Source organism: Aricia agestis, chromosome 15 (assembly GCF_905147365.1).
Source record: "Aricia agestis chromosome 15, ilAriAges1.1, whole genome shotgun sequence".
NCBI lineage: Eukaryota > Metazoa > Arthropoda > Insecta > Lepidoptera > Lycaenidae > Aricia > Aricia agestis.
The window spans coordinates 7843624-7915712 of NC_056420.1; the positions used below are offsets into that span (position 1 = coordinate 7843624).

Genomic DNA, 72089 nt, shown 5'->3' on the forward strand with positions numbered 1-72089 from the left:
GTATGTCTGAACCTCTCCGTGGTCTAGTGGTATAGAGCGCGGCTCTTGACTCGGAGGTCGTGGGTTCGATTCCCGCGTTGGAAACATGTTATTTCCAAGTTTGGTTAGGACAGTGCAGGCTGATCACCTGATTGTCTGACAAGTAAGATGATCCATGCGTCGGATGGGCATGTAAGAAGTCGGTCCTGCGCCTGATCTATCGCCGGTCGTGTCGGTCTTCCGTCCCACTGGGTTATGAGAGTCAGGGAATAGAGAGTGCTCTTGTGTACTGCGCACACACTTGGGCACTATAAAATTACTCCTGCGTAGCTAGCCTGGTTTCAATGAAACCGGCCACCGTCACCGAAACCGGTGTGGGAGCTATCATCATAATATTAATACGCGAGCGAAAAACTTTGTAACCCTTTTTACGAAAAATGGGGAAACGTAGGTGCATGAAATTTTGCACAGTTATAGTTTATATGGTGAAGGAGTGCATCGAACTAATATTATTTTGAAATTATGCTTTTATCATACATTTTTTTAACAAATAAAACATTACACACTCTACAACACACACACATGAGAAATGACAGACTTTTGAGTGACAAGCAAGCCTATACACACGAATTATACTCTTTTTATTTATGGTTGAAGTCTGTTGACAACAAGTTGACAAATTGAAAATGGATTATAGTTTTTTTTATTGAATCTTAGATATTATGAGACAATGCTTACACGGCCAGTCTGAGATCAGGTAAGTCCCAGAGACAAGAGTTAAAAAAAAAGTCAATGTTTTTTACAAAATATAGGTAGGTAGTAGTCCTAATGTCGTTGAAATTAAAGTCGAATTTCGACCATTGGGCGATCTCTAGTTATTATTATGTCTGAGCGCAGTGCATTGACGGATTTGAATTATGAACAATGAAGGTGATTAATTAGCATAACGTGTAGAGATCCAAACACAGTTTGACAACTGCAATCCTCTCATATGCACCAATTAGCATTCCCGTGGCTCAGACTTCTGTAATAGTTTGAATTAGTTACTGAAGTCCGTAGAGTTGCGGAGTCTCAAGTAACTTTTGCGTATCAGTTTCTTATTCAGGAAATAATGACTAACAAGCTGTAAGACAAGTCAATCTTAGCTATTCCTCACGAATGATCGTTTAAACTGGTTTTATGGAAACTGGAAAGTACTTAAACCAGTCCATACCTGATCCACAATACAACAACAATGACATGACATGACATGTATGATGTATGACAATAGACATAACGACCAGTAGTTCGACTGCAAAGAGACGGACAGGTTTCAATATCTGTCAAATTCGTCGGGTTTCACTAGGATTATGAACGGAATGTGCCTCGCGCTGGCTGATATAATTTATTTTTAAATATTTAAAATAAAGATTTAGAAATTAGATTCTGTCAATTTTAATCGCATGTGCCAAAACATAAACAACAATACGACCAAAGAGGAACACGTCCAGCGAATATTTCATAGTTTTAAATTCGTAGGTGACAATTTAACAACCCTAGCGACGATTTTCGTCATAATACATCAAATTTAAAAATTTCAACATCAGTTCTAAGACGGCATACTCTATCATTCTGTCTACTCTGCCTGATCGCAAGTAAAAAAAATAAAATAAATAATATAGTTTTATTTCTAAATAGATTTGTAACAAATAGGAACTTTCAGAACGTTGATACTACCGGTACCTACCACCTGCACCGGTTCGGGAACTATCCTGGCGAGAAGAACCGGCGTAAGAAAACTCGCACGGGGTGGGACCCCGTGTGAGTTTCTTACGCCGAGAGTTTTTACCGAAAAAGTGAGAAAAAATTAATCTTTTTAAAATAAAATTTACAATTGTAACTTAAAATTATACAATGTCAACACGTGCGGGACTAGACGTATACGAATATAATTTGTTAATATAAATTGCGTTTATAAAAATACTATAGTTTTAGCCCTTACCGCGACTTTTAATTTTTGATACTTATCAGAATATGTTAACACGACTAGCGTAAATAGCACCTCCATCGTGGGTATCGCAGACACAATAGACTTTCAATTGTTATGCGGCAGCCGGCTGCCGCTTGGCGATTGATGGGTTAAAAACATGAAAGAGTTATAATTCGCAAAAGGATACGGATTCATGCAACGGATCGGTAAATCGAACCCAGTGCTTCAGGGTGGCACATATTCGATTACAGAGGTCAGAGAGGAGTAAAGGGCACGCAATCAAATCAGCAAACATGTGAAGTGTTCCTCGGCAAACATCGAACACGGATTTTAAATTTTCTCTTAAATTAACGGTTCGTTACCTTCGCACGTGGTTGTCGCGGCTTCGGGTTCGAAATTTGAATTTATTGGGTGGCTTTATGGACCATCCACATGTTAGGATACACAAGATATTTTTTAACCCTTCTCCTCCTAGTGGTGACATATTTGCCTTTAACATAATATTGTATTGGCACGTTTGGTATGAAAGGGGTAACTTCATGTTAATTACCAGTAAAACTCAATAATACAATATAGTAACTTCTAGCTACACGATTTTGCAGAAACAATTGTAAATGCAGAAAAATATGAGAATTGAGATTTTCTAGCACCTAAAATTGAACCCTTGTCTATATTTCACTACGGTTGTTCTCGTCAAAAGCGTCACCGTATTGCGTAAAAGGGATAAATAAATTAAATATTCATAAAAAGGTAAATTTTTAATAACTCTACGCCTATAGACACAGCGCTGAAGAATAATGAAAGATTGAATGTTTGGAGTTGAATATGAATATTTATTGCTGAATATTCGGTAGGCTCCCCTACTATAGTCGGGGAGCTACGCGGAATTAAGAATAATTATTAATAAATCTCGAAACTTCGTTAAATGCTTCACGCTTCAAATATTTTATAGCGTAAGCGCTGTCATGGGAGACGTAAAATATTGGCTTTCGAGAAATATAGAAATAAAGCCGCCAACCCACCGCGGCGCACACTGTGCACGGTCACGCACACGCTTGGTCATTCTATGACAATCACATATATTTTCTTACAAAGCGAAGCTTGACGCACGTGCGTAGCCTCTCCGTGCGCCGCGGTGGGTTGGCGCCTTAAGGATCAAAATGCGTATCCGAATTACATATTTATTTATTACTATAAATACAAGTACAAGTAGGTACTTTCAGTGAAGTTAATAGGCAAATAGCGGTTATATCAAGCCTATGAAATTAACGTTAAGTTGACACAACCCGACCAAATAATGTTGGCGCCATTTGCGTAAGAATCATTTTTACTGATCGATTTCTCTGATCCACCGTAGCCAAAATCTATGCTATCGAACGCTGTATTCGGAATGAAGAGTTATAGCTCCAGAGTCCAGACTAGCTATGAGCAATGAGCATGCAAAGTTTTAATAAAATCTGTTGAATATTTGTTTCGTAACTAACATTTTTGACCTTTATTAGTGTGATCAGCATAATCTAAGTGGATTTAGGCTATAAAAGTTAAAAAAAAACTTTCGTCATACTAATAACACACCTGCAAAGTGGAATTCGCTACACAAACATTTTAATTTATTTAAACTAGATTTATACGTAGAAAGGCAATTTAACCAACAAACAATATGGCTGGATGCAGCTGTGTTTGCATCTGTTTTATCCACATACAAGTTATCCCTAGGGACATTTATTTGAGACAATCCAAGATGTCTTGAGACCGATCTCCTTAGTTTTATAACAACAATTTCAAATGCATTCGAATATTACAAACGAATGAACGAATTATCTTGGTTCGATTTTTATTGTTCCGTAGTTAACAAGGAACCCTATTTTTCGGTACCCGAACCCTAAACTATATTTCGGTCTGTCCGTCTGTCTGTACGTCTGTCTGTCTATCCGTCTGTCTGTCCGCGGTTTTGCTCAGAGACTATAGGACCTACAAAGCTGTAATTTGGCATGAATGTACATATCAATGATGCCGACGGCCGACCAAATGGTAGGTAAGTAAGCACATGAAATCTTAAAAAAAATATGGTAAGTACTTTTCCTACAAATAAAGCCCGAACATTTTTCCGATATAAAAAGTATCCTATGTCCTTTCCCGGGACTCAAAGTATCTCCATATCAGCCAAATCGGTTCAGCGGTTTGGGCGTGAAGAGGTAACAGACTGACAGACAGACACACTTTCGCATTTATAATAATATTAGTATGGATTTATTGCCAATCGATTAGTGAATCTACACTTTTCGCACTTTGCAAATTTTTACTCAAATTACCATTACCAAAGTAAGTATCAGCAACATCAGGGGTTTGACTAACCATTTGGTTAGTCAAACCCCTGATGTTACAAGGTCTCGGATTTTAAAAGTGTCCATCGTCGCAAACAGCGATCGTAAACGGTTTACAGCTGCGATAAGGCAACTCCAATGTCGTCAACAATTTAATGATGGCATGCGCTGAATATATTTTTTCTCATTACTAAACTTATTTACGCTAGCTCCCCGCATGACTGGAATATAATAAATGTAACATAATATTACACAGTAGAACGTCTTATTAAGTCTCGGTCGCACGCACACATTAGCATGATTTCTTGATGATTTCAGAACTTCAAGTAGCATTGCAACGATTTGTCCACCGCCGTGCCGCGCGCCGCCGTCACCCCGCATTGGATGTATGCAGCTGTCACTCATATATTTTACGAATAACCACGTACAGAAACCATCCACGTAGTAAATTACTGTAATTAGGTTTAGAACCTAACATAATTGTCATTAGGGTTCATCCATAACCTAACCTAGCCTAACCTAAGGGGAAGGGAGAGGTGAGATGATGTGACAAGGTGGGTCCTTACTTTTTAGACATCTCATTTTAATAAAAAAAATCTAATTAGAAATCATGAAAATCATGTGACGTACTTTTTGGAAAGTCCCTTAGATATAAATGTTTGACCAAAGTTGTTTACGTTTTACCATATTTTCGTTTTGTTGCGCTCCAAAAATACAAGTAACTCAAAACTGTCGAAAAGCTGTTAAAATCGCAAACACAGTTTAAAAGTACAGAGTAAATAAAGCCATAAATATGATATCGGTTATGCACTTATGACTTAACAAGCAAAGTTTAAGCGATTGAACAAATTTCAGCGGCCACAATATTACATCATCCGACCTAAGTCTAGCCACAGAGATATAGTTGCGTAGATCGGGCTAACCAAGGACTCCTGAGTCCTGACACCAATAGAGAAAAGTTTGACGGCTTGTTTGAGTGATGTCGTACACATTAGGATTAAGTTTTTTTACCTAGTTCAGGCCTACAAGTATATTATTGTGACACTTTGATGACTACAAGTATATTGTGAGTGACACTTGCGTGACTACAAGTATATTGTGAGTGACACTTGCATGACTACAAGTATATTGTGACACTTGGTTGACTACAAGTATATTGGGACACTTGGTTGACTACAAGTATATTGGGACACTTGGTTGACTACAAGTATATTGGGACACTTGGTTGACTACAAGTATATTGGGACACTTGGTTGACTACAACACTTGGAGGAAAAACTTTCCCTCCAATTTTTGACTTCGGGGTTCAGCACAGAGAGGGCGTGGATGTGTCCAATGTATTCCTGCTTTTCCTTTTTGTCTTCACTTCTGCCAACACTCCCAGAGTGCCATTTTTTCTCGTGATGCGACATCTACAAGATACAAATCCTTGGTCATCAGTTCTGCCCACTCCGGCTAAGTTTCGACCTAATTGCGTTCCACTTTGGACTTGAAAGCATCTTCATCCATATTGGTAATAATGGAACCAAAATTACCCACTCTGTAGTCTGTACCAAACATCTAAGTTACATCTACAAATTGCGTCAATCGGGTTACGCTTTAACGGCCGTTCCCAATATTTGATCTATCTCTGGTTTTGCCCTACTAGAGATAGGAATAACTCACATTGGATATTAAAGACATATACCTATTTTATGTCAATTTTGAGCTATTCCTATCTCTAGTAGGGCAAAACCAGAGATAGATCAAATATTGGGAACGGCCGTAAATGACACAGACAATTATTGTTATAATTATCAAATTACAATTATGCAAATTATTTTCTCCTGATTAGTCTTTAGAAGAAAATGATGCTCGAAAGGGTAAATGATATGTTAAGTACATCAATGCACGATTACTTAATAGTTACTTCGTAAGCACTGGCATTTATTTCGGATAGGTCCGAAATAAATGCCAATGCTGCAATCAACAGTTTTAGACGTCATGACCTGACTGGAGATTATGGTCTGGATTATGTTACACAACATACCCTAAGCCCTAAGGAATCGATACGAAAATGACGTACGATAATGCTGATTGCTTCAGCCTACCAGAATGACCTTAATAAATCTCGTATATAGGTTTTAACCGACAGGGGCGGCGAAGAAATTCCTGATACGACCCACCGAAATGTCAGAATCGAAAAAACTATTAAAATATATTTGCGGCTGTTTCGGGCCCCGCACATATTTTGTTAGGGCGAAATAAATAATGTCAGGGCACCTATGTGTAATAGAAAATATTATTTATAGCGCAACAAAGTTGTCGACGACAAATGTTAGTTTATTACCGCTTTTGAAGGTTCCATATTTTACTGAGTGAACGTGATTTGTTTCATTTATTACGCCTAATTTAAACACTTCATAAAACTGCTCGAGTCTTTCAAATGGAATCGTTCGTCTTTGTGAATTGTTATTTTGCGTGAGAGTGATAATTTTTCAACGAATGTCTAGCAAGTAGCCGTTAATGTTAATGTTACTTATTTTTAAATAGGTACGAATATGCGGGGTGTAACAAAACTAAGTTAATAATATTCTCTATGGTGTGTATGTGTTTCTTGTGGAGACTTCACTGTGAAGTAGCAGCTCTGAAAGACCATTTTTTTTTCACTTTTGTATAGGTAAGCACTAAGCGCCCCAGCGCGGCAGCGTCACGAGTTTCCCCATACAAAAGTGAAAAAAATTTTGGTCTTCAGCGCTGTTACTTTCACAGCGAACTGTCTACGAGGAACACGTGCACACCCAGTATTATCACTTAGTTTTGTTAGGGCGAAATAATACACCCTGTAGAAGAATACTAAAAACTTCTTCCTAATTTAAGCTTGGGCTAGTTTTAAATGGAATAGAGACTTACCAAGTTTTTGTAACAAAATAAGCGGTGTCCAAGCAAGCACGTTTCCCTATTAAATTACGTGGTTGAACTACGAACAGTAGAACCGTCCCAATTTTTGTATTTATCTTTGAATTTTATCTACTTTTTTAACCTACTTCTTGTTAATTAAAATATATTATGTAGTAGTAATATAGAATGTCGTGCCGAAAAACCTTTACTAAGAAAGTGGACCACTTTGATACAGTTTGGGACCATTCGTGCTTTTACGGTCCAGTTGTGTACGGTATTGCATTCTTATCATTACCAGTGCAATACAAAAGTCAGTACATGGCTAGAGATAAGAATAAGAAGTTGCAAATTAAAATTCGAATTAAAAAAACAATAGTTTAATTCAAAATTAGAACTGTAAAGGTGGCCATATATGGGACAATTATCGTAACGATTTATCTCCTCGATGTTAAAATCGAACGACAAATTGTACGTGTGTAGCAATATCGCAAACGATTTTACGTTCAAAAGATCGATTGGACGATTTTCTTGACGATCGATCGAAACGACAAATTGTCCCGTGTATGGGCACCTTAAAACTTTTTGAACGTCGAATCAACAATGATGCCAGAGGCATACCAGTCCTACCACGTCCAGTCTACAATGATTGGTTCGGAAAATAGTCCAACAAGAAACAGAACCACAATATTATTGTCTCGTTTATCTCTAGCAGTTCACTGATTAGTCTGGCCATTAAGTTAATCAGGAGGTAATATCAATGCTAATTTCCTGCTCAGTCCCGGGGGAAATTCAAAATTTAGGTGATCTGTGCCGTTCCCAATCAAGGCTGCTTTGTAGGTAATCAGAATTCGGGTGTGAAAATCATGTAAGGAAATTACGTGTGGCCTAAATACCTGGCAATGCTGATTGGGTCTCTAGGTCTAGGCAATATTAAGATTCCTGTTGCGGGTTTTCGTTCGGGTATATTCGGAAAATTTTTATAGATATATTATAAGAGTTAAGTACAACTTTTTACGTAATATTCACATCATAATATAAAACCTCGAACTCTATTGTCCGTTTAATCACAGTTTAAGTGTCTCTCTCCAATATAGCATTTAAATTGCAGAAATGTATTGATTTAGTGCTGCTTATAATTTTAAGAATAATTAAAATCTTATTTTGAGAAGTAGATACTATACAGTTTTACTTCTTTATTGTAAGTTATTACGTCACAAGTCACAGCTGGGGGCCTACCACCTTCATCAATATGTATTGAACAAAATTAATTATTACCTACTGAGAGTCGAGAGATATAGATTATAAACCTTCGGCTTCGGCTTCGGCCGAAGGTTGTGGCGATTGCCGATTAATCGGCTTCGGTTTCGGCTTCGGCTTCGGCCAGAAAAAAGACCTTCGGTCGGACACTAGTAAATACCCATATGATAGTTCATAGTACTAATTAACCCGTACTGACATTTAATTTACTTTAAAAACAACAACATTGCTAAAGCCAAGTGGTGAAAAAGTACATTCGGTTTAGGAAATTAAATACTTGGCACTTACAAAGCACTAGAATTCCGTTGACGTGGCGAGTAATGGTCCTTGGCGAGTGGCGACGCTTCACAAGTTATTCGACTTTAATTTACCTCTAACCGGGATATAAAGGTCATTTTCATAGGAACTCCGAGGTAAAATAGCCTTAAACGGACTATACACTAAACTACTTTTATGTGTTCTTCAGAGATAAAACGTGGATAAAACCACTGTTTAAGCCGTTTATACTCATTGTGAGGACGTTGCTTGAAATAACAGTTAAAAGTAAAAGTTAATGATGATAATCTTAACTTTTGTTATGCGATTATGATACCTATTTATAAGAACTTTAACACTAGCTTTCACCTAGACCTAGACCTAGTTCTCACCGGAATCAAATAATTTATTCGAGATATGAAGTAGCCCAAGTGCAACAATGTGGATTAAGTATATGTGTAGCCAGATTTATTAGCTGCTGGTGATGAAGTAGGTACGTAAGTTACAAGGTTGGTTTAAATTATAAGAGAAATAATCGGCCAAGTGGGAGTCAGACTCGCGCACGAAGGGTTCCGTACCATTGTAGAGCAAAATTAGGCCAAAATTGTGTTTTGTATGGGAGCCCCCCTTAATTTTTTATTTTATTTTAATATTATTACTAAATATTATATTACTATAGTACACATATAACTAAGTACTTTGAGAAAAATTCAAGTACCTACCAGTTGCCATTATTTATTGATGTAGAGCAAAAAAGGCCAAAAAATCACGTTTGTTGTATGGATGCAATTATTTATTTTTTTATTTATGAAATATGGGGGCAAACGAGTAAACGGGTCACCTGATGGAAAGCAACTTCAGTAGAGCTGCAGGTGCGTTGCCGGCCTTTTAAGAGGGAATAGGGTAATAGGGGAGGGTAGAGGTGGGAAGGGAAGGGAATAGGGATTGGGCCTCCGGTAAACTCACTCACTCGGCGAATCAGAACGCAAGCGCTGTGTTTCGCTGATATATTAATTTTATTTTTAGTATATTTTGTTGATAGCGGCAACATATTATATAATTAATCTGTGACAACTCTCTAGCTATTACTGTTCTTAAGTTACAGGTTGGAGACAGACAGAGAGACAGATGGACGGACAGACGGACAGACAACGAAGTCTTAGTAATTGGGTCCCGTTTTTACCCTTTGGGTACGGAACCCTAAAAATAAGTAGTCCTTATGTTATAAAATGTTACTTATCTGGTTCTTTCCACTCACGTCTTTATACATAATATTATAATATTATTGTGATGATTATGTAATAGTTGGTGTAAATATAATGTAAATATTATAATTGTGACTAAGCTCATATCGCAAGCTCACATCTAAATTCTAAAACAAGCGTTCCCTTGTTTGACTGTATCGCACAATCTGACTCAAATTTTGCCCTAAACGAGAAATGAAATTGTAACTTTTGAAGCGAAACTGAGCTAATGAGTGCATTTTCTCCGTACACTCCACATTCTAATGTCTAATGCAGCTATACTCAACCTACGGCCCGCGGGCCACATGCGACCCGCCGAGGCTTTATAAGTGGCCCGCGTGAAGATAAAACCATTTTGAAAATTCCCACCAGTAAAATTGTGAAAATAGTGAAAATTTTCCCACTTTTAAATTGCTAATTTTGTAGAACTTTTTTTTTCACCCCTAAATAATTTTGTTTGCGGCCCGCGACACCCAGACTACAACATGTTTGTGGCCCGTATATAAAAAGGTTGATTACCACTGGACTCTAATGGATTAATTCCAGCCGGGAAAACTAGTTTATTTGTGCACTAAATTAGAAACTTGGGATACAAATTGAGACGCAGATCTCACATTGCACTAATTAGGTTCGCCTGTTGTGTGAAATGCTTGGATGCAATTAATAGTTTAGAAAATTGTAGGACTAGTAAGACTAATCCATATTCCATACTAATCTACACTAATATTATAAAGATGAAAACATTTATTTTTTGTTTGTTTGTTTGACGTGAATAGGCTCCGAAAGTACTGGACCGATTTGAAAAAATATTTTACCATTGGAGTCCTACATTATTTATGCTGAACAAGGCAAAAATTTTATTTTGGAAAAAAAATAGGATTCCGCACGGATTCCGTAAGATATTTGGGTTTTTCGGAAGCAAGGTGTAAAAACTCAACCAGAAAAGTTACTTATTTTGCGTACGCTGCCTACACTATAAAATTTTGCTCTTATCATATAAAAATCTTAAAAATAAGTATTCTTTTTTATAGTAAGTACTTACCTCCCCTACACATCAAGCGGGGATGAATTTTTTTTCGCGTCCACCCCATCGTGTGGGGTGTCGTTGGACCTAGGTTTTTTTTTAACCCTTAACTATAGTCGTGGGTCCACTGGACCCATGGTGATTCTTTAAACAAGCACTAGTAGCGCTGTGGATGGTGGAGCTCCCCGCGCACCTCAGTACCTTTCGACAGTAAGCCGGTGCATACGCACCAAGACGGACATTTTTCGCGAGCTACTCCAATGGTAAGTAAATGATTATGCATGGGTCTATTGGACCCACGACTATAGATACGTATTTTTATAATTCTTGTTTTGTAGTTGTTTTTATGTTAAATTTCAGTTTTCATCATGGAAAATAATAAAAATATGTCAACCAATCGCGAAGATATAATAGAGCAATGGCTGAATGCTGATTTAAGCAGTGATGAAGAAGAAAATTCGTTTTCTGTGAGAGATGCTCTAAATACTCACTCTGATAATGAGTTTTCTGATAATGACGAAGATTTTGTAATGGAAAGTGATCATGACTCGAACTCTGAAATAAGCAGCTAAGACTGTTCACTTATGTACTAAGTGCCAGCAACCTATTTGCATGACATGTGCAAAAGTTGTTTGCAGTACATGTTTGTAAGTAGGGTAAATGAAATTGGTGTCAAAATTTTTGTTTTAAAATTTATTTAAGTATTTGTTTTTGGCACGGACGTAAAAAAAATACGGACGGATCGCCATTAAGAAATGAGTGAAGCACCCTTAATAAGCCCAGGCGATCATACGTACACATCTTGCACACGCACTCGCACTGTAATAAGCCGATCGTACCGCCATTACGCAATTAGACTGCATCGCGGTGACACGTCTTTGTCATTCATAAATAAAAATAAATATGCCATCTTGTGTTGTAAAATGGTGCAAGAACAATACAACCTTACACAAAAAACATTAAGGAATAATATTTCATAGGTAAGATAACATATTTTTAAAGTATTTTGATAAAATAATGTAAATATTAATTCAACTTCAACAGGTCAGTAATGTCCATAACAAAGTGGGGAAATTTTCCCCAAACCGGGGAAAATTTTAAATTATTTTTAAATAATCAAATAATTAATTTTATTGTCTTTTATTAGTGTCATGTAAGTATTTAGCGTACTATTGACCAGTAATTAGGCAGGAATACAATAATAGGGGTGTAGACAGTAAACGAAATCTAATACAAATTATTGTTTTTTTGAGAGTTTGTATTATAGAATTACCGAAAATGGACATATTTTACTTAATAACTTTATAATATTTTTTATATTTAATAAGTGATTTTTTTAATTGAAATAAGAGTGTATTTATTTTTTATACATATTTTTAGGTGTAACAAAATACTTATGTACTATCAGAGAAGTTGATTCCTATGCAAATCGGGGACATAAGTAGTTTGGTTGCGTTACGTCAAACCCAGCCGACAGATCACAATTAACTTGAATTGACATAAGTATTCGACCAAATAACGTTGGTCTGTCAATTGCATAGCAATCAACTTCCTTGATGGTACATCTGTAAAATAAATATATTTCCTAAAAATAGTCTACACCCCTATTAATTTCTTAATTTACAAAAGTGGATATAATTGTTGTTTGACGACCTCTGTGGCTCAGTGGGTGGGCTGTCGGTAGCTCAAGCCGGGGGTCGCGGGTTCGAATCCTGCCGACGGAACAAAAAGTTTTCAAAGTTCCTGGGTCATGGGTGTGTATTAAATATGTGTATCATATAATAAAAATCTTAAATATATGTATAGTATAACAGTATTAAATATATTTCCGTTGTCTGGTACCCGTAACACAAGTCCTTCAGGTACTTAGCACGGGGTTAGACTGACGTGGCGTAAGCGTCCATAGATAAAATTGTTGTCTTAGATTTCCTTCAGTAGTAGGGGAGGAAAGGTGCTATTGGTGTAGTCACCCGAGCGTCATTGAGACCTAGTAGGAATGAAAATATTGAATGGACCTCTAGACCAGGAATAAATTTAACACCATGTTAGGTGATTTGATTTGACGTTAGCGCATGGTAGAACTCTCGATAGCTCTAACAGGCCGTTAACTGATTTAACAAGCCATTATTTATTTAACATTACTTGATTGTTTGATGAAACGGGTTACGGGACATAAGTATCTTATATCTTTTCGTATACAGGTTTCGTATATAGGTTTCGGGGGCGATAAATCTATCTAGCTAGGAATTATTTTTAGAAAATGTCATTTTATTCGTGTTTTATCGAATACCGAGCAAAGCTCGGTCAAATAGCTAGTAATAATTTTATTATTGTAAATGTTTGTACATAATCATTATTACTAATAATGTTATGTAAATAATATACTTCTCTGTACGTAACATGTGTTTTTTTTCTATCTATAGTGTCATAAAAATAATATTTTCATTATGACATCTTTAACAACCGCTTACATTTCTGAAGCGAAAAAAACATAAAAATATGTTTAAGTATAAAAAATACGTTTAACTTGTCTGAGTTTACAAAATTTAAAAAGTAGGGAAATTTATGATTTATATGGCAACCCTCATATCACGCACACGTCCTACACGGGCGGCCATAACTAGGCTTCACTCGTGATTATAAGAAGGTTACGTCCGTATTTTTTTTATGTCCGTGGTTTTTGGTATGTTTTTAGAAAACATATCTTTTTATTATAGAAAATATTTTTTGTTTTTACTTGGCGACCAGTTTTATATTTTTATAATTTTTTTTCATAAGCTTGTTTTTAGATTAAGGAAACCTGAACTGATTATAATAAGTACAAATTAATGTTAGAAATGTATGTTCCTATTGTTGATTTTTTAAAACACTATGTTTGTTATATAATATAATATAATAAAGCTAATAAACATTTTATTAATTATTCGGGATACTTTCATTTTTATTGCCTTTTAAAAATACATGGGTCCAGTGGACCCCACAACTATAGAAACGTGATTATTGTTCACCACTGTAGTTAAGGGTTAAATATTATAAGAGATTATTTTCCGATTTAGGGAAATATTATAGGTAAATTTAAAGAGGAAAAAATCATTGTCTGTCATTGTGTTGTTATTGTCATGTAGTAAGTAATAAATCGGAATTTGTCAGTAAGAAAATATTTCATTCTAGCAATGAGGTGGTAAAATAAAATAAAAAACTTGCATTTTGGCTTCTTGTAAAATAACTCTAAAGCTTTCCTAAACGAGAAAAAAAAATTATGTCACTGTGACAGACGACAGTCAATGTGTCAAATTCGCAAGAAGAAGAAGAAGTAAGAACGCAAACGCGGCGCAATGAATCGATGGATGGTGAACATTGAAATTATGTTATATTCGTGATTAATCAATTCATACAATGCTATTTAAAAGTTGTGTTATAAAATTTTAAATCAGTTTTCAAAACCTGGTAGTTACTGTTACTCAGGTAGTTAGAAAATTCTTCTCTACTTCCTACTGTCTAAGGAATTTTGGTAAACTACTAAAATGGAGCCAAAAAAGATATCTTTTGGGTTTATGAAAACAAAAAAATCGGATAAACCAGCAGTAGTTGAGAAAAAAGATTACATTGAATGTGTTGAAGAAAAATCTATCAAAGTTATAGGGTAAGTGCTTCACGCTTTGTTGGTATTGTATTGTTGACTAGTTGCAAAAAAAAATTGGTATCAAATAAAAATATTATAACCCATAGTGGCATATACCATAATTACTAACAGTTGCAATAGTCACATAGACACTACAATAATTATTTTGTTTTACCTTTTTAGGGTTCTGTACCCAAAGGGTAAAACAGGACCCTATTACTAAGACTTCGATGTCTTTCTGTCCGTCTGTCTGTCTCCAGGCTGTATCTCAAGAACCGCTTTAGCTAGATTGCTGAAAATTTCACAGATTGTCTATATTTATTGCGGCTATGACAACAAATACTAAAAAAAAAATTAAATGTTTGAGGGGGCTCCCATACAACAGACATATTTTTTTAATATTTTTTGCTTGATATCAATAATGGCAATAGGTAGGCACTTGAAATGTTAACAAAATACTCAGTTGTATTTATACTTTAAAAAATAATAATAAAATTTAACTAAAATAATAATTTACATACAAAAAAACACATTTTTACCCATTTTTGCTCTATAATGGTACAAAACCCTTTGTGCGCGAGTCCAACTCGCACTTGGCTGATTTTTATTTTAACTTGTAAAATATTTGTTTTTATATTAAAAGATTTTGTACTGCAACTTTTTGGTAAATATAAAATCTTGTTTATATCTGATGTAAAATAATTTCAGGGGTGATGATGCTGCAGAGAAAAAGCCACTTGTCATACCAATGAAGCCAAACACCTTGATCACAGCAGAAAAACTCAGAGAAATAGCTGAGAAGGTGGAAAATTTTGACGATGTTAAATTTAAAACTGAAGAACCGGAGAAGAAAGTAAATGTTCCGGAAAACGAAACGCTGGAACAAATGGCTGCTAGGGAGTTGTTGGAAGAAGCCAAGAAAGAAATTGTAGTTGACATACCAAACCTGGTTGTGCCCATTAACACCAAACCAATCTTTGATGGGCAGACTGAGGTTATTATTATTGTCTTGTTGTGTTTTACAATAATCATTATTTTTCTTTATTATAAAAAGTAAAAAAAATTACACTAGTTAATAGATGCCGTTTCTGTTGTCAGTTTTGATTTAAAATGTATATTTTCAAATGTAAGTATATAATGCATACTTACATTTGAAAATAGTATATATTATACGTACACATTGTAAAATTCATGACAAAATTAATAAAAATTGTATTTCTTAATTTCAGTCCACAATAGATGATTATGAATCCGTACCAGTTCAAGAATTTGGACTGGCTATGTTACGTGGCATGGGTTGGACTCAGGGAAAAGAGTAAGTTGTTTATTAAACACTACAAACAATAAAATGAGTGACATATTCCCTAAGAACTTGTTATTTTTAAAAATTAAGAGTAGTTAATGACAATGCTATCCACTATTAAGTATTCCATATCATAAGCATATTATTTGGGTCCTAGAAGTAATATGTATGGTTCCCACATGATAAAAAAAATTAGGCACAAGTTGTGAAAAACTTCTTTCTAGTTTTATAATAAAATAGCAAAAACTTGTTCCTTAAACCTATAAACTATACTATACATATTATAATATTATGATGTATGAATGTAATGTAACTGATTGGTGGAATTTCAGGTTTCACAGTGATAATATACACTTTTCATGCACTTATTCCTCTTTTATTACAATTATGAATCCGGTCGTCTGGTGCATTAAATGTATATTGTTCAAATTCTTTATTAAGCATACAATAATATAAAAGCTAGGTAGCATACATCACGTCGTCTAATTCCATGCTAAGTAAAAACTTGTGTTATGGCAATCAGACAACAGATGCACGCGGAACAATTTTATCCTAATATATTATTATTAACACATTCACACACACAATCACACTACACTTTATCACGTTAAGTCTCTTTTGGCGACGTGATGCGCGCTTCGTTCGGGAGCCTCCCCCGGAACCTCCGGTAAACTATACCGGAGGGCCAGAACTCCTCCTCGAAGATGGATAAAACTTGAGTCGGCACTCTCACCACAAAGGAACTGAAATTCACTTTGTGGCGATTCACATTGTTATTATATACCTTTTTTATTAGATCTACATTCATTTTAATCTACATTTAAAACTTTTTAGATCTACATACAAGCAGCCTCAGTTGAGACCAAAAGGCTTGGGTTTGGGTGCTGATAAGGTTATAACGGACAAAAAGAAAAACAATACAAAAGACAAAGAAGAGGAACTGCAAATAGTCAAGAATTCTTATGTCAAAGTTACCACTGGAAAACATTCGGGATATTACGGCAAGGTATGTTGATGTTTTTATTATGTAATCAAAGATTGTACTATGGAATGCGGTAATGATAAAATTTGAAAAAAAAATAAGCAAAAAATATTTTTTCATTGCTTTCTTTATTATTTAGCTATGTATATGGGTCTTGTTGTATCTTCTAATATTTGTTTGAATAGAAATTTTGATGAAGATTTTATTTTTATCCCATAATAAAAAAAGATAAAAACATGGAAACTGGAAAAAGGAGGCAAATTAAAAAAAGTCGACGTATAGCAACCCTGTCTATAGCCGGAATTATAGTTTTGACTTTTAATCTACTAATTACGACTAATAAAAACTAAGGAACTTTATTATTCATAGATCAAAACTATAATTTCTGCTATACACAGAGTTGCTAAACGTCGATTTTTTTTAATTTGGTGCCTTTTTCCAGTCTCATCTTTCGCTAGTCAGACTCTTCGTACTAGACATAGGCTGTATTCTGTTATCCTAATAATTTCAGGTTGTGAGCCTAGACGAGGACAATGGTCGTATTGTAGTGGAACTGGCTATCAAGAAGGAAACCGTCAGTCTCAGTGAGTTCATGGTGCAAGCTGTACCAAAGTCAGTCTACGACAAGGAGTCCAAAGTTATAAGTAAGTTTCTAATGTTTTATCAGATTTAATAAAAACCTAGTTCAGCAAGATTATAATATTAGGTTAAAATAATAGGATTACTGTTCGTAAGTATTTCAATATTAAAAAAATATTATGATTAGGTATGTCGTGCTTTAAAAAACTTATAAGTAGTTTAATAATAATTGCCACATATACCACAATACCCAAAGGGTGAAAACGGGACCCTATTCATGAGACTTCGATGTCTGTCTGTCTGTCTGTCTCCAGGCTGTATCTCAAGAACACTTCTGAAATTTTCACAGATTACGTAGATCTGTAGCCGCTATAACAAAAAATACTAAAAACAAAATAAAATTAATATTTAAGGGGGCTCCCATACAACAAACGTGTTTTTTTTCGCCTTTTTTACTCGGTCACAATAATGGCAACAGGTAGGCACTTTAAATTTTCACAAACGCCTTATTTATATGTGAATAATAATATTTAAGTAAATAAAATAAAAATTTAAGGGGGGGCTCCCATACAACACAGTTTTGGCCTATTTTTGCTCTATAACGGTACAAAACCCTTCGTGTGCGAGTCTAACTCACACTTGGCCGATTATTATAATCCTGCGAGAATAATAATAATTAATAATACACAGTGTTCTGGCGCTTATAATATAATATTGTCACTGAAAAGGCAGTTTCAAAGCTAATAATATTTTGTGTTTCCAGACACTGAATCCTATGAAGAGTACAAGAGAAAAGAAAATATACAAAAAAGCTCAGAAGTAAAAAAAGAGAAGTCCTCTTCAAGTAAAAATATAAATAGGCAGGAAGAAAGTAGCAGAAAAGAACCTGAACGTCATTCCAATGGTAATAAACGGAGTAGAAGTAGAGGGAACAGGAGGAGAGATTCGTACTCTAGCGAAGAAGATAGAAGTAGACATAGAAAGAAAGAGAAAAAGAAATATAGCAGTAATGATTCTTTAAGCAGTTCAGAGCCAGACAGACATAAGAGCGGAAGACGATATAGTAGTGACTCATCCAGTTCTGATGATAGAAGGAAGTATAAGAGTAAAAAGAGTTCGAAGGAAAAGAGAGATATTGACAAAAAGAGAAAGGGAAAGAAGAAAAAGAGGGATCGAGATCGTTCGCCAAACTACAGGAAACATAAGAAATAAATGTAAATAAGTGCTTTTCTGAATAAAATTTTACATTGCTGACGATTTTGATGTAAGTTGTTTTTATTACTTTTTTTTTATAATAAAACACAGTGATAATTGAGAAATTAAATTGTGATCTATTCCGAAACTATAATAATTATTATGACTGCATGAAGTAAGGTCACAGTCACGTAATTTCTTTAAAATACTTATTTCAGCAAAGCGCCATCTATTTAAACTCTTTCTTATTAAAAACACCTTTGGGGTGTGTTCCAGATTCAAACCTCGCTATTTTTTGGTAAGGTTCTTGAGAAATTCAAGATGGTACCAGTGGCGCCATCTGGATTATAGTTTAAAGTTTACATTATTTACTCGGTAGATGGCGACACAAGTATAGGCCCAAAAGCTCAATTCAATCTTAGAGTCTTTTAGACATACTACATCCATCTTTTCTGGCTCATCGATAACATTGTAATGAGGTAGATGCGAAGCAGCTGCCATTCAAAAGTTTCATTTTAGTCACGTCACACGTACAAAATTACAGTGCTCCCAAAGTGATAATGCGCATAGAATTTTCGAAATTTTACGACAATGTTCGTATTTTCGGAGCGACGGTAGACGATATTACATATTCTAATTGCATTGCGTTTAAGATACATGTATTAGTAAAAATTCGTCGTGATATTCCTGTAGTTTTGTAATACGGTCATTATTCACGGTCATTCATGCGCATTATTAATTTGGGAGTACTGTATAAGTTTTAGGCAGAAGCTCATAAGTTTAAAAACTCTCAATAATAATATATTGGCGATAGTTCCGATTCTGGTGAAAGCCAAAACAGTCGTTTCAGTCTAGAATTTTTTCAGAATTAATTTTATATTTTCGACTTATCAGAAATGTAGTAATGTAACCCACATTTTTTATTATTATTATGAGGCAATAGAAATACAGAAATCAGTCACAAAATCTTTATTATATTGAGAAGATATCAAGATTCGCATTTCGGATCACAAGAAGGGTTCAGACAGGCAGGATATCACATAGAAACATTCTATTACACATATTTTGTTACTCGATACACTTACTTATGTTACACCTATGGGCTATGGCAAACCAGTGTTTTCCAATGAAATGTGTTGAGTACGACCGGGAATATTAATTAATATTTAGTAAGTCGACATGTTTCTGAATATTAAGTTTCAGTGTGAACGCATTGAGAACAACAGCTATCCCAAGTGAAATATTACATATTTTCAAAACATTTCAGTTATATTAAGAACATACTTTAAGAAGTTATCGCTTACATCCAAACTATCAATTTCACCGCTTGTGGTCTTGTTTGACTGCAAGTAATAACTTTACAAACTTTTTATAGACCTACTGATTTTAAAATTGCATAAGTGACACAAGATAGATACAATACTAAAAGTCACTAACACAATTTATAAAATCTTTTAGTTGGAAAACACTGGACCTCACAGTTATAGGAATAAGAAAAATATATAGGTACATTCATAAAAAATTTGAACACAATTTGATCTACTTCTAATATAATATTAGTATCCAAAATCATTTTTAAAATTATTAAATGAATACATACAAATAATTATACATAAAAACCTAATATTTATCGAAACATGACATTAAAACCTAAATATTTAAATATAATATTATTATACTTTGATATACTTAGAAATTGATTTGCAGTATTTGTGCTTTTTCAGCGTTGTGTAAAATCTTACTTTGTGGCTTAGGACCTAACGACTTAATTAAAAAAACAGTGGATAAGTAAAAGAAAGTTTATTTAGATGTACTTATAATAATACAATACGGTGAGATTACTAGTGAATGGACATTACTAGTCATTGGATAGAGCACAAAACACAATATTTATTAAGGTTGCATTAAAAAGTAACTGTTTTATTTAAAATCAGGCGTTCTATTACTTAAAAACAGGCAGTTTTTAAAGCAACCTTAATATTGTGTTTTTGTGATTTGTCCTGTACTGTCCAATCACTAGTCATTTACCTAAAACTTTTTATTTGAAAGGTCCCTTTTTGCATTTTTGATGCATATTTTGACAAAAATACAGACTTTTCCTATTGAGAGCCGTTCTTTAATTACCGTATTAATTGTAAAATACAATAGGTATAAGAATCACAAAATATTTTACAAAAATACAGCCAATTTCTGTTTGTGGACTTTAACCAATTTTTTAAGATTTTTGGGTTTGTGCTTGTGCTAGTCTTAAACAGATATAGTATACATTTTAATGTGTACATGTTAAACGTACTCTTAAGAGTACATTTCGCAGTTCTTAATACTTATAAGATATTAAATTAAAAGTCGACCTACAAATAAGCGATGAAATAAAGAAGCAATACAAATAAAATTTTAATACCCCTTTATATATTTTACACCTAATTATATCTATTATATTACTAAATATAAAACATTAATTTCTATAAGCGTCTTCACATTAACACCAATCACAATCATTAAAAATGTCAATGCAAAAACAATGTAACCCGTATTGCTTTAAGTACAAAACATTTTTCACTTTCTTATATTTGCCACACAGGTAATAAAATTAAAAAAAAATGCTTTATTTTTGGTGTGCCAAACATTTTTTTTTAAATCTCGAGTTACATCACTTTTACACCGACGACTGAGATACACCAAGAAGAGTATGTAGTCTATTCAGAGTTATATTACCTCTGGGTTTTGCAACAGGGAGCCCTATGTTTTTGGCATCAAAGCCCTGTCGGAGATAAAATAATTCCGAATATTCTATAGGAAGACATCCTGAAACGGAATAAAACATTCCTATGTTTTGGACTTTGGGGAGGGGGTTTCACTATAATATAGTCTATAGTTATAAGCAGTAGGTAAGTTAAATTATGAATATCAGCTTTTTTTATTTGTTTAATGTAGGTAATACATTTTAAGGGCTTAGTGTGGTTTTCCCATTAATATTTAAAAATATTTGCGTACATTACAAATAAAGGTAGGTAAAGATTTTCATAATACATATTTGAAAAGACAACATGGATATCTAAGCTTTTGCTGTTGTACAATAGATACATTTGATTAGGTGGAAATTCATGTTGATTTTTTTATAAATCTTTGACATAAACTAAACCTAAGATTAGTCAATGTAAAAACTTAGCAGTTAGTGTTAAAAATACTATGTAGAAATCAAAAATAGCTTATATCAAAATTCTTTAAGATATTAAAAAGAACACACCCTGTGTACATATCAATAGTTGCCAATAAATTATAGAGTAGATATGTTGTTACTTTACAAGTAATGCAAATGGTACAGTCTCAGATATTAAAAATTCATGATATATCAGTTTTTATCCATTCTTTTGTATTTTGTAATTATATTTTGAGTGTAAAGAGTTCAGAAATCATTAGAGTCATTACTGTGTACAGATAGATAAGAGTTGATTTTATGTAGTGTACATCATTATAATGGGTCAGAAAAATATTTTATCGTCATCTGATTTTCTACAAAAAGATTATTTTTTAACATTCCGCTTTGCTGTTTTCGAAAAGCGCCATCTATGTTTGTCGTTCGGAACTAAGATGTAGGTTTTTTTAGCGTTTGACGAAGGGATTATTGCGGGCACTGGTGCGCGCAGCGGCGGCGGCAGTTTGCGTGCAGTTGCATAGGGCGTCGAACATCCGCAATACGAAGCCTCTGGCTCGACCCAGCCTCCTCTTTAGGTTACCTGAAGCAGATGATTTGTCAATTAAAATCTTTGGTACATACTCCTTTATAGCTAGTTAACTAGTTGGCTTATGTAGTATATCAGAGAAGTTGATTCATACGCAGATTGCGGAGCTACGTAATTCCGTCGCAGTATGCCAAACCCAGTAGACTGATTACGACGAACATTTAATTGACATAACCCGACCAAAAGGGTTGATTCAGACCGCAACGCGACGCGACGCAGAGATGCATTTCTAAATTTATATGAATTTGACAGATTCGCAAGACGTTTCACGCAATTGAAATCTGTGAAATCCATACAAAATGCCGAGCTGCGCCTCGCCTCGCCTCGTCGCGTTGCGGTCTGAATTGACCCAAAGACGTAGGTCCGTCACCTGCCTATATGAATCAATTTCTTCGACGGTACTTGGTATATAAATGACACCAGTCGGTGTCGGATTTTGAGTTGGGCCATAATAATATTATATACAACGCCTTATTACTACTTACTATTATACTTCACTCGGGCTTACTTGTCGCTAGCGGTTATTGTCATTTTCCAAATAAAACCACGATTGACAATATCTGACACATTGTCAATCGCGGCTTATATGGAAAATGACAAGTTTTTGACAGGGAGTCAATGACCGCTAGCGACAAGTTAGCCCGAGTGGAGTATACTATGACAATTATAGCTACTGAGTAATTTTAGATAGACTATGCCTATTGCCTACCTTAAATCACTTAAACTTGAAACGATCAGCAAGCGGTCGCGAAAATATAACATTTTAAGACGGAAATCCTTTAATAAACTCTATAATATGTATTAGTTCACGTTTGGTTAATTTAGCTCTGTTTTTAGTCTAGCGTCCTAGGTGGTAGATAGGTACACCTAAAGCTGAGCACAGTGAGTTATGTACAGTGGTGGTGCTAAAATATAATATGAACCCAAAAAATTTAAGGTCACAGCATACAATATATCAACTCGGAAAGGGATCGTCACCGTATCGCCTTTCGCCTCGCCGTCAACCAGGCGTCAACCTAACGTATGCACGTATTACTAAAGCGTATCAGTAGCGCCTGTACGTCAACTCACCTACGGCTAGGCGACGCCTCGCTTACGGCTCGCCGACCGCTGTCCTTCGCCCTTCGCCCTTCCGAGGCGAGACGATTACGTTACGGTTCCGCTTAGTGTGCGTTGCAGTAGGGAGTTTCATACAAACAATATTGAACGGCTCGAGGCGATACGGTGCCAATCCCTTTTCGAGTTGATATGTGTGAGTGACCTTTAAGCTTCAGGTCATAATTCTTATTCTTCAGGCATAAGTAGTGTAGAAATAGGCTGATAATAATAGCGCTATGGCAGTTTTATCACTTTCCAGTTGCGTGACTTCAAGCGATGAGGAGAATTTATCACAAAACACTGTTTACCGATGGTTTACCGTAGCATAAGGCTTCGTCCACATTTGTATCATTTTCGCGATCAGATGATCAGATCTCCGTCGCGAATCATCGAAGCGTATCAAAATGATACGGCCCGATCGCTATTAACCGCGTATCTAATACGTGTCGTATCAAATACGCGCTTGATCGGCCGAATGATCTAATAGGCCACACTATGATACGCATACTCGATCGCGGCGCGATGATCGCGACGGACATCGCGCAAATGATACAAATGTGGACGCACCTTTAGCTGCCTCGGTCATGTCACTTCAACTAATTTATAGGTTGTAAGTTGTAACAGATTGTTGTTACAGTGAGCAACGAGGCACAGTTTGCGTCCGTAAAGATTGAGATTGTAGAGTAAAACCAACATTGGTGCTCTTCGTTTTTAGGGTTCCGTACCCAAAGGGTAAAAACGGGACCCTATTACTAAGACTTCGTTGTCTGTTCGTCTGTCTGTCTCCAGGCTCTACCTCAAGAACCGCTATAGCTAGACTTCTGAAATTTTTACAAATTGTGTATATCTGTTGACGCTATAACAACAAATACTGAAAACAAAATAAAATTAATATTTAAGGAGGGCTCCCATACAACAAATGTGATTGTTTCGGCATATTTTTAAAATGCGACTTAGGAGTAGATTTGCATATAAAAGTATCTTTACCATTATTTAAACGAGAATTAATGCTTCTATCAATACTGAAAAATATTGCCTTACTGTGATTTTTTTCATTTCAACAGCAAATGCTAACGTTGGTTATTTCTGGCCGTAGCGTTTAGTTTTACGCAGGGGCGTAGCTACCGCCGTATATGCCTTATCAATTATACTGAGCCCCCGGGACATAGGGGGCCCCTCACGATCGTAAGTAAAAATGAATAAAATCTTTCCATTTCCTAAAAGTAAATAATTGACCAAGTGCGAGTCGGACTCGCGCACGAAGGGTTCCGTACCGATACAGAGCAAAAATAGGTTAAAAATTGTGTTTTTTGTATGGGAGCCCGTCTTAATTTTTTATTTTATTTTAATATTATTATTAAATATTAAAGTACACATTTAACAAATGAATGTGTGAAAAATTCAAGTCCCTACCTCTTGCCATATTATTCATATAGAGCTAAAAGGCCGAAAAAATCACTTTTGCTGTATGGGAATTAACCTTAAATATTAATTTTACTTTGTTTTCAGTTCAGTATTTGTTGTTATAGCGGCAACAGATGTACACAATCTGTGAAAATTTCAGAAGTCTAGCTGTAGCGGTTCTTGAGATACAGCCTGGAGACAGACAGACGGACAGACAATGAAGTCTTAGTAATAGGGTCCCGTTTTTACCCTTTGGGTACGGAACCCTAAAAAAGGAACCTTACCTTAGGACCCCGAAACAATTTTTTATACGGGGCCTCTCTGAGGCACGCTACGCTTCTGGTTTTACGCCATAGGTAGAGAACAGTTAATAGTGTATTCAAATTGAAATTCATAAAAATAATATATTTTAGTCAGCAACTTAAAATCAACTAACGAACTTCCAATTAATTATATTATAGTGCTCGAAAATTCCTGCTCTATTACCGTATATTTTCCTGCAGTCACTTTGAATTTGAACGCCCATGGTCAACTCTGTCTGTGCACAAAAATAACTCAACTTAAAATAACTAGGGGTGAAGCCAAACGAGCGTAATTTGTGAGTTGTGAGTCGCAGAATTTCGGCTGGCAGAAATTCTGCTGCATTCAATTTTATACAAAAGTTCTGTTTAATTCACACGAGCGTAATTTTGTGAGTCATGACTCATGATTTAAGTATGAAAAGATATTTACGCGACCTAAATTCTGCCCCTCACAAAGTCACAACTCACAAATCACAAACACGAGCATATCGTTTGGCATCACCCTAAGTGGGCCCCTAGACGATCAATTTTACTGTGCAATATTATCACAAAAATTATTTGACAACAAGATTGAAAGACGAGCGCGTTCAATATTAACCCTAGACGGTCAATTATATTGCGCAATAAAATTGATCGTCTAGACCAGGGTTTCTCAAACTTTCGGCTCCACGAGCCCCTGTTAAAATTTCCAGGTGACAGCGAGATGGTAAGTGACTTACCATCTCTTCGGCCGTAGCAAGTCCCACATACCCCGGTGGTCCTTCCCCAACGCTACCGGGGATGTGTAATAGCATTTCCCGACCAAAAAAAAAAAAAAAAAAAAGGTGACAGCGAACCATTTACTAATGAATGACTAATCTACGGACATCTCTAAAAGTAACTCCAGTTGCTTGACACTCAAACTAGAAATTATGCTCTCGTTCGTGACCGCAAATGGGTTAAGAATCCAGCCATCTTTTCCAGCCAATTATCAAGCCACCATTACGTAAATTTTGTCGCGAACCTCTTGCCGTCGCATGGCGAACCCCTAGGGGTTCGCGTACCCCACTTTGAGAAACCCTGGTCTAGACTCTAGGGGCCCGCTAAAACTTTCATTGTACGTAAAAAGTTTCACTAAAACTTTTTACTCACGCAAAATTAAACTTTCAGACATTGGTAAACATTAAACAATCATAATTATGATTTATTATATTCTTCGTCTGAGGAGTCTGAGGGTTGGAACTTTGAACATTTATAATTTTTGAAAATTATGATTTATGAGTCTAACAAAATAATATTTATGTATTTTGTTAAAGTGCTTAAAACATAACACCTTCGATCACTAGTATATTAGTGATCGAAGCATAACACTGTTCTATTTTTGTATATTTTATTATTTTGCATACTTTCATAGGTATCTTGTTAGTTGTTAGTGATGTTACGTCTATAATCTATTGAATATGCAGCCCTATACAAGATCATAGACATAAGGAGTACAATAAAATTATTCACTTTCAAAGAAACTAAGTTAGGTATCTTTAATCTTTAAACGAGCAATTCTTGTATATCTTATATATAAAAATGGATTTTCAAATGTGTTAGTCGCGCTAAAACTCGAAAACGGCTGAACGGATTGGCCTGATTTTAGTCTTAAAATATTCTTAGAAGTCCAGGGAAGGTTTTAAGTTGACACGAAGTTCACCGGGACAGCTAGAATATATATATAATTGGAATCTCGGAATCGGCTCCAACGATTTTCATGAAATTTAGTATATAGGGGGTTTCGAAGGTAATAAATCGATCTAGCTAGGAATCATTTTTAGAAAATGTCATTTTATTCGTGTTTTATCGAATACCGAGCGAAGCTCGGTCAAATAGCTAGTTATAATAATATAAGTACCGTACTTACTAAATATTCTGAACAGTTGTAACAATAATTATTTAAATAGTTACAGTAAGTAGAGTAGGTATGTGATGGTATGTGTAAGCTACGATTTACGAATAAGTAATGAAAACTAAGGAAAAATAACTCCGCCAAAAAACATGCTCCACAATACTTGTAAAAAAAGTGTAGTGCTTAGGTACACATTTCAATACATTTGCAATATTTAGGTGGCCTTGAGCGGTATCAGGCTCAGGTTAGGCGTGAGTCGTAACAGTTCGAAAGGAACCAAAAAAACGGTAATAGTATAGGAGTTACATTTCCTTAGTTTTTATTATTCGTAGCTGCTAAGTGTATCCCTAAAATAACATGTTAGAATATTAATGACCCTAGTCACAAAAAAAATTAAAATGTTTCATAACTCTCGGTGCAAATCACGTGCTTGAAGGTACCCCCTAGTGCGCTAGTGCCCACTTAGACACAGACAAGTTCCGTCTGAAAACTCTATCATTTCAGCTGCACAGAGATACCTAATGCGTGACGAAAATTTTCAATGTTAGGCTAATAAAAGTACTTTTACAATGGCTGATACTTACTGTGAGATGTAAAAATTACAAATTTGAAATTAGGTATCAGATATACTTACTTACAAGATGTTAGTACACCGTAATTATCCTTGAAACCATCGAATGAGCACGTCAAAATGAACAACTTTTTCTGTGAGAACAATGCTGTGAAACTTTCGATGTGAAACTCAAAAAAATCCGTCTTCATACCCATACAAATTGCCGATCCGGGCATCCGTATGGGTGTGAAGACGGCATTTTGAGTTCCCAGCATTGTTCTCATAGAAAAAGTTGTTCATTTTGACGGACTCATTTGATGGTTTCAAGGATAACGGTGTTTACACTAACACACTGTACTTATATTATAATATTCTATATAGTAACTAATAATATATCTTTTTAAGCTATTGAAAAGCTTTCATCGCGGGGTTTCGACGATCGAATTAAGAAATTTCGTAACGAAAAAACCTAACACCCCTCCCACTCCGACCGGCCGCGGCACAGCGATGCGGCATTGCCAGACTTCGGCTCGGTGTTTGTGTGCGTGCGACTAGACGTATGCGAATTATAATTGCTTAAGAGAGAACGCGGGTGTAGTAGAATTTAAACTAAACGAAGAAACTATTGCCATATAGTCTTCTGATTCCTCCTTCACAATAGAGCTTCTCTTTCTCTCTCTATCTAATTGTTATTTTTACTAGCTGTTGCCCGCGACTTCGTCCGCGTTAGCATAGTAGATCACGTCCCAAGTATTATTTATTGTACAAAAAAATTCAATGTACAGAAGTGACTTTCCTATGATTTTACTATATATACTTAGATGTTCCGCGCGGCTTCGCTTGCGTAATTCAGGAATTTCACGCAACCGTAAATTTTTCCGCAAAAAATAGCCTTCATGTTTGCCAAATAACATAAAAATTGGTCCAGTAGTTATTAAGATAATAAGCAATTTCATATAATTTCCCCCGTTTTTCCACATTTTCCTCGATTTCTTCGCTCTTATTAGTCATAACATGATAAAAAATAACCTTTAGCCTTCCTCGATAAATAGGCTATCTAACAGTAAAATAATTTTTTAAATCGGACCAGTACTTTCTGAGATCAGCGCGTTCAAACAAACAAACAAACTCTGCAGAATTATAATATTATATAATATATATAGTACAGACAGAGACCAGATAAATATCTTCAGGAAGAGTGAGTCTATGCCTCTATGTTTTATTTTATCTTAAAGATATTTCAAATTTTGTTTTATGGTCGGTACATCATTGGCGGGGTACGCCGTAGCCCGTAGCCCGTACGGCCTACGGGTCATTAATTTTTTGCAATTTTAGAAGGGTCATAATATTTTCTTATTGATTATTAAATTTAGGAAAAATCGAATGTAGAGGCATAGCTTTAACAAAAAAAAATCATTTGTCTAAACGCATTGTCCAGGGAGTAAATTGGGGAATAGGTTTTATGGAAAAACAGTGAGCGTTTCCTCTTAAATTGATAAAAACTGCTACGCAGCTTTACCGCGGCAGTCCCCGAGTTTTACACGTATTTTTATTGCTCTGTCCCATAGAATTTAACGTTCATTAGCCGCACCTCCTAAATAGACGTGTTTATAATAATATGCCGAGGGCGGGCAATATCGATCCCAGTCCCGACCCGACAAAGGACTTTGGGACCGGCCAACTGTGAACATTGGCTGCCGCGGTATAAGCCGACATTATAATGTACAAACTGCTAATAGTTTCAGTATATTATGTGTGCGCTTGCAGGTTTTACTAATATTATAAAGGGTTAGCTACAGGGAGAATAGTCTCCAAATAGTTGAGTCAGTATGCCACGTTATTGGTGTAGTTCAGGGGTTCCAAAAGGGTATAGGGTTAGAGACTTAGGGTACCGTAGTCAACCAAGTTTTGTTGATTACAGAACCCTAAAACGGAACCCTAACCAGGTGATTTTTTTTGTATATTGGTAGGTTAAGGTTGGGTTACACCAGAGGCGTGGTTAAAGTTAAAGTTATTTTTATAGTTAAATATGGCGTCCATTAGCTTCAAGTTTTAACTTTAACCGGAGAAATTCACGTATGAGCCACAATAGACATAACTACCAGTAGTTTGACTGAAAGAAACGGACAGGTTTCAATATCTGTCAAATTCGTCGGGTTTCACTAGGATTATAAACGGAATGTGCCTCGCGCTGGCTGGTATAATTTATTTTTAAATATTTAAAATAAATATTTCAAAATTGGATTTGACAATTTTAATCGCATGTGCCAAAACACAAACAACATAGTTTTAAATTCGTATGTAACAAGTTAACAACCCTAGCGACGATTTTCGTCATAATACGTCAAATTAGAAAATTTAAACATCAGTTCTAAGTCGGCATACTCTAATTCTGTCTACTCTGTATAAGCGGAGGTAAAGACTAGACGCCATATTTAACTTTAACCAAAGATTTGACATTTTGCACTGTAGTTAAAGTTACAGCTAAAGTTAGTTGGTGCAACCCAGTCTAATAGTTATATAATTTAAGAGTAACATTGTCCTACATATAGAATAATCCTCCAATAATCCATATTTTAGAGCCATCAAATCAAAGTATAAAATCCTTTCTATTTCTGTTAGCTACCACTTTCAAGATTTTTCGCAGATAAAAAAGTTGTTTGTCGTATCGAAATGAAGCTACTTATATATATTTTTTTGATTACCTACTTACTAACAAGCTAATTTCTTAGCTTGTTAGTAAGTAATCAAAAAAAATTGTTCTAGCCCTAGAACAATTTTTTTTTACTTACATACAAGCATACAGGGAGCCCTCCCTTACCATTCGACCCGTATGTAAGTATATAAAAATAGATATTATGTACACAATAGACATAACGACCAGTAGTTCGACTGGAAAGAGATGGACAGGTTTCAATATCTGTCAAATTCGTCGGGTTTCACTAGGATTATGAACGGAATGTGCCTCGCGCTGGCTGATATAATTTATTTTTAAATATTTAAAATAAAGATTTCAAAATTGAATTCTGACAATTTCAATTGCATGTGCCAAAAAACACAAACAACAATACGACCAAAGAGGAACACGTCCATCGAATATGTCATAGTTTTAAATTCGTAGGTAACAAGTTAACAACCCTAGCGACGATTTTCGTCATAATACATCAAATTTAAAAATTTCAACATCAGTTCTAAGTCGGTATACTCTATAATTCTGTCTACTCTGTTATGTACCAATTTCGTTATTTCCAATTTCTTTATGTCATTACCGAACCCTAAGTGCTGCCCGACACGCATGAACGATTTTCTTTACTTGCTCATCCTTTTCTCTAATCTCTACATAATCATCCGGTAAGGGCGGTAAGGCGCATTAGAGGAAACAGGATTTCTCGTCTTAAGCCCACTTGGATTAAGATTTTATTGAATTAGGTGATTGTTAATAGTTTGTCTCTCTCTGTTACATCTACGCTTAAACCGCTAAACCGATTTAAATGAAATTTCATATGGAGGATGAAGGTATTCCGATAAAAGGCATATTAAAACAGTTTTTAAAAATATAAAAATGTACGATTCCCGTGACAAACCTAAACAAGTTGCGGAAAACATCTAGTTACAGCAAAATAAGTATTCTAATTTCTACTTGTAAGAATATTATGCTCGGCATCCCTTCGAACGCTCACCGGACAAACACGCCTATACTTCAACAACTTAAAATTACCTACCACCCGCCTGTCCACGCTTTGACAGTGTAGACTCTACAACGATCACGTCTTTTTTGGCCACAAAGCCCGCCGGGAGCCTAGTAATCTTGACAGTCTCATACTAGCTGGGCAATGAGAGGGGAAAAGAGGCAGAGGCAGAGTGGCTACACGATGGACAGACGCGATTGTCAAGGCTGCTGACTGCACGTTCCGGCATTCCATCAGGCCAAAAACAGAAACAAGTGGAGAGTCCTATCCCGGGCAGCTGGTGGTCACGTCCCTAGCAGTCATGAAGATACGATTAGGAAGGAAGGACTTGTAGGTATATACAACTCCGTTGCGCCAAAACTCGTTTATCGCGGCAGAACCGTAAATTTTGTCGGGATAAAAAGTATCCTATGTCCTTTCCCGTGACTCAAAGTATCTCCATGCCAAATTTCAGCAAAATCAGTCTAGCGGTTTGGGCGTGAAGAGGTAACAGACAGACAGACAGAAAGACACACTTTCGCATTTATAATATAAGTATGGACTATGGATACTATCTAATAATTAACTACATACTTACATTGTTTTTCAATGACGGTTTTTGCACAAAGCGTTACTAAGTAGGTGCTTAATCAACGCATTACTGACATTGTTTCAAAAGAGAACACTGATAATTCTGATATAGAAATGCCTACATTGTTCTTTGTTAGAAAGTCAATAAAACTGAATAATCACTAGTAACAGGCAATGGGTAAACCTACTTAATACAATTATAGAGTTAAGTACAGAATATTTTTAATTTTTAATAAGTTGTAACTTAAATAATTAATAAAGCGATATAAAACTATTTATTCCCTTAAACTATAGCTCCAGGAAGAGCTCCAGGCATTATATATTATGTAGTTGGACTTTAAAGTAAGTTATATGCAGTTTCTAAAGTTTTTTAAACTAAGTTTATAATTAACTAGTTAAGTACTTAGATGACGTCTGCAACTATTTACACACTTTCGCATTTATAATATAAGTACGGATTCACAAGCGCTTCTTTAGCTAACGTGGACTAATCAATAACGACATTGGAAAGATAAACTTCTGTCAAATAATCAGAAAGAAGACATTTACGATATTCCAGGCGAAAACCATTTATACCTAAATCCGACCGAATTAGATTTCCATAATGGCTTAAGTATAACAATCAACATTCAACATCCTAAAACCTAGGTTAACCAAACACAGTCCCTAAACCTAAACATACTTGCAGCTACAGCTCTTAATAGCAGAATGTTCTAGTATTGTAAATTACCTACTTAGGTATAACTATTTTTAAACTTAGCCAAACATTTTCAAGTATAATACTTAATAGAATACCACTTTGCAATTTTCTATTTCTTGAAACTAAACTGCGGAGTATCTATTAATAGAATTTATATTTTCTTTCATTTAAACTGTACAAGTGCAGAAAGGCGTTACATTATTATTATCTTGACATTAGATATTACCTATATAGTGATAGTGAAATGATCTTGCATCGTGATAACATCTTAATTCTTACCAGTCATAATGTAAACTCATACGCAAGGTCAAATGGTTTGTTTCTATATTCATTGTATTGTCAACTTTTTCAGTACATAAGGACTTAAAATAATCTCGTCGAAAGAGCCTTATTATAGAACTGTACCTTGGTGTGCTAAGTAAAACCGGGTTAAAATTTTGAAGTTATGTATAATATGTCGATGTTACGCAAATCCCTGAAATTATGACGTTGGCAGAATGAATTGAGACTGAAGAAAGGGTCTAAATCTTGACTTTGACAAAAAGGGTCAGGCAGACGGAAAGCCGTGCAACAACCCTTTTAGGGTTCCTTTATCCTTTCCTCGAACCTCGATTAAATATAATAATAAATAGTTCTCTAATCTCTACTTGTCAAAACTTAATTTTAACGACGATAGTAGTTATTTCTACAAAATACTTTTTTATTTAAGTACCCTACTTTAATCTAAAACGGATTTTTTTTTATTAACCAACCTATTGCGGCCAAGCAAGTAAACTGTAAGGACTAACTAGGTACCCTTAGTAAATAGTAACGTAGAAAATATATTCAGGCAGTTCTTGAATAAACCCCAGGAGATCATAAAACAAAGGAACTCTCGGTCAAGTCCAAGGTCATCCAGGTCAAGTGTAGGTCATTGTTCTTGAAATGAACTTAACGCGAGAGAATCACAGTTTTAGCGGAGATATTCAACAGCTTTTCGTTAAAACTTGAGTAACGAAGCAAAAAGAAACTATTTATACTGTACTTGGCGAAACATGGCGGTAGCGGTCATTGACTTCCTGTCAAAAACTTGTCATTTTCTATACAAAGCCACGATTGACAACATCTGACACTTCATTGTCAATCGCGGTTTATATAGAAAATGACAAGTTTTTGACAGGGAGTCAATGACCGCTACCGCCACGTTTCACCGAGTATAGTATCTAGATTAATTTTGACATTCTCCCCATACTCTTTCTATTTTTATACATGTCCGCACTCATTGAACGATTACTTTAATTTAATGAAGATTTGGACATAAGCTCCATTTATCTTTGTCAAACTCTTCATTAAATAGTTAAGTAGTAGTTAAATGACTCTGAGTGCTGCCGTAAGAATTTTATGCCAATAAGTAGATACTTAATTCTATTTTGTATCTCGTGAGCCTCATCTTAAATTAAGACTTAACAGAGACTAGATATAAGTACTAGTATCTAGACTTGGGTAGAAGTTAGGACCTATACTTTCTCCATTTACTTACCTACACCCGAATCTTGAGATCCCTGAAACAAAGAAAATGTGGCGTTAATATAAATTTAAGAACGTATCTGCATCTTTAAATATTTGAATTGCAAAGCAGTGACTTATTGTTATTGAAATATAAGATGTTGCAACATAATATTATACAACTACCGAGTAATAATATCCTATAAAGATGTAAAGTAAAAACACACAGTGGCAGTGTGTTAGCCATTGATTTCAAACTAGACGTCCCGCGCGGCTTCGCCCGCGTAAATTAGAAAAAGTTAAAATTAGGAAGGTGCAAAATCTTACTTGTTGGTAGCATATGCTTAGAATATTTCTCACGAAACCGAAGTCACCACATGTTTCCCTATAAAATTTGAGGAGTTCCCTCGATTACTTATGGATCCTTCATCAGATCACCACTTTTGTGAATATAATACCAAATTGGGATGATACCCTATATACCAAAAGAAAAATTTTGAAAATCGGTTAACAAACGGCGGAGTATTAACATAAAAAAAAACCAAGACAACACCTCCCACATTTTGAAAGTCGGTTAAAATTGTATCCTATGTGTTATTCTGATGTATAAGCTATATTATTGTAAAGTTTAAATAAAATCTGTTCAGTAGTTTTTGCGTGAAAGAGTAACAAACATCCATACATCCAAACTTTCGCCTTTATAATATTAGTAGGATAGTAGGATTAGTAGGAAGTAGGATACAGTTTATCCTTTTATGTTAACTTTAATTGTAACAATCATTATTATTATGTACAGTACAACTCAGCTAGAATTACTACAGTAGACTAGGATGACAAAAAACTTTAATGTACTTAATAAAAACTAGAAACTATACGAGTAAGAAAGTGCAAATGTGAAAAAGACTTAATAATATTTTAAAGTAAAAAACGTCTTGTTTAAGTAACTATTAATTGTTGACTCAAAAGCTACTGATTAAATTTAACGTTTTTACTTAGCATGGGATTAGACGACGTGATGTACGCTACCTAGCTTTTATACTATTGTATATTATTGTATGCTTAATAAAGAATTTGAATTTGAACGTTATGTATAGAAGACCAAGAAGGTTGTTTCAAAAATTTTTAATCTTTTTTTTTTATGAAATAAGGGGGCAAACGAGCAAACGGGTCACCTGATGGAAAGCAACTTCCGTCGCCCACTCGCAACATCAGAAGAGCTGCAGGTGCGTTGCCGGCCTTTTAAGAGGGAATAGGGTAATAGGGGAGGGTAGGGATGGGAAGGAAATAGGGGAGGGCAGGGACGGGAATAGGGTAAGGGATTGGGCCTCCGGCAAACTCACTTACTCGGCGAAACACAGCGCTAGCGCTGTTTCAAGCCGGTTTTATGTGAGAACGTGGTATTTCTCCGGTCGAGCCGGACCATTCGTGTCGAAGCATGGCTCAGCCACGTATAATCTACGGTTAGATTTCTTAATTTATTCCTTCTAGAGGTTTCTGGGAGAGTCTGCAGGAGCTTTCCATACAGGATCCACTAAACCCTTGGATTATCGATTTATCTTCCAAACGGCATATCAAAAACTCGTTATCAGATAAGTGTAATCCGATTGCCCAATATAGTTGCATTGCCCGATAACATCGAAAACACACAGTACTTAAATACCTTGGCCATTAGTAAACAAAAACTAATTTACGGGGTTTTTTTAAACTTACGAGAAAAAAGGTAAGAAAATAAGAACGTACCACGTAGAGTACGTAATAGTAGTACGAATCGAATGATTATAAAGACTAGCTAAGAAGTGACAAGCCATTCTGGCCTTTGGTAAAGTAAAGTTGTAGCTTATAGATTTTAGGCTAAGAGCGTGCCAAAGAAAAACACAGGCAGAGTAATAAGTACGGAGTGTTCTTTCGAAAACCCTCCTTTTGGTGCAGTCGGTTGCCTATCAATTACTGCAATACCGTCTGGTTGACAGAAGCAATATCGATTTGACATCAACTTCGCGATTAGAGGTGAGATGATGTACTAGGCATGCAAAAGCCGTCCACGAGCCGTCCATTTGGAGTGGCTGCATAAGGGCTCCCACACAAAACTGCGAATTCGCATCGCATCGCATCGTAATGATATTTTTTTTATTATGAATTTTCTCACAGATATTTACGATGCGATGCTAATTTGCAGTTATGTGTGGGAGCCCTAAAACTCCAAGAAAAAATCCTTAAAAAATGTAAGGCTTTCTTAAACCAAAATATTTTGGCATACCAGTAAGCCATGTGGATTTGTAGACGGCTCATGTAAGGCCAGCATAAGTAGCGTACTGTGCTAGCCCAAGCAAAACTACATCAGCTCAGCCTACTAATAACACTTACCACCCATCGTCCACGGCCTTACGGGGATAAATATACATTTATACTTACAAATTTGCCTCTATCTTTCGCTTTTTGTTTGAGCTCGGCCTCTTTTTTGGCCTGCTGTATGAGCTCGTCAACGAATTCCGAGGCCTGTCGGAGTTTATCGGGATCATTCTTGAACTCTGCTACTTTTTGTGTTAGTTCCTCTGTATCCTGTCTCATCTTTGCTATGGTCACATAAACGTACGCGCGTAGAGGATATTTTACATGATATTTTAGTGAGTTTTAAAGCTACGTTCAGTCATAGCCGCGTTGGCGTGTGTCAGCGGTTTCGCTTCCCGAGGTACTGGCTGGGTGAATTTCGCTCATGCGCTGATTGGCGCAGCGTCGGCCACGAGAGCCGATAGCGAACAGATACGAGCCTCCATAGGCTCCATAGAATGTAAAAGGTTATAATATCTACATAACATTGTAGATAAGTATCGTCTTTGGAATATCTTTAAAAGAGGCTCTTGGATATTAATTTGTAAAGTCACAATTCACGTCGAATATTTTTGTTCTATAGACCAGGTTTTTTGTGTTGTAAAATCTTTATATATATAAAACTCAAAGGTGACTGACTGACATGGTGATCTATCAACGCACAACCCAAACTACTGGACGGATCGGGCTCAAATTTTGCATGCAGGTAGATGTTATGACGAAGGCTTCCGCTAAGAAAGGATTTTGATAAATTCCAACCCCAAGGGGTTAAAATAGGGGATGAAAGTTTGTATATAATAATACTTCTTAACGCGAGCGAAGCCGCGGGCAAAAGCTTGTATTAAATAAATAATTTATTGACTCTCGATGGAAATTTTTGAAGAAAGAAGGAAATAAACTTTATTTGGTAAATAATACAAACAAATCTAAAGAATTACTTAGAAACATTTCAACGCCTTTACCAAATAGGTGCTTACTCAGCCTGTGTTGAGAGTTGCGACCATAAATAGCCGCAACCCGCTGGTTTTCAATAAGCGCCTAAAGATGAAAATAAAATAACGAAATTAAAACTAAGCATTACAGTGTCATTTAAAAACATAAACAATAGGATAAAGCTATAACAATAATAATACTTAACAGTTGCGTTAATCACAAAAAGCAACTTTTTGCTCTACAGGTAACAAGACATTAAAATGTGGCTTTACTACGGGTAATTTCAAAGCCAATAAAGTAACCTACTTAATTATATACGATTTTTCCACTCTCTAAGATATCTACTCGTTTGTATAAGGTGAGGTTTATCAAGTTAAATCACTAACGAGTGACAGAGGACACTGAGCTCGTCCTAATCAATCTACGTTGAGAAAATGCACTATTATGATTTACTTTATCTGTAGTTACATGTTTGTTTATTATTCATTTTAAAAATATCGCATTTCTTATCAATACTGCATTATGCAAATTTAAAGCAAATTACGTACAGGTCCTACCTGCGCTGCTTACATACGCTAGGTAGAGTAATAAAATAATGTACCTACAATGTACCATCGATGAAATTGATTCCTAGGCAGTTGACAGACCTACGTCATCTGGTCGAAATATGTCAATTCGTTAATTCGTGATCTGTCGGCTGGGTTTGACAAAACACGACCAATATACGAAGATCTGCCATCTGCCTATGAATTAACTTCTCTGGTAGTACATATATTTTTTTTATGAAATAAGAGGGTTTGTAGATGGTCTAACGGAGTGGCGTAGTTTGTAAGAACTAAAACTCCTTAAATAAAGATTTAAAAAAAAATAAGAGGGCAAACGACAACTTCCGTCGCCCATGGACACTCGCAGCATCAGAAGAGCTGCTAGTGCGTTGCCGGCCTTTTAAGAGGAAATAGGGTAATAGGGGAGGGTAGGAAAGGGAACGGAAAGGAATAGGATAGGGGATTGGGCCTCCAGTAAACTCACTCACTCGGCGAAACACAGCGCAAGCGCTGTTTCACGCCGGTTTTCTGTGAGAACGTGGCGTTTCTCCGGTCGAGCCGGCCCATTCGTGCCGAAGCTTGGCTCTCCCACGTATAACGTAATACGTAATGTATTAAGTACACTTAACAGAGTTCTGTGATGATATTATATAAAGTGAAAAGTGCTGTATGTACTTTGCGAGCTTGATTTTGAAAATTGAAATAGCTATCAGCGCCATAGATATCTATTATGTATATATGAGAAATTGGATATCTCCTTGACCTACCTTTCCTCTGATTAATTTCGTTGCGGGTCCCAAGACAGATTTAGCTTGTCCTTCGGGCACCCCTGAGATCATAATAAAGGGTTTTCGTGGTTGGTTACCACTGTTGATCCTGGCGACACAGGAGTTGGTGGAAATGTGTGGTGGGCCATTTGCCCGATTTCATAGATGTATCGAAGCCCTAAGGTGAATAAGATCACTATTAACTAGCTAAAAGCCAAGCTTTGTGAAGGCTCGCGTCGTCATACCTTGACTGCACGGCCGTAGCTAGAGGGGGGCATTGGGGGGCAATGCCCTACCTTAAAATCACAATGCCCTACCTTAAAAATATCAAAACCCTAGAAAATCAATCAATTATGATATTTTTATTACTTCTGCCCTACCTGTAACCAATGCTGCCCTACCTCAAATCTAACTCTAGCTACAACCCTGCTTGACTGACTGGTGATAACACATCTACATATAAAAAACCTTGACTGATCAGTGACTGATTAATTGATAACACATCTACATATAATAAATAAAAAATACTGTGTTAAAGTACAAATCAATAGGCGTGATAGTTTTTAAAATGTAAGCATTGTGGGATATACTAGGGCTAGGGCTCGCTTCGCTCGTCCTGTACATTTATTTTTAACCCCCGACAAAAAAGAGGGGTGTTATAAGTTTGACGTGTCTGTCTGTCTGTCTGTCTGTTTGTATGTGTGTGTATCTGTCCGTGGCATCGTAGCATCCAAACGGGTGGACCGATTTTGATCTAGTTTTTTTTGTTTGAAAGCTGACACGATCGAGAGTGTTCTTAGCTATAATTCATCATCATCAGCCTCCTCAGTGCTGGACAATCAGGGTTTATCTGGTTCATGAAAGGCCGTTAGCAACTTGTAGTCGTGTGATGGGTTTTATATTTCAATCTAGTTCGTGACATTTGTGAATATATACAATATAAGTATACACATAATAATGGAAAGTTGACCTGGTGCTGCAGCATCACCTGGTAATCAATAGGATATCCAATTCCTTGCCAACTTAGAGCAGAGGTTTCGTGTTTGGGCTCATTTTAATTGCGACAACCATTAAGAAGTAGATAAAGTATAAACAGTAAATATTTACATGCTGCTGCTGCAGCATCACCTGGATTCTATAGGAACCGAGCTTCGTATGAACCCAAAGTGGAGGTTTTATGTTTGGGCTCATATTAACGGCCTCATCGAAAAGGACATTGATAGATGGTAATCATGAGAATATGATTCTGTTGATAGGAATTATTCTGCACTATAACCAACACAAGTTTAAAAGTATGAAAAAAAATTAAATTAAGAAATTTAAAAAAAAACCCCGCCAAAACAACTTTAAAAAGTAATGAAATAATATTTACTGCCTTTAAGTTCAAATAATTCCTAACTTGTGTAAAGTAATATTTTAGTCCATAATTGTTGTCAGGGTGTGTCGGGGGACCGCTAATGTAAATGTTTGATTTCACATAACAAGTTTAAGGATCAATTCACAGCATCATCGCGATCATTCATTCTGAATCGAGATAGGTAACCAGCGACTTGGCGGTTGTAGTTTACTTGGCGGTCCCCCGACACACCGTGACAACAATTATGGACTAAAATATTACTTTACACAAGTTAGGAATTATTTGAACTTAAAGGCAGTAAATATTATTTCATTACTTTTTAAAGTTGTTTTGGCGGGGGTTTTTTTAAATTTCTTAATTTAATTTTATAATTCGTAGGCTGTTAATTGTAATACTAGACTCTAGAACACCTATACTCAACCTGCGGCCCACGGGCTATTTTTTAACCCTAACAATTTTGCTTACGGCCCGTGACACCAAGACCAAAACGTGTTTGTGGCCCGTAGGCCGCATAAGAAATAGGTAAGTTGAGTGCCACTGCTCTAGATACTATGACTCTACATTCTAGCATTGGTAGTGGGCGCCAAACTATAGTTAGTACCCACTCTCTATTAGAATGATGATGATGATATTACTTCAACCGCGAATGATATCTCAATGTGGAATTTAAGATGGAAACATTATATCTACTCATATCACAAGTTGGTAAGTATACAAGATTGCTTACAAAATAATTTATATTAAACAACAATAAACATGTTGTTTTCTAGATAAGAAACGTTTTGTTTGTAAATTATTATTGTCAATTGCTAATTGGTAATTAGTAATTCTATACTGACTTCCATATATACAGGTTGTTAGGGTGAACACCGTTATCCTTAAAACCATCAAAATATGAGCACGTCAAAATGAACAACTTTTTCTATGAGAACAATGCTGGGAACTCAAGAAAAAGTTGTTTTTTTTTTGACGGGCTCATTTGATGGTTTTATGGATAACGGTGTTCACCCGAACAACCTGTATAATAATAATATGATGCCTCTAAGATCTGTCCCTATTGGCATAGGCTTTTCCTTTGCCCTTTCCATTGATATAATTGTAACACAAATAATCGACCAAGTGCGAGTCGGACTCGCGCACGAAGGGTTCCGTACCATTATAGAGCAAAATTAGGCCAAAAATTGTGTTTTTTTGTATGGGAGCCCCCCTTAATTTTATTTTATTTTAATATTTTTTTTAAATATTAAGGTACACATATAACTAAGGACTTTGAGAAAAATTCAAGTACCTTCCTGTTGCCATTATTGATAATTGATATAGAGCAAAAAAGGCCCAGATAATCACGTTTGTTGTATGGGTCCCCCCTTAAATATAAATTTTATTTTATTTTACTATTTGTTGTTAAAGCGGCAACAGATATACACAATCTGAGAAAGGGGTTTGGGTAATATTGGTGTCATTTTCAAATCTCGCGGCCACTCACCAAACCGGCATATTATGAAAGAGCATATCGAGGGGAGTAAACTTTATTATGGGGGACATATAGCTAAACTGTATCGGAGCCGAGATATTAGGCATTTTGAGTTCGTATTTTCAACTAAACGTAAATTCAATCATAACATGAATATTCAGGAAAATATAATAAAACGGCGTTATTTATTAGCTTAAAGCCTTCCTCGCTAAATGGCGATTTTTCAAATCGAAAAAACAGTTCCTGAGATTAGCACTTTCAAACACACAAACACTTTAACTTAATAATATTAGTATACAGGGTACTAAGTGATAATACTTTAGGGTGTGTACTGTGTATGAGTCCCGTGTATTAGAGTTTACTGTGAAAGTAGTAGCGCTGAAAGAGATTTTTTTTCACTTTTATATGGGGAAACTCTTTACGCCAGGGCGCGCAAATCACAAAAAAAATTTTTTTGGTCTTTCAGCCAAGAGTGAACTTTATACAAGTAACACATAATGTATACCCTAACTAAAGTATTATCATTTATGTTACAACCTGTAGATATAGATTATAGATACAAGAACAATTAATTATTCATCTCATCATTTATTTTTAATTTTAGTTATTCGTACATTTTAGAGAAGAGAAGATCATTTAACATACAATCTACGCGCCGCGCCGTCTTTTAATGAGTTTTTTTACTATTTATTTTGCTTTTGCAAAAAAATGCAAATCCAATTTTTCTCGAATTTCTTAAAGCGGGCCGTTTTGATTTTTTCATATTTTTTGTGTACTTAAGTAAATAGTTAATCTTCTCATCTGTATATATAAAACTCAAAGGTGACTGACTGATTGACATAGTGATCTATCAACGCACAGCCCAAACCACTGGACAGATCGGGCTGAAATTTGGCATGCAGGTAGATGTTATAACGTAGGCATCTGCTAAGAAAGGATTTTGATAAATTCCAACCCCAAGGGGTTCAAATAGGGGATGAAAGTTTGTATATAATAATACTTCTTAACGCGAGCGAAGCCGCGGGCAAAAGCTCGTAAGTATATCTTATATATAAAAATGGATTTTCAAATGTGTTAGTCGCGCTGAAACTCGAAAACGGCTGAGCAGATTGGGCTGATTTTAGTCTTAAAATATTCGTAGAAGTCCAAGGAAGGTTTTAAAGTGACACGAAGTTCACCGGGACAGATAGTCTTCTTCTATCTATACTTATAAAATTACATGTCCTGACTGACTGACTGACTGATCATCGCTGAGAAAAAACTGTAAAAGTTACAGCCACGAAATTTGGTGAGTATGGTTGTTTTATTAAGTGGACACCCACTAAGGAAGCAATTTTGAAAATTTTACCCCGAAGGGGGTGAAATAAGGGTTGAAAGTTTTAATGAAAGTCCTTCATTTCTTGAGTTAGAAACATGAAACTTTATTTTTGGGTTACTGATTAAAAGTGAATGGATACGTATTTAAGCATTTTTGGAAATTCTACCCCCAAGGGGGTGAAATTGGGGTTGAAAGTTTGAATGAAACTCCGTTATTTCTTGAGTTACAAACATGAAATTTTATGTTTTGGTTACTGATTAAAAATAATTGGACACGTGTTTAAGCGTTTCTGAAAATTCTACCCCCAAGGGGGTGAAATAGGGGTTGAAAGTTTAAATGAAAGTCCGTCATTTCTTAAGTTAGAAACATGAAAGTTTATTTTTGGACTGCTGATTAAAAATGAATGGATAGTTATTTAAGCGTTTTTAGAAATTCTACCCCCAAGGGGGTGAAATTGGAGTTGAAAGTTTGAATGAAAGTCAGTCATTTCTTGAGTTAGAAACATGAAACTTTATTTTTGTGCTACTGATTAAAAATGTATGGATACGTATTTAAGAGTTTCTGGTAATTCTACCCCCAAGGGGGTGAAATTGGGGTAGAAAGTTTCAATGAAAGTCCGTCATTTCTTGAGTTAGAAACATGAAAGTTTATTGATGTTTGCGTTTGACGTTTGCTTAAATAGGGTCCGTTTTTACCCTTTGTATAAGGAACCACAAAAACAAAAAGGAGAAAACTATCCATCTTTGTTATTATACTATGTTAACGCGGATGAAGTCGCGGGCAACAGCTAGTAAAAAATAAAAATGGATTTTCAAATGTGTTAGTCGCGCTAAAACACGAAAACGGCTGAACGGATTGGGCTGATTTTAGTCTTAAAATATTCGTAGAAGTCCAGGAAGGATTTTAAAGTGACACGAAGTTCACCGGGACAGCTAGTATTCTATAAAACATTCCTGCAGCTGTACTTCTATAATGAGTCGGGAAGTAGATTAAAAGCTGGACTTAAAATTCTGCCGAAAGCTGGTGGCGTCGGGCATCATACTACTTTGCATACTGCAAAATTCGCTAAATAGTGGAAATAATCGACATTATATTATGGGAACTACACCCTAGAGTCATTTTACCCACAACACATTAATACACAAGAACAATAATTATAATTGCCTAATATTGCATCCGGCCCTTTGAAAACCGCTGTCTAATGAAATATAGTCTCAAGTCTGGCTATATTTTAGTCGGACGAGAATTAAACCCAGAGTGAAAATATGTATGAAAAATTATTCATATTTGACGCGGACGAAGTCGCGGGCAATAGTTAGTGAGAAATATATATCCAACAGATTAATATATCCTTTCTACGCCTGTTTGTTAAGGATAGCTCCATACAGTAACGTTAATTACTATTGATTTTGTGAAGATAAGATGCAAAAATAAATATACTAAAATAATCGTAGCTCAGCTCCGATATTACTTAGAACAATTTTTATTACTAATATATGTTTCTCTTATGTAGTGCTACAAAATAGTTATGGTTTTATCCCTGGCCGCTGGAAAAAAAAATGACGCCACAGGTCCATACAAAGTTACCCAATGCCCTTTCAGAAGTCTAGCTGTAGCGGTTCTTTAGTTACAGCCTGGAGACAGACGGACAGACATCGAAGTCTCAGTAATAGGGTCCTGTTTTTACCCTTTGAGTACAGAACCCTAAAAATTAAGTAGATAAATAGTAATTAGTAATTATTAATAGCGAAAGTACCTACCTGTCCTAGTTACATACATTATGGAATGAGGTAAGCGTTTACCTTTACCCTTAGGTAGTTACGCTGAAAAAAAAAAAAAAAAAAAAAAAAAGGTATACTTGTAAATGGTGATTATCTCAATGAGTTTACAAATTAACATTTTTATAATTATTTCGGTTCCGGTGCGATAAACGTAATTCTGCGCAACGAAATTCCGAGCCACATCTCACATTCAAAGGCCAAAAGATCCTTTCGAAAGTGCACTCAATTCCTTTGAAGTTTGAAAAATTAAACGCGAAAAGGGCATGGAAATTACCTCGAGGGGTGTTCCACCCTTAGCGCGCCATTGTTAAGTGCCCTATTTCTGCCCTAATTCTGTCACCAGCACGCACGAATTACGCGTCTAGTCTGTCATGCCGTGATTACGTAGGTACGATATTATTATGCTCCTACACGATTTTATTAAATAAGGGGGAAAACGAGCAAACGGGTCACCTGATGGTAAGCAACTACCGTCGCCCATGGACACTCGCAACATCAGAAGAGCTGCAGGTGCGTTGCCGGCCTTTTAAGAGGGAATACGCTCTTTTCTTGAAGGTTTGCAGGTCGTATAGGTTCGGAAATACTGCTGGTGACAGTTCGTTCCAGAGTTTTACAGTGCGCGGCAGAAATTTACGCAAAAAACGCACTGTGGAAGACTGCCACTCATCAAGGTGATGAGGATGGTATGTTTTTCGCGTGGGACGATGGCCAAAAGTTGCAGGTGATATGATTCCGAATAATTCCTCAGAGCACTCTCCGTGATACAACCGATAGAGGATGCAGAGTGAAGCTACATCTCGGCGTAATTCCAAGGGGTCCAAGCTGTTTGAAACACTATGGCAGTCAACAATTCGAGCGGCCCTTCGTTGGATACGATCCAGAGGGAGCTGTTGGTATTGGCGCCCCTGCCCAGAGATGAGAACAATATTCCATATGAGGCCTGCGCCTTGTAGGGTTGTAGGCGTTGGTCCGGCGAAAATCAGAAGAGTCCCTTATTGAAAATTTGCAGAATTTCCTAGTTCCGCCGTACCTATAAACGGGCCTCAATATAACTAGGCCGCATGTTCCATAAAGTCTAACTCTACCTACTTTGGTACGACACATTTCTTTATGCAAATAACTACTTACTGCATTATTTATAAGACTCTGTGAGTGCGTGAGATGGATTATATCACTTTTCCTTGACATTACGTACTTTGCCTTGCATGAATAAAATATTAGAGGCACTGTTATTCTTGTATAGGGTTGCCATCAACCAAATTCCCATCGCCGGCCAGGCATGACAAAATTCCCAGACATTTGGCCGAAATGTGGTTATTTCCCCATACACCTCTTAAACAGTATTTACGATAACGTCTTGCCAATTTTTGCTTTTCCAACAAGAATTTGTAAAAATCTGTCTAACTTAAGTCCGTGCAAGAAACCGTGTGTATGCTTAGCGAGTTTTATCTTTCGTTTACCGCTGCATGACTTAATAGTTAAATTTCTCTCATCAAAAGAGTTTGATGAGAGAAATTTAACTATTTCAAACCAAGACAAATCCGGGGAAAACCCGACGGATGGCAACCCTATTCTTGTATAGTCGAGGTCTTTTACTGTTTAGCAAATTTTTTCAATTTAGTAGGCTGAAAACTTAATAATTATGGGCTTAATAAGAGCAAAAGCAAATATTTTTGGTACTTACTTTAACTCTAATGTGTGAGTCAGGACTGGTCACACAAATATATTTTTTATTTTACTAATTATTATCTACCAATAAGCATTTAGACGCTAATATTTTCTACCTTGGAACCGTTAACGCTGGTAATATAATATTATGTAAAATCTCTTCTTTTGCAAAAGCTGCATCATGTCGCGCTAACTGATACCTGAGCTTGACCAGCAAAATTTGTACAGAGAACGTGCTGCAGTAACTAGCCAAGAATGGAGCTGATTTGGTGCCATAATTTGTTACTGTTGTTAGTTGAAATTCTTTGATAGGTTCATCTGTACTGTCACCATGGGCGTACCGAGGGGGGCAGGGGGGGGGGGGGGGGGCAGCTGCCTCCCCCCCTGGATCATGTCGACGTTCCTAATAAGTATATTATCTACTTAGTACTTTTATCTATAAAAATTAAAAAAGAATTTTTGCCATTTGTTTGCAATACAATATTTTTACAACTAAAAATTATTAATATAAACACTTATGCAACCCACATACACACACAACAGCTTATGAAAAATCTGATTTGCCCCCCCCCCCCCCCCCCGGCCCAGAACCTGGGTGATTTGCTCCCCCCTGGCACCAGAACCTGGGTAATTTGCCCCCCCCCCCCTTGCCCCCAACCCTGGGTGATTTGCTCCCCCCTGGCACCAGAACCTGGGTAATTTCCCCCCCCCCCCCCCCCCCCCCCCCCCGCCCCCTGGCCCAGAACCTGGGTACGCCCATGACTGTCACGCCAAATTATTTTTTGCAGGGATTGATCAGAGATCTTCTTCGTGTACCCAAATTTGCCTAAACATTTTTTCGATATCCGCTGTAAATGCGAATTGATATTGTCTCCACTTAATTATGAGATGGGTGGCAGTACCCTGTGATATTGGTGATAATATAATAACAATAAATTAATTGTAAGTAATATTTAAGTACCTTAAATAAGTATACAATTTTGGCTAAAGGCCTTTTCTCTTGTATTCGAAAAAGAACACGATTTTGAATCCTTAGTCGATAAAAAAAACACAACAAGCTACGAAACGTATTATTATTTATGTAAGTAAACCTATTGTTTCTTTTTCTCATAAATTATTTAGGCCCTTCTAATTTAGGCTCCTCCTTTCTTTGTATGGCCTTTTTCTCATCTTCATAATAGCTATGACCATCCCACCACCAGACTCTACCAGGAGTTGGTGCACTTTGAAAACATACCTGAAACAGTAAAGATGAATATCGCCAGTGCTTGTAATAGGCATGATGACTATTTTTTTTCTTATTGGTAATTGAAAGATCCTAAAAAATAGAAACATCGCTGAAAGAATTACTCTGATAACTTAAAAATTCACCAAGATATGACAATTCAAACATCTCATAAAATAGACCGGCCCGAAACGCTCCATACAAAGTGCTACGAAAGACTGACGTCACTCTTTCGTAGTTTGTACGCATCGGGAGAGAACTTTGTTTGATAGGTATATTAAATATTGCGTTTATGAAAGTGGTTTCTTAACAAAAGTAGCTTTTAATTGCATAAGTTATCGAATGGTATACAAATACTAAGAAATTTAATCAAAAAAAAAAATTCGACTTGATTATCCAACTTTGAAGGCGCGTAACAAAAAAAATACAAATGCTATCGAACTAAAATTTTGGGAGCACCTATTTTTTACCGTGATTTCTTTATTTTATTAACAAAATTCGCTAATCTTTGACCTTGTCATCATCCCTATTAGTAGGAAAGTATAAATTAGTGTAGGAACTGCGTCAATTCACATCGAGACCAGACTAGAGTCGACGGGCGCTGACTTTAAGTGGCGATAGAAGATCGAACTTCTCGAGTCTCGAGATGGTCTCGAGTCTCGACACAAGAAGAATGAAGATATTATTATACACGTTTTATTAGACTTCAAATTGCATCGCTGCATCGCATTGTATGAATCTAGCCTATTAATCCCCAAGCGGCCGGATCCGGCCGCCACAGATTATACTGCAGCCATTCCGTCTACACCCAAGCGGCCGGATGTGGCCGCGCTCTTTCGTTCGATTGAATTACGTATTTCGTCGACTTAGAGACTACTTTTGTATGAAAAAGTTTGGTTAGTTATGATCTACGATAAATTTGCCACATTCTGAATGCAAAATATACAATCTGTGGTCGACGAATATTTGTCAGTCATTTGAAAATCGTGAATTTTTCGTGTGTGTTTTGCCATGTTGTGTTATTTGTTTGATATTATTGATGGATTTAACGAATGTAAGTAGTAAAATAGTTTAATTTATTAATTATAATTTATAAATAGTTTTAGATAATCATTTGAAAGAAATACTTACATCGTAATAACTTCTAGTTTACACGAGAAAATTTGGTTTTTATTTATAGGATTTGTTTAATATTTTTGTAAATAATTGACGTTAATAGCTTATATTATCGTGTACAAAACGATATCAAGATAAAAATTACCTATTTATAACGGCTTTTGCCGGCCGCGGCCATTTTGAACTTTATTTGTATTGCACTAAGGACGAAGTTTGCTTGTGTATAATACCAAAACCGGTTTTTGTTACTCTTATCTCTTATCTGTTTATGATAACAAGTTAAGTTATTTCAAAGAATTGTTTACATAAACAGTTTGTATAGCTCTGTGTTATTGAGATTATAATAATGTATTAATATATTTGTTGCGAAATAGTTAGAAACATAGATTTCAAAGTTTACAGTGGTGAGACGATTATCACATCTGACTATATTAATAATACTATATTATGATGGCTTGATAGAAAGAAAATTTAACATATATTATAATATTTTTCACACAAACATAAAATATGGATTAGATGTAAGGTTATTACAGTATTTGTACAAAGAGGGTAGGCCGGGCACCATTTTTTTTTGCACACCACGTACCCTACATTTTTGCAAAGATTTTGGCACTTACTGAAGGGCTAGTGGTCTAGTCCCGTCAGTAAATAATATTTAAAATATTTATTCAACTTTGTCTCATACATTAGCAATTAAAGCCATCAGTCACGTGGATTTACGTAAGCTCGGAGGTTTAAGATGCATGGAGGAATAAGGGAATGTGCGCAACGAAGGAGCTGCTATACGTAGTTGTTTCGCCAATTCGAAACTTGTATTGTATAGGTAATAGGTACTATCAAGAAGTTGACTCCTATGCAAATCGGGGACCTAAGTAGTTTGGTTGCGTTACGTCAAACCCAGCTGACAGATCACAATTAACATTGAATTGTCATATTCGACCAAATAACGTTGGTCTGTCAATTGCATAGGAATCAACTTCCTCGATGGTACATACTTAATGACATCTTTTTTTTTTACGTTGGGAAATGCTTGATGCATTCCCGACGGCCTGGGGGGCTGCCAGGATATGTGGGACTCCTCGGGTACTGCGGCAAGGAGGAGCACCCTTGGCTACCCACCAAAACCTAACGGTGCCTCCTCTCCGCGTGTCGCTGGGCCGCTGGACCCGCCTGAGGCGATAACAGCTGCAGCCTAGACAGTGGCATCTGCTCTGCCAGCAGAACCATCCGCGTGGCTTGGCTTCTGCCGCTTTCTCCGGGAGAGCGGTCCGAGGCATCGGACGCTCTTCTACCGGAAGGGCTCGTGGGATAGGCGACGGATTCCCCAGTCCGTCGCCCGAGCCCTATTATGGCGGGAGTTGACGCTCATGTTGAGTGCGTCTTCTCCCCCACGCCTTCTCCTTATCGGGTCAGCTGCTTCATCTGCCTCCCGATTTCTCTCAGCGGCCTCTTTCTGCGTCATTATAGACTCGCAAAAAGCGGAGACTGTCTGCCAGCTTCTCTCGACCAGGCCAATGATCTTATTATGACCGGGAGAGTCAGGTCTGGTCCTATAATGTCGCAGAGCTTTGCTCATTGTGCGACCCAGGCTGGGCGGGCGACGAGCGTGTGCTCTGCAGTGTCGTCCTCGTCCGTGCAATGGTGGCACTGAGGCGTTGGCTCCCGTCTGGCCGTGTGGTGCAGGTAGTAGCCGAAACACCCATGTCCTGTCAGCGTCTGCACCATCCGGTAGGAGAGAGAGACGTTACGCTGCGCCACCAACTCCTCCAGTACTGGATGAATCGCTGCGACAACTCTGTGACCGGCAGTTGACGATGCCATTTGGTCCTGCCAGGTGCGCGTGATCAACATTCGCGCCTGGCGACGCCATCAGGCTGCCTGATTTGTTGGCACGTTACCCGTTCCCCTCTTTCTTTTGCTACTGCAGTCTGAAAATAGATTTCCGCCTGCACACGGGCTTCCAGGTCCCAATACTTATTGACATCTGCTACCTAGACATGTTCCTGCACATTCCTTAAAATATTTTGTACAGTGCTCCCAGTGATAATGCGCATAGAAATTTTCGTAATTTTTCGGCAACGATCGTATTAAAGACCTTTTCAATAAAGTCGTAGCTGTCGTCAGTGTTGTCGCATTACTGAGACTTCGTCGTCTGTCCCAAAGACTTAATATATATATATAGGTTTATGGTCTGTCCATCTGTGTCTGTCTCCAGGTTGTATCTCAAGAATCGCTATAGCTAGACTTCTGAACTTTTCACAGATTGTGTATTTGTGTTGCCGCTATATCAACAAATAGGTACTTACTAAAAATAAAATAAATATTTAAGGGGGGCTCCCGTACGACAAACATGTTTTTTAGGGTTCCGTACCCAAAGGGTGAAAACGGAACCCTATTACTAAGACTTCGATGTCTGTCCGTCTGTCCGTCTGTCCGTCTGTCCGTCTGTCCGTCTGTCCGTCCGTCCGTCCGTCTGTCCGTCCGTCTGTCCGTCCGTCCGTCCGTCCGTCCGTCCGTCTGTCTGTCTGTCTCCAGGCTGTAACTCAAGAACCTATCTAGACTTCTGAAATTTGGACAGATTGTGTATTGATATGGTATTTGTGATTTGTGTATTTCTGTTGCCGCTATAGAAATATATAATACAAATATTGAAAATAAAATAAAACAAATATTTAAGGGGGCTTCCATACAACAAATCTATTTTTTTCTGCCTTTTTTGCTCTATATCAATAATGGCAATAGCTGTACTTGAATTTTTCACAAAGTCCTTTATTATATGGGTACTATAATATTTTATTACAAATAAAATAAAAATTTAAGGGGGGCTCCCATACAAAAACACAATTTTTGGCCTATTTTTCCTTTATAACGGTACGGAACCCTTCGTGCGCGAGTCCGACTCGCACTTGGCTGATTTTTTTCCTTTTTGCCTTATCAATAATGGCAAGAGTTAGTCACTTGAAAATTTCACATAATCCAGAATTATACAATAATACGTAAGTATCTACTTCAATAATTTGTAATAAAATTTTAATAAAATAAATATCTATGGAAAAGGAGAAAACATGCCAAAAATTGTTTTTGTATGGAAGCTCCCCATACAAAAAAACAATTTTTAGCATGGTTTCTCTATAACGGTACGGAACCCTTGGTGCGCGAGTCCGACTCGCACTTGGCCGATTTTAATTACTTACAGCCTCAGTGGATTCTCCGCATTTTTGATCAGCCGGTAATGCTTCAGCTACGGGTGCAATAACTGGAGGCTTCACAGAATCAAAGACATGTCTTTGAGCATAGTAATTGTCAGAATACTTGACGACACTGCTCTTAGGAATATCTGGCCTAGGTATCGATCGTGGTGATATGAAGGGAAGAAACCGATTATGCAGAGTATACTTTCTGCCTAACAAAAAATTTCGAAATGTCTGAATGCCATCATAGACATCTCTGAATTTTATTTTATCGCTCATTGTATTTAATTACCTATCTGAACTTGAGTATAATATTTTAATATTATAAACCGTAAAATACCTACACTGTATTATCGAAAAAACTTTGCGTCGAATCACGTCAAAGCTCAAAAGTCAAAAGCACTGGAAACAATTTCTTCAGACTACGAACTTGTTTTTTTCAGTCAATTCATACCTTAAAACCTAGAGGTAAATTGAATGTGAATGCATGGCAAATGACAGAGGAGAGGAATGACTAATGTGAGCTGGCAACATAAAATTAAAAAAATAAGTCTCAAAATTCCCGCGTTTTCATACAGCTGTCAAAAACAAAACAAAAGTAGCGGAATAATGTAAATTCATATTTAGTGGTAATTAACAAATAAAAACAGTCTGAGTATAATATTTTATTATTATTTAAGCTTTTATTTAGATAAATTAAAATGAAAACTGCCAAATCGCCAAAAAGTGAGGAGATTACGCCGTCTAAAAAAGTTTTGAAACAAGCACGTCTTCCATTCAAGTTAATAAGTGATGTTTCTCCTAAATCTAACACCACGCGACCGAGAAAACGGAAGTTATCATCAACAGACACAGAAACTGCAAGCAAAATCGGTAAAATAAAAGACCAAAATAAGGATACAGATGTGTGTGTTGTGATAAGTGATGAGGATAGCAAAGACGGTTCGAAGACACAGAACAAAACTCTCAATCCATTTGTAAAGATAGTTGACGTCGCGAGAAAGAAGAAATTGCAGAAAAAATCCATAAAGAAGAAGCCTGTACAAAGTAAGTCCTCTGTGGAATTGAATAGTTCTGAAAAAAATGGTACTACCAATGACTGTGAAGTCGTTAGTATAGACACAGACAACGACAGTGTTAGTGCTATGGAAGACGATGTTGATCAAGATGAAGAAAAAGGTGAGGAAAAAACAGAGTTGTCAAAGAAACATGAAGAGACTGAAACTTTAAGCTGTAATGGCAACGAAGCTGATTTAACAAAGGATGAGTCTGATGCTGAAAAGGAAGTCAGTGACCATGAGGATGACAAAAAAGAAAGTTCTGTAAAACTGTCAAAAAGAAATTCTGTAAGCTGTAATGGCAACGAAGCTGATTTAATAAAGGATGAGTCTGATGCCGAAAAGGATGCCAGTGACCATGAGGATGACATACAAGAAAGTTCTGTTAAACCTTCGCCAAAAAGGCAGACAAGGAGCCAAAAAAATAATTTAAACTCGTCACAGACTAGCAAGGCTAATGAATCTGTCACTTCTAACCCGTCTACTCCAAAACGCACTAACAGGAGCTCCTCGGTCACAAATAGCAATGGGGATACCTCATTAAACGAATCATCTAACACCAATCTTACACCAAAACAAGTAAGTCCAATATGTGGTCTTACTTATTATTTTCAGTATTAAAATTATTATTATTTTAGTGTCAGTGCTATATAAAAAATAGAGCAAATGGTGATTACCATTGTGCGTAGGGAATAGAAGGAAATTCAAATATTTTTAAAGAAATATTCAAATAATAACACTCCCTAATGTGCATCTTATGTAAATAATAATTAGTATGCTAAAAATGAGTGCCAAATTCAGTTTGTCTGGTACCTCTGCTCGCTTAAGTCATTAATCTTGCTTGTTTAAAAAAACAATCATGTTTTTTTAAACAAGCGAGGCACTCACACTAGGCACTCAATGCATAATCATGCTTTGAGTGCCTAGAAAGGATAAAAGATTAGAGGCACTGTAATCATTTTATAATTTAAAAAAGTCGGTGCCCTTGCAATAAATGAACCTCGATCGTGGGAATCGCAGACACAATAGATTTTCAATTGTTATGCAGCAGCTGGGTGCCGCTTGGAGATTGATGGGTAAATATTTGATTACATTTCTTCCATTTTTTTCACAGCAACAAAAGAAATTAGAGTCTGCCAAGAAGAAGGAAGAAAGGGAAAAGGAGAGATTAGAAAGGGAAAAGAAGAGACAACAAGAGAAAGAGGAGAGAGCTAAACAGAAACAGGAAAAGGAAGAACAAAGGAAACGCGAGAAAGAAGAAAAAGAAGAGGCTAAAAGAAAAGAGAAAGAAGAAAAAGAGAAACAAAAAGAACTTGAGAAAAGTAAGTACCATCTTAATGCTTCAACATCCACGGCCACATGTGGCCGCGATAACAATTGATAATAATCTATTGTGTCTGGTTTTTCTGGTCGAATGATTAATCCATATTATATTATATTGATAAACTTTTTCAGAACTGAGAGAGGAAAAAGAAGAACTTAAACGCAAAGAGAAAGAAGAAAAAGAGGAACAAAAACGCAAAGAGAGAGAGGAAAAAGAAGAACAAAAGCGCAAAGAAAAAGAGGCAAAGGAAGAGGAGAAAAGAAAGAAACAAGAAGCCTTAGAACTGGAGAAGCTAGAACAAGAACAGAAGAAAAAGAAAGCCGCAGAAGCTTTTGTTAGTTTCTTTGTACCAAAACAAAAAATTGAGAAGGATCAGCCTACTGTTAGTAAAAACGATAGGCTCTCAAGTTTTACGATAAAGTCTGATATGAGATTAGCACCAACTATAAGAAGTGAGCTGTCGGACAATAGAAAGATAGAGCTGGAAAATTTGCTGAGCAAACAATGTGTAGATAAAAATAAATTGTACATGCACGAGTTAAGAGAAGGAACTAAAAAACCACAGACTAGTGGCAAAACTTGGCCCTTGAGTGATAAAGATGATGATGATGTGTTGATAATTGGTAAGTTCCTTTCTATTTTATAATTAAATATAATTTTTCAGTCTGTTGTTTTAGAAAATTTTAGGAATCCTCAAATTAAAATATTAAATTTTTAAATAATCTTTAGAGCTATAGCGATTTTAACCAGCTACCTACATTACTTTAGTATCTATATTGTATTTTATAATATTTTAGAACTTTGAAAGTTTGAATACACATAATTTTATGTAACCTAAAATAAAGTACTTTGAAATAACAAATTAAATTTATAATTTCAGAAGATGAACTGCCCCCTGTAGACACAGCGGGTGAAATACAAACCTGTGAGCCAGCAATAAGAGAGAAGCTACGACCGAAACTGTTGTCTTTCCATGAAAACCGTAGACCACCCTACTGGGGTACATGGAGAAAGAGGAGTAAAAGTATAAAACCAACACAGCCATTTAAAATGGATCAGGTAATTTTTTTAAGCTAAGCTTTTCCAGCTCTTGATGTAAACGACAGCAATCATTTTATTACACATATACAAAAATAATATTTATTGTTATGATAATAATAACATTTGTTATATTTAATTTGATGCAGTATCACCTGCAAGACAAAACAGCTGCCTTTATCGCTTTTGTGCCTTCATAACTCATCACTTGCATGTGCGATATCATAGACATAGATCATGATAGATACCGCATGTGTATGTACTTCGCGTGCCATATCGCGCTCCCAAACGACGAGCACTGCTCGTCTTTCGAAAGTCTGTTCTTTAGTCTGCTATCAGAATCAGACGTCAATCGGAATTTTAAAAATGCCTAAAAGTGCTGTATTGAGATGTAGAAATTTTAATAGTAATGTTGGCCTAGATAATGGGCATTTTTCTTATCATCGGTATGACACAGTAGCTATGAAAAAGTGGCACACTCGTTTTTATACAAATGGAGCGACATGCGGTATCTTGATCTATTTCTGTGTGCGATATAGTATAATTATTTTTTATTTATTTCTCTGAGGTCTTGTATGTATTTTTGCACAGCTTTGTTATAAAAGTAAGAATAATCGCTTTTCAGAAAGTCGGTATCTGTATAAAAATTACAAATAAACTTCTTTAATAATATCTTTAACATTTCAGAAACTTCTAGACTATGACGTCGACAGCGACGAAGAATGGGAAGAGGAACAGGAGGGAGAGAGTATAGACGGCAGCGCTGCTGGCAGTGACGATGAGCCAGAGGATGATTATGAGGTGGACAACGAGGTGTTTGTGCCTCATGGGTACCTCAGTGATGAGGTAAGTTAGTAAGTTATAGAGCAGGGGTTCACAAACTTATTTTGTCTACTGCTCAATCTGAGAAAAAAATATGTTTTAGCACCCCCCAATTTAAAATTCATCCGGATGAAATGAACTTACAAATCACCCTTCCACCCTAAACAACGCCTTCATTTTTTCTTGATCCCACACTGCCCCCCTTTGGACCTTCAGCACCCACAAGGGGACGTTATCGCCCACTTTGGGAAAGGCTGTTATAGAGGCTTATAATTGTAGATGGCAGGGCACTTACAATGAAAATAAGTAGTAAATGCAGTGTGAAATCTCTATTCTTTGTGATTTCTGTATGATATGAGTAGATAGTTTATGACCTGACGCTAATCCCAATCAGCAAGTTTGGCATGTCCAATACTAAAAAGTTTTCTCTCTATAGTAGAATAGACTAAGTGACACATTGTGAAAAGATATCAGTCAGTATTTCTATTCTTTAGCATTCCTACAGATCTGGTCATGATAGCTAAGCCTGCGATCTGATGTTGCTAGTGTCATTCTCTATAATAGCTTCATGCATTGGACAGTGGACTATCACTAGACGACCTCTGTGGCTCAGTTGGTAGCTCGCGGGTTCGAATCTCGCCGACGAAACAAAAAGTTTTCAAAGTTCCTTGGTCATGGATGTGTATTAAATAATATGTATATCATATAATAAAAATCTTAAATATAATATATTGTATACTTAGTATAAAAGTATTAAATATATTTAGGTACTTATCACGGGGCCAGACTGACGTGGTGTAAAGCGTCCATAGATATTATTGGGGACTCCAGAGTTGCTAAATTCTGTTTGCATCTTTAGCCCTTAGAACTAACCTTTAGGCTAGGTCTTTCGACTTATATTGAATTATCTCCCTAGTAAATTCATCAGCAAGAATATGTCTATTTCAAAATTATAAGAATTACCTTATTTAACCTACTTATATTCAATTCAGGAAGCAACAATGGATGATGACGATGTAATGTCACTTTCACCAGAAACACAGAAGGCTAAGCTTAAGCATTTGGAGGATGAATTTGAAACACAATTGAAGAAGCCCACAGAAAAACTGAAACCCCGCATGTACGGCTTACTTTGGGTTACTGAAGATGGTGGAAAGCCAGATAATTGTGCGGACGTATTATGGAACTATTTTGGCAAATTGGCTATGATTATGAACGACCCTACACCTCTATTACAACCGTCCACTGAGCAAGAAGACACAGAGAAAAAGAAGGTGAAAAAGAAGAAGGTTGTAGCAGAAGGTGAGCAACAAGACAGTCCCAAGAATGAAAAGAAAAAGAAAACAAAAGTAAACGATAAAGAAGGCAAAAAGCCCAAGGAAGTTAAAAAGACACAGGAACCCAAAAAGAACCAACCTGTTATTAACTCTTTTTTGACAAAACTTAATAATACTACTTAGGATTTTAGGCATTTTTATGTTTAGGTTTATGTTGTTAGTTATAATTGTGTAGCAACTAAATTGAAATCAGATCAATAGAAAAGTATTATGTGAGGTGCTTTTTGTGTTTCATTACCAAAAAAGTAATGAAAGCAAGTGGCAAATAAATTTTGCCCATTTTAAGGTCTACCAAAATAAATTACTTATGTACTTACATAAAAAATATTTACTTTGCAATGGTTATTTTGGTGTCAACAAATTTGTTGCTAATTTTCTCTCTAAAAATCTCCTTAATAAGAACTTAAAATTTTAATGTTGTAATTTAAAAGACTTCAAAGTGCCTTAGTTCCTTTTGAATATTTCATTAGGTGCTTATAGGTTCATTAGGTAAACACCGTTATCCTTGAAACCATCAAATGAGCCCGTCAAAATTAACAACTTTTTCTATGAGAACGCTGGGAACTCAAAAAAATGCCATCTTCATACCCATGGATGCCTGGATCGGCAATTTGTATGGGTATGGGTATGAAGGATGGTTTCAAGGATAACAGTGTTTAAACACTAACACACTGTAGGTATAATTGCAGGTTTTCGGACTACTATTATAACTAAGTATCAATTATTGTTTTTATTGTTTTGAAAATACTTCTACTTATTGACAACAAAAAATATTATCAGTAGGTATCTTAAGTAAAGAATATTCGTAATTTATATCTCAAACAATCCTCAATTTTTATCTTCTACACATATAATTTGTATAGTAGTGATAGTATTTGATTAAAATATTGTAACTGTTTTAATTTTATAATTTATAAAGGCTTATAATATCCACAATCGTTATTTTATTTAATAATAAGTATAAAATAATAATAAGTATTTAATAACTGCTACTAAAAATCCTCATTACGGAATGATTTATTTATAATTCAAACAAAAAAAAATGCAAGTTAAATATTCTTATTATTTTTTGTTAACGTCTCCATAGTCCAGACTCCAGCGTTCCCACCCTACTCAGTTACTTATAGAGTTATGGACAATGGACAGAACACATACTATAAGGGCCAACGCTAAAACACGGGCGGATGCGGGCGCGGGCGCATGCGTCGGAAGACCGTCGCGAGTCACGAATCCGTGAGCGGGCACCCGTGCAGTGCGGCCACGCGTGAGCCCTTCTCATTTAGCGCTGCTAGTATAATTTTTATTTCGAGCGTGTACAGTAATTATGTCCAGTAGATTACCGTGGATTATATTTTACTATTATTTGGCAAAAAGACGTCAACGGAAACAACGTCATTTGGGAAAGCGTGTGCCCGTGGGCTCGCCGTCCGCTGCGCGTGTGACAAGTGACAGTCCGTCGCCCGCGTGAGCGCTCCGTTGCACGCGCCTGCGCTGCCCATACTATTTTTCATTATACACACGCGAACGTGCGCCCGCAGCCCCCCCCCCAAATCAAATGACACTCGAAAACCGTATGTTTAGTTTAGTTTTTAGCTTTGTTAAAAAAGAAGAAATATAAGTAACCCCGCGACACCGTATTGTTTTAAGCAAAATTTTGGGGGGGGCCCCCCCCCCCCCCCGTGCCAAAGCTCGCCGCATATTAATCAAACGACACTCGAAATCTGTATAGATAAGATAGCTAATAGCTCATAGTAAGGCAAGGAGTGGAGATAGATACAAAGTGTAAAGGAGATATTTGTAGGAAATTTTACGATCTTTCATTATGTACCGAACTTTTTTTTCTCTACAACGCACCGTTTTAGCGATATGAGCAAAAAACTAAAAATATTGAAACTTGAGCCCATCCCTATATATTATACCCTAGGCGATATCGTTATAATCATTGAGGTACTTACAATGGTACTTACTATAATACTTTATCTATGGTTATAATATTGTTATATTATACGGTAGCCTATGTGTTGACCCGACCTCTGAGATGTAATAGAATATTCATGCAAAATTCGAAATAAGTAAATCCATCCAGTATTTTCTGACTTTATCCCGGACATACATACGGACAAACAGACAAAAATTCTAAAAACTATAATTTTGGCTTCCATATCGACAGAATATCACGTCCCAAGTATTATTTTTCAAAAATATTTCAAATGTACAGAAATATCTTTTCTACGTTATTTTGTTATATGTAAGTACAGAAATCAAAAACCTTTCAAATTCATAAAAATGGAACCCTTCATGGGCGAGTCCAAGTCGCACTTGGCCGGTTTTTTAAAAATGGCTTCGTAGGCCGTAGCCGTTAGCACCCACGTTCATAGCATTATGGCCGATTTACACGGGTGACTAAAGCCACACGATTTACGCCGCACGGCGAAAATCGACCGTCTAAAGACTAAATGGCAACGCCGCATGCGGCTAAAGTCGCAAGCCCCAAAGTCGTGCGGCCAATGGAAGCACGCGGCTGGTGACTAAAATCACAGATAACTAGTATATATACTAAAATCGACCGTGCAAACGCTCAGTCGCAAGCATAGATAATACATAATATATACGTCGCAAGAGATCGCTTGCTGTGAATACTACTGTCGACTGGTGACTTGCCGGGTGACTAAAATCGACCCGTTAGTCACCCGTGTAAATCGACCATTATCGAGCTGTACAGTTCGACAACCAGGGCTTCAAATACCGGTATTTTTTCATAACGTTACTGCTTCAAGGGCATAGATACCGGTATGAAAATTTACCCGATACTAGAAATAACGGTAAAAATTGGAATTAATACCGGTAAATGTTATAACGGTAAATAGGATTTATAACGGTAAATATATGTTCTTTGATAACGTTAACTTTTGTAAAATAAGTAAGTACTTAATTTAATCAGTCAATTTAGTATGCAGCAGTATGCACAAAATTAAACTAGACGTGTCGAGGTAGGTATATATTATAGGAAAAATTACGTCTAATGAGAATGACATGGTCAGTAGGTACTCAGTAGTTCAGTGCTCAGTATCTTTGTTCACATATTACTTTATTCGTGGGAGAGCCATGTTTCGGCACGAATGGGCCGGCTTGACCGGCCTTGTCGTTGTCGACGACAACGACAAGGCCATAGATGAAGTATTATAGTAGACAAGGCTGTTTATGAACGTGGCGGAAAAGGAACTAACGCTTTTATCATACAAAAACGTCATTTTGACAGCTGTTCTCCTTTACCAGCAGCGCCCATTGACAACATTGACATATTCATTTAAAGCCTTGTCGAATTCAATGAATAAGGAAACAGATGGAGGCGACATAACTGCAAAAAACTGTGGCCGGCGCCATATTGCCAAGAACTAAACATGGCGGTCTATAGTGATGGGACACTCGGTTGATATTTGTCGAGGACATCGATAAACTAACATGTTATAAGTGAGCGTCCTGTTATATTATATATTATATTGATATCAAAAATGATTTTTTTATATTATATTAAAAAAATCATTTTTGCCTATTTTGTCTCTATGTGTTATAGTACATAGAGACAAAATAGGCAAATATGTTTTTTTTATATAGGAGCCTCCTTAATTTTAATAAAACTATTTAATTTATTTTAAGTTTATTAATTATTATTTAAGTTGCCATTATTGATATCGGGCGAAAATTACCAAAAAATCGGACAAATACTAGTTGTACTCGCGCACGAAGTGTTTACAGTTTATTTTAATTTTACCATCAATTATTATTATTATTAAAGTATGTATATAACTGAGTATTTTGTGAACATTTCAAGTGCCTATTTTTTTCGCGATATATCGAGACCGATATTGATATTTTTTTCAAATATCGATGTATCGATATATCGATATTTTCTTTCAATTTTGACATCCCTATAATACGACACTTGTACCTCGGAGAACCGGAACATAAAATGGCGGACCGGCCACAGTATTTTGATTTGGTAGAGACCTCGGAACAATAACTAAAGCATATCAGATGCTTTAGTTATTGTTCCGAGGTAGAGACCATTATGCCGAGTCCACTTATAAAAGTCAATGGTCGAACTGTATACTTTCCCTGCGTTCCATATTTTGATGTTAAAAACGATCAAAACGCTCAAAATAGGACGCATTTTGATCGTTTTAAACTTCAAATGGAACGCGGGATTTATCTAACCCCGCGTTCCATTTAGCATTAAAAACGATCAAAACGCTCAAAATGCCTGCTATTTTGAATTATTATTTGATCGTTTTTAACGCTAAATGGAACGCGGGGTACCTATGTCTGTATACGCTGACTTTGACGCAGAAATTGTCATTTGTCAATGTCACTGATTGTAATTATTGTCAATTGTATTACGTCAAAAAATTCGCTATCGACAATTTGTGGAGTTTTGTCTGGTTTTATCTATTTCTTATTTTATTTGAGAAAATAAAAACTTGTACACCTGCATGTATCCGTGTTACCTAGTATTACATTTTCTATGACACTTCAGTTAAGTATTTCGAAGTTTCAAAAATACTCGTTGACAAATGCCGTGACGAATGTGCATCGAAAATGAGCAAAATGTCGAAGAACAAATTAAACTTGACCCTGCCCCCAGGATCTATTGACACGGCACCAGCCGTGACTCCATCGAACATGACCCCTCAGCTGAAATCAGCAACAGCATCTGAGTAAGTTAAAAAAATATTTGTCTTCATAGTTATACTTCATTCAACAGGCGCAGCACTAATTATTTCTCCGGCCTTTTAAAACAAGTGAAATAAATATGTTATTATTCGTATTTACAGAACTATTTTATGTTAGTAAGTATAATGAAAAAAATGAAGAAAAAAAGAATAGAAAATTCTAGAAATCAATCTCTGTCCATAAATATGCATATGTAATGTACTTATATAAAACATTGTTTATATCGAATTTATAATCAACCAACCAACATTGTAATATACCACCAATATAATATGTGTATAAGAACAAAGAAGTATTTGGACCACATAACTTTATGATGAGTAAGCCCTAAGATATTGTAATACTACTTGTGTCTCCTGAATACTAATCACTTAAGAATCAATATTTAGCTTTGGAATATGTTACTCTCTAACAATATTTTATTGGACAATTATATTGCAAGTAGACAAAGTATACAGGGTGTAACAAAATAAAGTGCTAAAACTTTGGTTAATTAATTTCTATTCTGTAAAATGTAATTATGAAAGATAATATTACATTGATGAAAAGTCATGTGGAGTCTACTACACTAATACATTAAAGGCAGAACTTTGTCAGTATATTTGTTGGTTACTTTGAACAAAATCTACTGAATGGGTTTTAATAAAATTGGTATGGCTATAGTCTTGGCTCATACACATTTGCAACTTTTGATATAACTTCTAAGTTCTTGTGAGAGTCTATAATAACTTTTTCCATTGGTAAAAGCAATAGTAGTAGTAGCAGTAGTGAACAATAAAATTAATTATATTAATGTACATTTGGACTTGGAAACACTATACATTTATGGTTTCTTCCACATTTAGTTATTATAAGGATACTCTGTAGGCGACACATGCTGACAATACATACTAGCTAATTTAATTAATTAAATATTTTAAATTATTGGGGTAGGAGGCAGGGTCTTGCTGGGAAGTCCAAGACGAGCATCGAAGCTCTGACGGAGAGGCTGGAGCAGATTGAGATGGATGACACTCAGAGGCGCAGAATTGAGGTGTTTCTGTGCCAAAAAGAGAAAATCGGAGAGCTGAGTGATGATGACTTTGAAAAGCTTGGAGAACTGGGTAAAACTTTTTTCTTTATTATATTTTCAGATATTATTGTTTATCTATAAAATATTTATTTACAGATAAACAATAATTATTGGAGTTCCTAGAAAATATAAAGTACATAATTTTTTCAGAAAAATATACAGTTCTCTAGTCATTATTAATAACACATGATAAAGAAAATAAATAAGTAAATTTAAATAATGTAGCTGATTGTATATTTTTTAGGCCAAGGCAATGGTGGAGTGGTAATGAAGGTTCGTCACAAGTCCACCGGTCTCATCATGGCCAGGAAACTCATCCATCTAGAAGTGAAGCCAGCCATCAAGAAACAGATCATCCGAGAGTTGAAAGTATTACATGAATGTAACTTTGCACACATCGTTGGATTTTATGGAGCATTTTATAGCGATGGAGAGATCTCTATATGTATGGAGTATATGGATGGTGGATCTCTGGATTTGATTCTGAAGAAAGCTGGCAGGATTCCTGAGTCAATTCTTGGTAAGTGTGTGTGTCATAATTTAAACATGTGCTATGATTCATGAAGTCTTACGCCCTAGGTTGATAATAAATTGTCAGCTTAGTAGTTTCTTTTTCGTTTAAGCAGGCTGTGAATCATGGGTGTAATTGTTAAAATTGACTTATGAAAAATGTAGAAATGAGAATCTATATTTAATACGTGAGCCAAAAACTTTGTAACCCTTTTGACGAAAAAAAAAATACCCACAGCCGAATATATAACCTCCTCGTTTTTTGGAAGTCAGTTAAAAATGGAAAAACGTAGGTGAATGAAATTTTGCAGTTATAGTTTTTTTTTTTTTTTTTTTTTTTTTTTTTTTTTTTTTTTTTTTTTTTTAACGGGCAAAAGGCCCACCACACATTCCCACCACTGCAACTCCTGTGTCGCCAGGATCAACAGTGGTAACCAACCACGAAAACCCTTTGATATGATCTCAGGGATGCCCGAGGGACAAGCTAAATCTGTCTTGGGACCCGCAACGAAATTAATCAGAAGAAATGTAGGAGGAGTAGGAGATACCAGTTATAGTTTATATGGTGAAGGAGTGCATCGAGCTAATATTATCTTGAAATTATGCTTTTATCATACATTTTTTTAACAAATAAAACATTACACACACACTAGGAAAAATGACAGATTTTTGAGTGACAAGCCTATACATACGAATTATACTCTTTTATTTATGGTTGAAGTCTGTTGACAACAAGGTGACAAATTAATTGAAAATGGATTATAGTTTTTTTATTGCATCTGAGATACTATTAGACAATGCTTACACGGCCAGTCTGAGATCAGCTGAGTCCCAGAGACAAGAGTTGAAAAAATTATGATAAAGTCAATATTTTTTACAAAATATAGGTAGTATATAGTCCTAATGTCAGTGGGACTAAGGTCGAATTTCGACCATTGGGCGATCTCTAGTCAATTATAATAAGCCACTTTATTATGCGCACAGGAATTCCCGTCTTTGAGCGAAGCTACATTGCGTACAATGCGACATAAACACTACAGAGTTCTAAATAAGTTGTATGATAAAAATTGTGCGTCTTTGCTATAATATGGTGACGCAACATAGCGCACCAATGTGGCCTCGTTCTAAAAGAGTTATATTTTACTAGCTGTTGCCCGCTATTTGTCCGCGTGGACTTCAGTTTATAGCGCGAGATGTTAACCAAATTGGTGTCAAAAGCTTTTATAAAAATACCCTTAAATCAAAACAGCTGTGCAGTGTGCACATAATATTTCATTTTTTAAATTAAACTTTATATTTAATGCCAAATTTTAAAGCTTATTTAGCCCCCCAATTACACAACTTTACCCATAAACTATTTATCATTGATAGGTTTAAGGTTACGTCACTGCATACCTAGATAAAGTACTGAGTTATTTAATAACGTAGAAGAGAAATAACAATCGAAAAAAAATCGAAACTGGAATATAAGATGATACCACCTCTTATAGAAAGACTTTTGAGCAAGCGTCAGCGCGATGTAGGAGACGCACGGCGCCATCTATTATAAATTTTTGGAACTAACTTAATTTGAACAAATTTACGCATTTTCACCCCCTTACAACCTTTTTTTCCATAAAAAAATAGCCTATGTCCTTTCTCAGGCTTTAGACTATCTGTATACAAAATTTCATTACAATCGGTTCGGTAGTTTTGGCGTGAAAGCGAGATAGACAGACAGACAGAGATACTTTCGCATTTATAATATTAGTATAGACTAGTATAGATTGACATGCAAACTTTTGCAGTAATTTTTTTTTTCTTTTAAGGAACAATCACATCAGCCGTGCTAAAGGGACTGAGCTACCTTCGAGACAAGCACGCCATCATGCATCGCGATGTCAAACCGTCCAACATACTAGTGAATAGCAATGGCGAGATTAAAATCTGTGATTTTGGCGTCTCTGGACAACTTATTGACTCTATGGCCAACTCTTTTGTTGGTACTAGGAGTTATATGTCTGTAAGTTTTTTACACTAGTATTTATCCGCGGTTTCATCCAGGTTTCTATTTTTTTATTATGTGTAGGCCACTTTATTTCCGCCACCCCTAGGACGCTGCCGCCCCTAGGCCGCGGCCTATACGGCCTTTTTATAAATCTAGGGCAGCTACTGCCGTAATAATATGCAACAGTATTGGAGGTTTTGTTATAGTCATTTTATTTTATTTTTTCACAAAAGGGTATTGATTAATTTTATGGGTATTGATTAATTATCGTCCATATTTTCAAACATTTCTATAATATAATAAGAGGATAATAAAACGGTTTTTAAATGTAATTCTGAGAGTTAAAAATAACAAGACTGTTTTACAAATTTTTAAATTTTTATTTGTTTAAAACAGTTCTTATCACTAGCTTAATATTATACAATACACTTCGATAATACTAAACATTTTAGTTTCTCGAATTTTCTGAAACTAGTTCCTTATCAGCGTAATTAACATGCTATCTTAATAACAATATCCATTTAAAATGGATGATGATATTATTGTCTTAATGCCAATGCGATTTGATAACTACTAGCTTTGGACTTTGATGAACAATTATTCTGCTTTTGTGTCTCATCACTCATCAGTCATCTATAGACTATACATATTATAATACAAAGTCGCTTTTTCCCTCATGTCCCGTTGTAATTTTTTTTTTTAAATCTTTAATGTTTGTTTAATCTTTAAAACTACGCAACGGATTTTGATGATTCTTTCAGTGTTAGATAGCCCATTTATCGAGGAAGGCTATAGGCTATATTTTATCACGCTAAGACTAATAGGAGCGAAGAAATAGAGGAACATTTTGAAAAAAGGGGGAAAATTATTTGAAAGGCCTAACTTGAACGCGCTAATCTCAGGAACTACTGGTCCGATTTGAAAAATTATTTTAGCGTTAGATAGCCCATTTATTGAGGAAGGCTATAGGCTATATTTTGTCATGCTAAGCCTAATAGGAGAATGTGGAAAAAACGGGAGAAATTATTTGAAAGGGCTTATCTCGCGTACTACTGGAGCAATTTTTATGTTATTTGGCACAGATAAGAAGTAGACCACGTGAAGGTTCATAGGCTATCGATTTTAATCATTTTTTCAGTGGCTATATATTTTATACGCCGGGGCGGGTCGCTAGTTAAACAAAAACAAATCTTAAGCTTAACACAATGATAAGCTTAAGATTTACTAATGTTGCGAGTGTCCATTGTCGACAGTAGTTGCTTTCCATTAAACCATTTGCTCGTTTGCCCTTATTTTTTATTAAAAAAAAAAAACTACTCATACCTCACACTTCTCTATTTCAGCCTGAACGTCTCCAAGGCACCCACTACTCGGTGCAGTCTGACATCTGGTCCCTGGGTCTCTCGCTGGTGGAGATGGCCATTGGCATGTACCCCATACCGCCGCCTGATGCCAACACCCTGGCTGCCATATTTGGCGGACAGAACGAGGATCACTCGCCTGGACAGGTATGCTGTAGAAACTCACTCTTGATTTTTTGCTAGTCTCATTATAAGCAAGATATCAAGCTCGTGTAGGAGGACACAAAAATACTTCATAGCCTTGATGAATCAGATCTTTGCCTAGTAAGATAATCGGCCAAGTGCGAGTCGGACTCGGGCACGAAGGGTTCTGAACCGTCTGACTCGCATTTGGCCGATTTTTTTACTAAATTACTTGATTTTCACCAATTAACACAAATATCAATACTTACTCGACGTAAAGTGGGGTTCTTAGTTCTTACACAATTTTACACAATATCAAATCAAATCAAATCATTTAATTCAGGCATCAGAGGCCCATATAACAAATACCTTAAATCTAACATACATATAATTATATAATAAATACCTGGATGCGCGCGTATGAAGCAGGCTACCTGAAGCTTACTTTCTTGATATTGTCTTGAATGTGATGCACTTTTGTAACTTTTGCTAAACTTATTGCGAGTTCGCACGTGCGTGAAAAAAATATGGCTGCACTTGCCGCGTAAAAGTTTTAGAATAGAAAATTGCACTTGTCAAACGTCCTGACGTCACATCAATAGCCAATGGGAGCACTCAAATGTCACTTTTAAGTAAGTGTTTATTGGTTGCACTATACAGCACAGATTAAGTAAAAAGTTCAATGACAGATACATGCACAGTTTATATCCATACTCCCGGCCTTGGAAACCCTAGGTTTCCAATAGATGAATATTACGATGAAGATGCTTCAATCTCCAAAAGCGGGCAAATTTTGGAGAACGCGCGTCGGACCGTTGTCGTTGCTGTTTTTATCTCGGCGACCCTGGAGACACCGTCCTTTCCTGGGTATGTCTTGATTATGCGCCCACGGCACCATTTCAATGGGGGCAAGTTATCTTCTTTGATGATGACAAGTGTATTCTCTTTGAGGTCGTCAGGCTGGAATCTCCACTTGGATCGAGATTGCAGTTCAGAGACGTATTCGCGTGACCATCGAGTCCAAAAATGCTGACGGATTTTTTCGATTCTCTGGTATCGTGTCAATCGATGGTCGGGGATGTCGTGCAGGTCAGCGAACACTGGCGAAGTCAATGGGCGGCCGACCAAGAAGTGTGCCGGACTTAGGGGCAAAAGATCGTGTGGGTCACTTGACATCGGAGACAAGGGCCTGGAGTTCAGGACAGCCTCGATTTGAGTCAACACTGTACTGAGCTCTTCAAAAGTCAATCGTGCATTGCCTACGGTTCGTCGCAAGTGATATTTGCAACTTTTAACCCCCGCTTCCCATAAACCACCGAAATGACTAGCATACGGAGGATTCATTCGAAATTTAATATTTTGAGATAATGCGTAATCTTTAATTTCTCCTGATATACTTGAAAGGAATTTTGAAAAGTCGTTCATTAAACCAACAAAATTTTTGCCGTTATCACTGAAAATTTCGGCCGGTTTACCTCGGCGCGAAATGAAACGTTTTAATGACAGCAGGTAAGCATCAGATGAGAGATCACTCACCAGCTCCAGGTGAACCGCACGCGTTACAAAACATACGAATAAGCATATGTATGATTTAATAGATTTAGCTCCTCTCCCTTTACGGTTTAGTATGAGCACTGGGCCAGTGTAATCGACGCCGCAATATAAAAATGGGTAACCTGGTTGAAGGCGTTCCCGTGGAAGGTTGCCCATTATAGGCGTTAATGTTTGACCGCGCATTCGTCTGCATGTGACACACTCATGAACGACCTTCCTGGCTAAATCTCGCGCTCTGACAGGCCACCAAGAATCCCTCAAAGCAAATACTAACGCTTGTGGCGGCGCATGTAAAAGCCTGCGGTGCTCATAACGAAATAGTAATAGAGCAAAATGATGTCTGCCTGAAATTAAAATCGGGTGTTTTTTATTAAAGTTAAATTCGGAATAATTTTCTAAACGTCCTCCTACCCTTATCAAATTAGATTCGTCGAGAAATAAACTTAACTTGGTTAAACTAGCGTGCATATTTTTTAATGATTGTTTCTTCGACAAACAATCGTATACGTCTCGATATGACTCATACTGCGACAGTCTAGCGAGGGATAGTTCGGCTTCATTTATTTCAGATACATCGAACGCGCCCGTGTGCCTCTCACTCGGTTTATTGCGCGCGTTATAAACAAACCGTAGTAAGTACGCCATAGTACGCTTCATTCTATTAAACTGCGAGAACCTCTGAAATGGAAACCACACTCCAGCATCCTGACTAACAGTCAAGGTGACTGTTGCAACAGATTTCAACTCTGGTAAATTTGAGGTGTTATAGGACTCCGAATTAAAGTCAATATTAATATCGTGAAGAAACTGAGGTCCATCCCACCACATGGCGGTGCCCCAAAGGTCGTCTAAATTGCGACTGCGAGTGATCAGGTCAGCTGGATTATGTTCTCCTCTCACGTGACGCCACGAGGCAGTACTAGTTAATTCCTGAATTTCAACAGTTCGGTTCTGGACAAACGTTTTAAGCAAGTTAGGTGACATGTGGAGCCATCCTAACACAATAGTCGAGTCAGTCCAAAATACTACTCTATCGAAACTACTGCGCAACGAATTAATTATTTTTGAGTACAGCCGGGCTCCAACTAGGGCGCCGCACAATTCGAGCCTAGGAATACTTATGGGTTTAGTCGGGGCGACCTTTCCTTTCGCACATAATAATCTAACAGAAACACTATTGTCTGTATTAATAGTGCGTACATAAGCGCACGCGCCGTACGCGGTAAGAGAACTATCGGTAAAAATATGTAACTCTAAACGGTCGGGGTTGTCACTTGCAACATAACGAGGAATGCGAATATTCTGTAAATTAATTAAATTATCGACGAATCTAATCCAAATTTGTGCGATATCACGGGGAACTTGTTCATCCCAGCCTAATTTTAAGAGCCATAATCTTTGCAATAAAACCTTCGCAATCATTACTGTTGGACTTAATAATCCAAGTGGATCAAAAATTTGAGACGAATATGACAGTATAATACGCTTTGTTATGGTTTCTTTAAATATATTATTAAATTTAGTCTGGTAAAATAACTGATCAGATCCATTATGCCATCCCAACCCTAATGTTTTATGATGATAATTATCGCCTAGTGACAATTCTTTCGCTGTATTAGTAAATTCTTTAAATTCTGTAAAATCAAAATTAAATATCCATTTCCTGAGGGGAAAACAACCCGACTGCAAATTTTTACAAATATCTAAACAAATTTGTTTTAATCTTTCTTTATTAGGGTTGCCACATAACAGATCATCAACGTATATATCTTGTTTAATTATACTGGCAACTTCAGGATCACCACACTCTTGAGCAAGTTGCTTAATGCATCTGCAACTTAAATACGGTGCCGAAGCCGTACCGTATGTTACAGTTTTTAACTTATAAACTTGTAAAGCATCGTTGGGATTGTCGCACCATAGAATTAATTGTAAGTCACGCTGTTCTTCATCGATAAGTACTTGTCGATAAAATTTCTCGATATCCGCGCAAGCAACGTACCTATTTTCGCGAAATCGCAACAAAATTGAAATTAAGTCTCCCTGAATTGGCGGCCCTACCAATTGCAAATCATTCAATGAGTATCCCGATGAGGATGGCGCGCTGGCGTCAAAAACGACGCGCAGGCGAGTTGTAGCTGCGTTCTCGCGGAACACTCCGTGATGCGGCATAAAATAATGTGGAGTTTTATATGTGTCGATACATTCCATGTGACCTAATTCGCAATATTCTTTTATAAAATCTACATATAATCCTTTTAAATTCGGATATCGTTGTAAACGTTTCTCTAACGCCAAAAACCGTTGTTCGGCCTGTTTACGCGTATCTCCTAAAACATTCGGTGAATTTTTTAGAGGTATCCGCACAGAAAATCTACCATCACTCAATCGTTTAGTCGTTTGAACAAACAACTCCTCACGAATACGTTCGTCTTCGTTGCGCGACTCATTAACCCTATTATTATTATTAGATAAATCCTCTAATTCCCAAAACTTGCGTAATTGTTCATTTAAAGAAAATTCCATGTCCACACTTTGCATAAAATTACAATGAACATGTTTAATATTTTTATCATTTTTTAACAATGGCCCCGATATTATCCATCCTAAGTGCGTGTTCTGTAACATAGGACCTTTATTCAAACGTATCCTGCCATCTGTTATCAAGTCCCAAAATATATCTGCGCCGATTAACATGTCTATGGGTTGACTTTGATAAAACTCAGGATCCGCCAAAACAATACCGTCGGGTATACATAATAATTCGCTTCGTATAGCAACAGCGGGCAGCGAGGAGGTTATGTGCGGCAATACAAGACATTTCGCGCGCGTATGATAGTTGCCTTGTATAGATTTAATCTCGACATCACATATCTTAGAACACTGGGATATCGATCCTCCAACGCCCTTTATTTGTTGAATGGACTGTAAACTTTGCGTATTTAATTTATCACATAACGATTGTGTAATAATGCAGCGTTCACTACCACAATCGAGAAGTGCGCGTATTTTATGATAAATACCTAAGTTATCTGCTATTTTTACAAGTGCAGTAGATAATAAAACCGGCTGCATATCGGCTGACGACTGCGCGTATTTGACGTCTATTTGTGACTTACTAGCCGAGTTGCCTGCCACATGCACGTATGTAGTATCCGAGTTTGAACCGTAAGCGCGCTGATCTGAAGATGCATTATTGCTTAGCTTCGACAGGCTGCTACAATAATCTGCATTTTCGTCGCGATGAATTATAGAATTATGTTTCTTATCACATCTACGACACGGTCCATACTTACAAACATTAGCTGAATGTCCTCCTCGCAGACAATTTTCACATAAATTCTTGTCGCGTATAAATTTTAATTTATCTTGTAAGTTTATCTCTAAAAAAGATTGGCACGAATATAACTGGTGATTAGCAGAACACATGGGACACAATT

At 36.4% G+C, this 72089-nt stretch overlaps 5 protein-coding genes and 1 long non-coding RNA gene across 8 annotated transcripts in view; 3 read left to right on the forward strand and 3 right to left on the reverse strand.

Annotated features, from left to right (window-relative positions):
- Window positions 1-7272: 7272 nt before the first annotated feature.
- Window positions 7273-20537, reverse strand: LOC121734221. The gene is made up of 4 exons (XR_006036677.1): window positions 20302-20537; window positions 16105-16110; window positions 14775-14779; window positions 7273-7284 (listed from the first exon to the last, which is right to left on the reverse strand). It is a non-coding gene; the product is annotated as an uncharacterized LOC121734221 (long non-coding RNA).
- LOC121734219 (G-patch domain and KOW motifs-containing protein) lies at window positions 14255-18675 on the forward strand. The gene is made up of 6 exons (XM_042124699.1): window positions 14255-14575; window positions 15263-15548; window positions 15784-15869; window positions 16692-16863; window positions 17351-17483; window positions 18182-18675. Exons 1-6 carry the CDS (start codon window positions 14457-14459, stop codon window positions 18628-18630), a joined length of 1245 nt encoding a protein of 414 aa, XP_041980633.1. The 5' UTR covers window positions 14255-14456; the 3' UTR covers window positions 18631-18675.
- A 1595-nt stretch (window positions 20538-22132) lies between the features above and the next one.
- Window positions 22133-36713, reverse strand: LOC121734220. Its single transcript, XM_042124700.1, has 3 exons — window positions 36442-36713; window positions 34064-34085; window positions 22133-22349 (listed from the first exon to the last, which is right to left on the reverse strand). The coding sequence occupies exons 1-3, from the start codon at window positions 36595-36597 to the stop codon at window positions 22216-22218; spliced, it is 312 nt and encodes a 103-aa protein (XP_041980634.1). The 5' UTR covers window positions 36598-36713; the 3' UTR covers window positions 22133-22215.
- Window positions 36714-47256: 10543 nt separating this feature from the next.
- Window positions 47257-52048, reverse strand: LOC121734257. 2 transcript variants are annotated; one of them, XM_042124743.1, is made up of 2 exons: window positions 51736-52048; window positions 47257-47434 (listed from the first exon to the last, which is right to left on the reverse strand). In XM_042124743.1, exons 1-2 carry the CDS (start codon window positions 52009-52011, stop codon window positions 47312-47314), a joined length of 399 nt encoding a protein of 132 aa, XP_041980677.1. In that variant the 5' UTR covers window positions 52012-52048; the 3' UTR covers window positions 47257-47311. The 2 variants fall into 2 exon arrangements, 1 of the variants encoding a protein (XP_041980677.1); XR_006036694.1 differs by lacking the exon at window positions 51736-52048 and adding an exon at window positions 48114-48165 and having other exon boundaries at window positions 47385-47434.
- Window positions 52049-52302: 254 nt separating this feature from the next.
- Window positions 52303-58167, forward strand: LOC121734256 (chromatin assembly factor 1 subunit A-like). The gene is made up of 6 exons (XM_042124742.1): window positions 52303-53369; window positions 53905-54112; window positions 54282-54737; window positions 54995-55173; window positions 55840-55998; window positions 56967-58167. The coding sequence occupies exons 1-6, from the start codon at window positions 52434-52436 to the stop codon at window positions 57432-57434; spliced, it is 2406 nt and encodes an 801-aa protein (XP_041980676.1). The 5' UTR covers window positions 52303-52433; the 3' UTR covers window positions 57435-58167.
- Window positions 58168-61725: 3558 nt separating this feature from the next.
- Window positions 61726-72089, forward strand: part of LOC121734107 (dual specificity mitogen-activated protein kinase kinase dSOR1) — an 18021-nt gene continuing 7657 nt past the window's right edge. The window contains exons 1-5 of one of the 2 annotated variants that reach the window (XM_042124521.1): window positions 61726-62026; window positions 62970-63145; window positions 63359-63634; window positions 65433-65626; window positions 66955-67119. In XM_042124521.1, the coding sequence (XP_041980455.1) occupies window positions 61908-62026; window positions 62970-63145; window positions 63359-63634; window positions 65433-65626; window positions 66955-67119 (930 nt within the window). In that variant the 5' untranslated portion in view covers window positions 61726-61907. The remainder of the gene's footprint in view (window positions 62027-62969; window positions 63146-63358; window positions 63635-65432; window positions 65627-66954; window positions 67120-72089) is intronic. The other variant, XM_042124522.1, reaches the window with a different exon arrangement.

Bases quoted from the DNA above. Each gene is read 5' to 3' on its own strand.
- LOC121734219 (XM_042124699.1), top strand. From the start codon at position 14,457: ATGGAGCCAAAAAAGATATCTTTTGGGTTTATGAAAACAAAAAAATCG. The intron at 15,549-15,783 runs GTTATTATTATT...TCTTAATTTCAG, and splicing joins TCTTTGATGGGCAGACTGAG to TCCACAATAGATGATTATGA. The intron at 15,870-16,691 runs GTAAGTTGTTTA...AAAACTTTTTAG, and splicing joins GGTTGGACTCAGGGAAAAGA to ATCTACATACAAGCAGCCTC.
- LOC121734220 (XM_042124700.1), bottom strand. From the start codon at position 36,597: ATGAGACAGGATACAGAGGAACTAACACAAAAAGTAGCAGAGTTCAAG. The intron at 34,086-36,441 runs GTAAGTATAAAT...TCTTTGTTTCAG, and splicing joins CGAAAGATAGAGGCAAATTT to GGATCTCAAGATTCGGGTGT. The intron at 22,350-34,063 runs GTAAGTAAATGG...CATCTGCTTCAG, and splicing joins ATCTCAAGATTCGGGTGTAG to GTAACCTAAAGAGGAGGCTG.
- LOC121734257 (XM_042124743.1), bottom strand. From the start codon at position 52,011: ATGAGCGATAAAATAAAATTCAGAGATGTCTATGATGGCATTCAGACA. The intron at 47,435-51,735 runs GTAAGTAATTAA...TTACTGTTTCAG, and splicing joins GCGGAGAATCCACTGAGGCT to GTATGTTTTCAAAGTGCACC.
- LOC121734256 (XM_042124742.1), top strand. From the start codon at position 52,434: ATGAAAACTGCCAAATCGCCAAAAAGTGAGGAGATTACGCCGTCTAAA. The intron at 53,370-53,904 runs GTAAGTCCAATA...TTTTTTTCACAG, and splicing joins CCAATCTTACACCAAAACAA to CAACAAAAGAAATTAGAGTC. The intron at 55,174-55,839 runs GTAATTTTTTTA...TTAACATTTCAG, and splicing joins AGCCATTTAAAATGGATCAG to AAACTTCTAGACTATGACGT.